Raw genomic sequence first — 71,415 nt, 5'->3', positions numbered from 1 at the left:
TCAACAGGTGCAGCTAGTGTTAGGAGCCGCTAGTGTTCTGTCTTGCCCTTTTTGATAGGGTCAGAAATGACATTTTGGTTATCTCTGTGCTACGGACGTCTATTAGTTTCATGCCAGTTTTGCTTGCCACAAAGAATCTCGGGGAGTTACAGTTTGCAGAAGGAACTAACAAGGATTTCCCCTTCCCCTGGCAGAAATACGATTGCCACCTGCCATATGACACAGAAATCCCCCAGGAGATGGAAAGGTGGCAGCTCTAATTGGGAAGGACTGCAGCTCAGTTACTAGCAAGTATTCATTAAAACATTATGGTCTAGAATGATATCTGTAATGTGAGCTTCCTCTCCCAAACAGAACATTGGTAGAAAAGATCTGAGCTTGAAATGTGCAAGGGAATGCTACAGTTGTAGGGAAGGCACTGTTAATGCCGCTTGTGTGTCCGCTGTCTCTTCACCAACCCACCAGGCAGAAACAATCCTATGAAAGGTGGGATTTCTATTTTATTTGTGTTTGTGTGTTGTGCCATCATATCACTTCCACCTCATGGCCACCCTATGAATCAATGTCCTCCAAAACGTCCTATTGTTAACAGCCTTGCTCAGGTCTTACAAACTGAGGGCCGTGGCTTCCTTTATAGCAGGGGTATCGAACTCATTTGTTAAGAGGGCCGGATATGACATAAATGTCTCTTTGTCGGGCCGGGCCATGCATACCATAAAATTTAATGCAAGATACCGGAGATACAAACTTTTATAGAAGACACAGGCAAAGCCAATTAATGATATTATTTTTTTACTTAAAATACAAACATGCTTAACGCTATAACACTCTTCCAGTATTTTCTTTTGTTTAACAGTCTCTGATCATTGACACCTTGGAACTGGGGGGGGTGTCTGCCTCAACTGGTTCGCGGGCCGGATAAGAGCTCTCAAGGGGCCAAATTCGGCCTTATGTTTGACACCCCTGCTTCATAGAGTCAATCCATCTCATGTTGGGTCTTCCTCTTTTCCTACTGCCTTCAGCTTTTCCTAGCATGATTGTCTTTCCAGTGACTCTTGTCTTCTCATAATGTAACGAACGTACGACAGCCTCAGCTTAATCATTTTAGCTTCTAGGGAAAGTTTGGGCTTGATTTGATCTATAACCCACTCATTTGTCTTTTTGGCAATCTGCGGTATCTGTAAAACTCTTCCAACACCACATATCAAAGGAATCTACTTTCTTCCTGTCAGCTTTCTTCATCGTCCAGCTTTCACACCCGTACATAGTAATAGGGAATACGATGGCATGAATTAACTTGATCTTGGTGGCCAGTGACACATCCTTACCCTTAAGAATCTTTTCTAGCTCCTTCATGGCTGCCCTTCCCAGTCTCAATCTCCTTCCGATTTCTTCATTGCCATCTCCCTTTTGGTTGATGATGAATCCTAGGAATAGAAAGTCCAGAACAATTTCAATGTCCCCATTGTCAACCTTAAAAGTTGAGTAATTCCCCTGTAACCGTTTACTTCTATTATAACTTCTGCAGCTGTGAGGTTGCTCTGCACCTGCCTTCCCCCAGGTGGTGCTGTCACGGCACCTTTCCTGCTCCAGCTCAGGTGTGGGCTTTCTGCTCCTTGGGTTGAATCCCAGTGAAACTGCAGCCCTGATAACCTTTTGCCCTCTCTCAGCTCCCAGCCGCATATTTGCCTTCTCAGTCACTGCTTGCTAAACAGGGTCAGAATCTCCTGGGGGCAATTCACTTGTGCTGATGGGATTCCCCAAAGGCTGGGAGAGCCCCTGTCGGGCTGCTCCGCAACACCCTGTTCTGGTATGCTTCTGAACACCCTGCTGCTTGTTCTAACTTGTGGCTTTGTGGTGTCACTCTCCTGCCTGTGGATGGGAAGCAAGCGCCCCGTGCAGAGCAACAACGAAAGCAGCCTTTTCTCTGCCCATGTGCAGAACAACCACTGTTGCTACCTGCAACCTGCCCTTCGAGGTTTGGAGAGGAGGGTTCCAAGTTGGGAGGTGTGGCTTCCCATTAGACTTGAGCCCCATAGGGTTGACAGGTCCCTCTTTGCCACTGGCGGGAGGTTTTGGGGGCGGAGCCTGAGGAGGGCAGGGTTTGGGGAGGGGAGGGACTTCAATGCCATAGAGTCCAATTGCCAAAGCGGCCATTTTGTCCAGGTGAACTGATCTCTATCGGCTAGAGATCAGTTGTAATAGCAGGAGACCTCCAGTTAGTACCTAGAGGTTACGCTAAAAGGTAATAGCCAGCACAAATGCTCAATATACAGAAATTAATACTCTTGTCAACAACTTAATATTCTTAGAACAAACAATATTTACTCTATTATATACGCAAATTAACAGCGTATTAACATTAATTAACAGCATTAATAAACATTAATTAACATTAACAGCATGCCTGCATTATCTATATTTCCCACTATCAACAAGCTAATAATCATAAACTTAACCGGGCATTGTCAACATGCTACGAGAAACTATACAAAATAATTCTAACACGCAACAAAGTAAGCCGATGTATGCAACATGAAGCAAGGACTGCGTATTGAACAGTCCTGCAACAACGTTCCATTGTTAATCCAGTTCCCGAAGAATGTCTTCTCATGCAGTCTTGGAATTCTCAGATCGTGCCGAAACGCAGTGTATAGTCAGCAAGGACGTGTGATCGATCCACAAACACGTTTTGTTCGCTTCATCAGCTTGCCGATTTACTTTTATTCCCGATAGCATTCCCTCACATTTTAGCAATAATGTATAGTGGTGGGAAATGCCGTTAAGTCACAGCTGACTTATGGCGACTCTGTAGGGCAGGGGTGGGGAACCTCAGAGGACATTTTTTGTGGCCCTCGGGAGCTCCGGGGCCCTGCTGCAGAGGCGGGGCGCAGGGCGGCCCTCCCAGAGTGTGTTCCTGGTGCCATGGCTTACAGCGGTGCAGCGGCGCCCTTTGGACCTCCTCTCGCCGACTGTCGGCTGTTGAGCAGCGAGAGGGAGGGGGAAAGAGGCTGGCGGCTCCCGGCGGCAGAGCATGCATGCAGGAGCCGATTGGGCTTCGGGGGGGGGGCCTTTTGTGGACTCTGGGGAGGAGAGGGCATGGAGACTGGGGCCCGGTCACGCGGGGCTCTGTGCGCCGCCAGGTGTGTGTGTGGGCAGGGGAGGCTGGGGCCCGGTCGCGCGGGGCCTGTGTGTGTGTGTGTGTGTGTGTGGGGGAAGGCTTTTCTCTCTTTTCTTCCCTTTTCTGTCACTCTTTCTCCTTTCTCTCCCTCTCTTTCTCCCTCTTTTTCTTTTTCTTTGTCTCCCTCTTTTTCTGTCTTTTTCTGTCTTTTTCTCTCCCTTTCTCCCTCCCACCCTTTTCCTCTTTCTCTGTTTTCCTCCCTCCCTTGCTGATTGACTGTGGGCTGCGCCCCCCTGGCACCTTGTTTGCTTGGGCCCACTGCTGGCTGCCCTTCCACCTGGGAGGGGGGAGGGGGGGCACCCTGCAGGCATTCTCTGTGTGGCCTCCCCTGGGGTTGCCAACCTCCAGGTGGTGGCTGGAGACCTGGCAACCCTAGCCTCTTCCCCCCCCCCACCGGGAGATCTACACCTGGTATGGCCCCTGAATGATGTCATAAATGTGCAAATGGCCCTTGGCAGGAAAAAGGTTCCCCACCCCTGCTGTAAAGGGTTTTCGAGGCAAGAGACGCTCAGAGGTTTTTTGCCATTGCCTGCCTCCGCGAGTTCTGAGAGAACCGTGACTGGCCCAAGGCCACCCAGCAGGCTTCATGTGGAGGAGTGGAGAATCAAACCCGCTTTTCCAGATTAGAATCCACCACTCTTAACCACGACACCTATTAAATAAAATCCAGCATGGTGTAGGGGTTACAGTGCCAGTCTAGGATCTGGGAGACCCGAGGCAGAGTTGGTTGTTATATGCCGACTTTCTGTACCACTTAAGGGAGAATCAAACCGGCTCACAATCACCTTCCCTTCCTCTCCCCACAACAGACACTTGTGAAATAGGTGGGGCTGAGAGGGTTCTGAGAGAGCTGTGACTAGCCCAAGGTCACCCAGCAGGCTTCATGTGGAGGAGGGGGAATCAAACCCGGTTCTCCAGATTAGAATCCATCGCTCCAATCCGCCGCTCTTAACCACTACACCATGCTTGAATCCCTGCTCTGCCATGAAAGCTTGCTGGGTGACCTTGGGCCAGTTATAGACACTCCGCCTCATCTACTTCACAGGATTGTTGTAAGGATAAAATGGCAAAGAGGCTATTGTAAACTGTTTTGGGTCAGGGAGAAAAGTGGGGTGTAAATGAAGTAAAAAAGCTGTGCCCACCAGAGTAATTTCCATTGAACTAAGGCCTTTTATGCATGCCTGTTTCCTCGGGGTAACCCTCCCTCCCCCCCCACACACACACACTGCTTCGGGACTTTGCTTAGATTATGCATGCCATTCCCGTGGGAAGACCTGGAAAGAACAGCCTTGCATAAAAGGCCTAAGTGTGACTTCCCCCTGAATAAAGATGCACCGGACTGGTCTTGAATGAGAGCAGGCATATTGGTTCTTATTCCATTAGAAGCTTTGGGATTTGATCTGGGAATCCCTGGGGGTTTTCAGTGATAAAGTGGCATGCCCCCGCACCGGACAGACCCTGATAGTTAGAAGAATGACATTGCTAATGAGGTACTGGGATTATATATCAACACACACACACCCAAGTCAGTTTTTACAAGACCGACAAATTTCAGTTCAGTGGAAAGAATTTCTTAAATCAAGAAATTAAGGGCTTTTGTCTGCAGAACATAGTGCAATTATAAGAAAAAATATGGCACGTGCTTAGTAACGGCCACAGTGTTCATATGAGCATGACAAGTACTGTTGGTTGAAAGGACTCCTTATTCCAGATATGCAGAGCTGTGCGACCTACATGTGACTGCAATACTGCAAAGGAAAGAAAGTTTTAAAGCAACCATAATAGTTAAACTTTATCAGGTAAATCCCATCAGGTAAATAGTTGTTGACATTGCTTATCCATTTCACTGACAACAAATCCTTCTGCTACCTGTCTCCCGGAGGTGTTATCTTCCTGACCTTGCTTTGGCATGCTTTGTGCCTAAAGGTGTTATGTTCCTGACCTTTCTTATAGGACTTTGGTTCTTGCTGTTCTGAAGTTTCCCTTGCTCTTAAAGGTGACCTTCCTTTTGGGCAACCTGTTGCTGGAGATATCGTTCAGTGCACAATGGTTAACCTCTTAACTGCCACATCAGTGAAGAGCAGCTACTTTATGGCTAGGTAGGGCGAACCAGTATGGTGTTGGGGCCAGAGTGTTGAACTAGGATCTGGGTTCAAATCCTTATTCTCACTTGGGTGATCTTGTCTTTCTCAGTCTAACCCACCCCAGGATAAAATGGAAGAAGGGAGAGGAGGTTATAATCAGCTTTGGGCCTCCATTGGAGAGAAATGTGGAGTATAAATGTCTAAATAAATTTCTATGAAGGGGTCTTTAGGACCTGTACTCCTTGCCCAGATATTTTTTTTAAAAATTCAAAACTCTAGAGATAGGGCTAGCTAATCTTAACTGAAAGATCAATACCCTTTTATTTCGACTGCCACAACGCAACAGCTGCTTTGATTTTTTTTTTTTTCTGTGTGAGGTCTTGCAGGATCTCATGATCCTATTCATACATTTCTTCAGACTTAAAATTTCCTGGAAGTAGAAAAGCGGGGAGGAGTCAATGTTGAAATGACGCCTGACGATGAACAGACTCTTCATAATGCAGTTATAGCAATTAATTTCCTACCATGATGTTTGAGTAGGGTTGCGAGGGGAGGAACTTCAATGCCATAGGGCCCAATTGCCAAAGCGGCCGTTTTTTTCCAGGGGAACTGACCTCTGTCGGCTGGAGATCAGTTGCAACAGCGGGAGATCTCTGGCTAGTACCTAGAGGTTGGCAACCCTATGTTTGAGATTATTCAGACATCCAATGATTTGGACGTGAAGTGAGTTTCCTAGGCCTACTCGGGGTTGGCAAATTCCTGGAGATTTGGAGGTGGAGCCTTGGAAAGGGAGGGACCTCTCAGTGCCAGATAATGCCATAGAATCAATGCTCCAAAACAGCCATTTTCTCCAGGAAAATGAATCCCTGCAGTCTGGAGATCAGTTGTAATTCTGGGAAATCTCCAGGCTTGACCTGGGGGTTGGCAGCTCTTGAATCCCCCCCCCCCATTCACTGCAATTTTGTTCAGTGACTTTTTAATGAAATGCTGAAATTGGGGCGGGGGTGAATTGAGAAGACAAGAGACGTACCACCACTGGCTAGGCAAAAGAGTTCTGGAGTGGGGTTTTTTATTGTGTGTTTTTTGTATCTGCTTTTAGTAAATTACAAGCCCAAATGTATAGCCGAACTGATGGTATAGGAAGAGGAAATCTGAATCCCAGAGATGGCAGCCCTAGGATGCAATCTGCCCCCAGCCCTTGACAAGTGGTTTTGTCAGGAGGAGACCCACTTCAAATCTCTGCTTGGCAAGATGAACTTGGCTCTGTTGTCTACCTCCCAGGTTGTGTTAAGGAAATAATGGTGTGAAGTCTGATAGAAAGATGATTGATTTTATTGGCGATGGTGGAGGTGGCCTCTTTAATAGCCTTCCTGGCCCAGCTGGCCCTCGGGAGAAAAAACTGACCGTCTCTTCAGAAATCTGTGGGGTGAGGTATTTGCAAAGAGGCAAAGGGAGTCTGTCATGGACTCCTAGTCCCCTCGTGGTCATGGAAGAGTGGCAGGAAGGAGACATTTGAATTCGGTGCCAGAATTTCCATAAGGCTTTCTGACTGGTGGTGTGTGTAAGCAAAGTACTGGGCCAAGTTGTGCCTGCCTGTTGCTAAGCGTCCTTGAAGCTTTGGAGGGTTTGCCAATGCAGGAAAAGTGACGTGGATGTAGAGATGCTGGCTCCAGGTTGGAAATTTGGGGGGGGGGTGGAGCCTATGGAGGGCAGGGTTTGGAGAGGGGAAGGGACTTCAGTGCCATAGAGTCCAATTGCCAACGCGGCCATTTTCTCCAGGGGAACTGATCTCTGTTGCCTGGAGATCAGTGTAATAGCGGGAGATCTTCAGCCACCACCTGGAGGATGGCAACCTAACATGGATGAAGCTTTCTTCTTCTGCCATGTCTGCGAATCAGGCTGTTGCTTTTTGTATTTCTTTCTGAAAAAGGAAGGGGTAGGGTTGTCAACCTCCCAGTGGCACATGGAGATCTCCCGCTATTACAACTGAACTCCAGGTGACAGAGATCAGTTCCCCTGGAGAACATGGCTGCTTTGGAAAGTGGGCATTTGGAAATGGCATTATACCCCATTGGAGTCCCGCCCCTCCCCAAACCTCGCCCTCCCCAGGCTCCACCCCCAAATCTCCAGGTATTTCCCAACCCAGAGCTGGCAACCCTAGGGGTAATTAAGAGGTGGTCTCCTAGGCCTCAAACAGGGAGAGGAGGAGCACGTCAACTTGATAAATAATATTATGTTTCAGATTATTAGATCCTCACTCCCAGCCCTGTCTTGGAAGGAAGTATTGTTCAGTGAAAATATAACTTTGGGACGAAGAGAGATTCCAGTGCTTTAATTTTTCCCTTGCTCTGTTTCCTGAGCTGTTGTTTTGAGTGGAGCAGTCACCATAGGGTTGCCAACCTCCAGGTACTAGCTGGGGATCTCCTGCTATTACAACTGATCTCCAGCCGACGGAGATCAGTTCACCTGGAGAGAATGGCGGTTGGGGCAATTGGACTCTATAGCATTGAAGCCCCTCCCCTCCCCAAACCCCGCCCTCCTCTGGCTCCACCCCAAAAACCTCCCACCAGTCTGCAAATGTAACATGCTTGCTCTCTTTCAGCAGATTTGTTGTGAGGATAAAACAATGTATGCTGTCCTCAGCTCTTTGGGGGAAACGGTGAGGATAAAAATGGCTTGTTGGGTTTGTACATGAACACATGAAGCTGCCTTATACTGAATCAGACCATCAAGGTCCATCAAAGTCAGTATTGTCTACTCAGACCAGCAGTGGCTCTCCAGGGTCTCAGGCAGAGGTCTTTCACATAGATAATAGCCTACTCTTTCTCTCCCCCGCCCCCATCCCAGGCCAACCATAGAATCATAGAATCATAGAGTTAAAAGGGACCACCAGGGCCATCAAGTCCAACCACCTGCACAATGCAGGAAATTCACAACTACCTCTCCCCTCCACACCCCTAGTGACAAGAAGATGGCCAAGATGCCCTCCCTCTCATCATCTGCCTAAGGTCACAGAATCAGCATTGCTGACAGATGGCCATCTAACATCTTCTTAAAAACCTCCAGGGAAGCCAGCCATCCTACTAACTAGAATGCTGTAGAATCCACTGGACTACTTCAGGTTGTGGTAGGGTTTCCAGGTCCCCCCTGGCCACCAGCAGAGGGTAAGGGGTTAGGGCTGCCAGCTTCAGGTTGGGAAACTCCTGGAGATTTGTGGGTGGAACCGGGGGAATACAGGAGCCTCAGTGGGGTACAATGTCATAGAGTCCACCTTCTAAAGCATCCATTTTCTCCAGGGGAGCTGATCTCTGTAGGAATTACAGTCTGTAGCTGTAATTCCGAGGGATTCTCAGGTCCCACCTGGAGATTGGCATCCCTAAATTAATAATCAGGCGTGAAGCTGTATGCCACAAACCAGGGGAAATCTGTGGCGTGCTAGGATAAACAAACCCGAGGACTTCATTTGTTGGCAAGACCTAATCCCGGAACTAACTTTCGGTGGCAGGATTCATCCCCAGGATTTGTGCAAAGCAGTATTCATATAGATGGGTGTGGCATTTTTCAGTCTTCACTAATCCACATAGGGAAATTGGGGCTGGGGCTAGAACCCTGGTGCCTCCCTGCATTCATGGGGGGTGGGGAGGCATCTACCTACATTGCATTCAGCTTTCCCTACCATATCACCCCTGCCAGAGATGCTTCTTTGTGGCAGTAAACAGAAGACGAAGGGGTGTGGTGTATTTGTAGTGGATGTAATTGAATAAGCTCTTTTGTAGCTCCCAGGAATAGCTTAATAAGGAACCTTTCCCCCCCCCCTTTTAACAGTTGGGTGTGGTCAGCTTTGAAACTAAACAGACATAAATAGGACACATTAGTTGGAAAGAGAGGCCATTGTCTGGCCTTTATGCTCTGAATCAGTTTCCCACACAGCCCTACCCAAATTTGACCAAAGGGGATTCCATTCTCCTCCCCGCCCCCCTTTATCTGTCTTTATAATCTCTACCACAATTAAACTCAGTCAATTATTTTGTCCCAGGGTGAGCTCATCTAATGGCTTCTTTTGACAGGTGGAGATGGGATCTTGTGTGGGGGGGTGCATTTCTTTATGCGAAACCTAAAGACCAGCTGCTGCTTTGTCTGTGAGAGCTTGTTCTGTTGACCCGCCGGTCTGCTCTTGGTCAAATTGCTTGCGATGGCCACAGAATCATCACAAATATTCCAGTGCGGGAACTCTCATCGAATATTGGAAATAGTGCAGCTGCCTCAAAAGAAATTGAAGTCCATTTCAAGGGTGGGTGGGGGGAGACCCTAACCAAGCTGGTGGGGAGATCTGATAACACAGGGCAACTTGAGTGATCTATAGGGACCGGTTAGGCTGGTGACCAGAAGGATGATGGGAAAGTGAGAGGCGACTGAATTTGTAGGTGTACTTCCTGATAATGTAAATCTAGCCTATCCTTTCAAGCAGGTAACAGGTTTCCCTCATTTTTTTTAACCCTGTCATGCCTGTGGCTAGTGATGTGTCATGTGAATTCCTTCAGGTAGGAAGGAATTTCAGATGTTAAAGAAGGCTAATCTGTATGGGAGAGAAACTCTGTGCGTGCTCAGCGTCAACCTATTCATTATGTTCCTTGGCATGTCATATTAGGTCAAGGGCTGATCTGTGGTATAAATTATGCCCAGTTTGAGGTGTCTGAGCAAAAGAGCCAGCGTGGTGTAGTGGTTAAAAGCGGTGGTTTGGAGTGGTGGACTCTAATCTGGAGAACCGGGTTTGATTCCCCACTCGTCCACATGCGCGGCGGATGCTAATCTGGTGAACTGGGTTGGTTTCCCCACTCCTACACATAAGGCCAGCTGGGTGACTCTGGGCTACTCACAGCTCTCTTAGCCTCACCTACCTCTCAGGGTATCTGCTGTGGGGAGGGGAAGGGAAAGTGACTGTAAGCCTGTTTGATTCTTCCTTAAGTGGTAGAGAAAGTCGGCATATAAAAACCAAGTCTTCTTCCTTATAAAAGGCACTGAGGTCTTCCTCCTTTAAGTTCCTCAAACTGTTTAGCAAACAACCTTAACAAACTTCCTGCTTTGAAAAACTCTTTGGAAAAAGATGATATTTTGAAAACAGTCTGAAAACAGCCGTTTGTGTTTCCCCTCCTTGCCAGGGACGGAATCACATGTCCTCCACAGTACACAAAAACCTGCCCCCAATACCTTGTTGCTAGGGCAAGATAGGTGGAGCCCTGATTGTCCTTACCACCCACAAAAAGAAGTAAACCTCACGGGGTTTTCTCCCATCAGGGCTGGCCTGTCCATAGGTGCACCTAGGTGATCTCCTAGGGGGCCAGAGGTGGAGGGGCTCCAAGCAGCCCTGTTCCTGCCCACCCACTGCATCGGGCAGTCTGCCATGGGCAGCAGCAGCCCTAGGATGTTGCCTCTGTTGGCAGCCCGTGAAAAGACTCTATTAGCTGGATTGATTTAGGCATATATATGATGTTGTAGGATCGTTTATGTGTATTGGTTGGTGATGTACACTATCTTATAAGTTATTACACTTTTGGTTATTTAAAAAAGCTGGGCAATTTTCTGCTGTTGTTCATTTCAACACACATTACAGCAGGCTGACCAATTGTTGTTGCCATAACCTCCAGGTACTAGCTGAAGATCTCCCAAACCCTGCCCTCCTCAGGCTCCACCCTCAAAATCACCAGGTCTTCCGCAACCCAGAGCTAGCAACCCTACTATATCTACAATAGGGTTGCCAACCTCCAGGTACTGGGGAGAAAAACGGCACCTCTGTACTTGTACCAAAAGGTTTAGAAAAACAGTACAGGAAACTGTATATACACAAAGTGCAAATATTTATAAGCTACTGAGGTGAAACATAGACCATATACGTGACATATATACAACACAATTATATACAATATGTACAGTTCACACAAAAAATGTAGAGAAATTTCCAAAGGTCTCAGCTGAGTACCACAAATATATAGAGGAAGTTCCAAAGGTCTCAACTGAGTACCAAATGAATGCTAATATTGTAATCCTTGTGTAAAGTTCATATAGAGCCACAATCATCGATGGATACGGTCGTTTCAGATCCACAGCAGTGGAAATCTTTCTTCAGTCCTTAATACAAAAGTGCTGTTACATATTCATCATTCCTTCCCACACAGGGTAAGTATGAGCAATCAGAAGTCAGTAAAGTACATCACATAGTGCAGCTATGAACTTTACACAAGGATTACAATATTAGCATTCATTTGGTACTCAGTTGAGACCTTTGGAACTTCCTCTATATATTTGTGGTACTCAGCTGAGACCTTTGGAAATTTCTCTACATTTTTTGTGTGAACTGTACATATTGTATATAATTGTGTTGTATATATGTCACGTATATGGTCTATGTTTCACCTCAGTAGCTTATAAATATTTGCACTTTGTGTATATACAGTTTCCTGTACTGTTTTTCTAAACCTCCAGGTACTAGCTGGAGATCTCCTGCTATTACAAGTGACCTCCAGCCGATAGAAATCAGTTCCCCTATAGAAAAATGGCTGCTTTGGCAATTGGGCTCTATGGCATTGAAGCCCCTCCCCTCCCCAAACCCCACCCTCCTCAGGCTCCGCCCCCAAAATCTCCCACCAGTGGCGAAGAGGGACCTGGCAAGCCTAATCTACAAGCTGGTGAAGTTTTCATTTGGTAATCTAACTCTTCTTGGTATAAAATCCTGCAATGGGCAATTATCCCCAGTTTGAGGTGTCTGAGCACCTCTTGCCAGATAGGAAGACCAGCTGGTCCAAAGTTCAGCAGAACACTATGTGCAAAGTTCTACAAAACCTGGTTTTTATGAGTCCAAAATGAGCCTGATGGGTGAGTTATTAATACCATTCTTTGTAGTTAAAGTTCATTTCTAGGCCAGCCTCTGCCATGGGAGAGAGGAGGCAGGGATCGGCCGAGGGGCCGTTGAACTGAATGTGGGAAAAGAACAACCTTGAATTCAGTGTGTGGAGCAAGCACTTTGGGAAGCTCTTTCCCCACCCCCTAGAGGAGGTGAAGCTGCAAGAGGTCAGTGCTGGAATGAAAGCTTTTCACCATCTGGGCACAACTTTGAATAGCCAACCTTGAACTTGGATATCATCATTTGATGACATAAAGAATGACATAAAGGGGGAGAACCTCTTAAAAAAGGAAATAGGACAACGTATGAAGAGCCGTGCTGGGACAGAGCAGTGGTCCACCTAGGCCAGCATTAGGGTTGCCAACCTCCAGGTACTGAAATGAATTATCAGCCACTCAACTTCCTTTTTTGCAAAGTTGAAAGGAAGTTGAGTGGCTGATAATAATATTCCAATGTGGACTCTATTAGCTGGATTGATTTAGACATATATATGATGTTGTAGGATCGTTTATGTGTATTGGTTGGTGATGTACACTATCTTATAAGTTATTACACTTTTGGTTATTTAAAAAAGCTGGGCAATTTTCTGCTGTTGTTCATTTCAACACACATTACAGCAGGCTGACCAATTGTTGTTGCCATAACCTCCAGGTACTAGCTGAAGATCTCCCGCTATTACAACTGATCCCCAGCCGATAGAGATCAGTTCACCTGGATAAAATGGCCGCTTTGGCAATTGGACTCTATGGCATTGAAGTCCCTCCCCAAACCCTGTCCTCCTCAGGCTCCAACCCCAAAACCTCCAGTCGGTGGTGAAGAGGGACCTGGCAACCCTAGCCAGCATCCTGTTCCACCAATCTAGGGTTGCCAAATCCAGTTTGGGAAATTTCGGGAGATTTGGGAGCAGTGCCTGGTAAAGGAGGAGTTTGGAGAGGGAAGGGATTCCGTTAGTGTTGCCAGCCTCCAGTTGATGGCTGGAGATCTCCCGCTTTTACAACTGATCTCCAGGTGACAGAGACAACGGTCACTTTGGATGTCATTATACCCCATTGAGGTCCCTCCCCTCTCCAAGCCCTGCACTCCTCAGGCTGCACCCCCAAAATCTCCAGGTATTTGCCAACCTGGAGCTGGCAACCCTAGGTTCAGTGGGGATGTGATGCCATAGAGTCTGCCTTCTGATACTGTCATTTTCTCCAGGGCCTGGAAAGTGGCTGTAATTCCAGGAGAATTCCAAGCATCACCTGGAGGTTGGTAACTCTAAGCCAACTAGTTGCCCTGTAGGACTGGCAAACAGAGATTAGCGACCAAGGCCTTCCCTGATAGTGCAACCTTGTACTGGCATTCAGAGGTATACTGCCTCTGGATGTGGAGGTTCCCTTTAGGGAACCCTTTTGGCTAGTTGCCAACATCCAGGTCTGGCTAGAGATCTCCTGGGATTAGAGCAGATCTCCAGAGTACAGTGATCAGAGAAAATGGCTGCGTTGGAGGACTGTATGGAATTATACCCTGCTGAGGTCTCTCACCTCTCCAAACCCTGTCCTCCTTATGCTCCACCCCTCAAAATATCCAGGCATTTCCCAACCCGGAGTTGGCAACCTCAGCTAGTAGTCCGTGATGGCCCTCTCTTCCACGAATCTGTCTAGTCCCCCTTTAAAGCCATGTTAAAGCATCCCTGCATGCTGGCTGTTAAGCCAATTCAGGGAGTTTGAAAAGCAGCATCCGAAGCATTGCAAAAAGCCACAGCTGGTGTGGAAACCAGGACTTTCTTGCGCTGGTGTGATGCGTGTTCTGTGGACAGAATCCTGGGCACTTTCAGTTAAAGGATCTCAGGCAACAGGTGGTAACAAAGACCCTTCTCTGCCTGAGACCCCAGAGAGCCGCTGTCAGTGAGAACAGACAAGACTGAGCTAGATGGACCAGCCATCTGCCTCAGCACAAGGAAGCTTCAAAAAAATTTCTAAGCTGAATTGCAGACTTCCACAACCAACAGTACTACTATTTAAAGTGGCAGGGCTTTAAGAGGGGAGTGGACATGTTCATGGAGGAAAGGGGTATTCATTGCTACTAGTTAAAATGGATATTAGTCATGATGCATACCTATTATCTCCAGGATCAGAGGAGCATGCCTATTATCTTAGGTGCTGTGGAACACAGGCAGGATGGTGCTGCTGCAGTTGTCTTGTTTGGGGGCTTCCTAGAGGCACCTGGTTGGTCACTGTGTGAACAGACTGCTGGACTTGATGGACCTTGGTCTGATCCAGCTGGGCTTTTCTTATGTTCTTATGGCAATATACCCTTCTATTGAAGTCATTGGGCTCAGAAGAGTGTGAACTCTTCATATAACTGTAAAAGATGCATCCATCCTCATGTAAGGGATGGACTGCAAGCCCCCTGCCCCCCCACCCAGTCACAGGAACAGGTGTACCTAACCCACAAATGTCCATTGATTCCTGGAGTGAATGAGACAAACTGCATCACGCTCTCTTCCCTGGCCAATTCAAGCTGGGGAGAAATCTCTTCCGACGCCTAGTTGGAGCTGTCTGTCAGTTCCTAGGCATGAACAAACCTAGTACTAGAGAACTGTTATTGGAGTTGCAAATCTCATCTTACTAGTGATGGGGGGGGGGGCGGAGAAAAACCCAAGGGTAGTTTTTGTGGTTGAAAGAAAACTAAGAATTTTCAAGCAGGGCTTACATTTTGCACGCCAGTTTGCAGAGGTCTTCTACATAGGATGAATCCCCTACACGTGCTCACATGAGTCCTACTAAAGCTTCAGAACAATGCCATGTTTATGATTTTGCGACATCTTACTTTGGATGAATCAACAATTACCAGCACAGTGGGCCTTCACAGATCGACCTCTGTGTATCATGGGCTGATAGCAACCAAACGTCTGGTTTTGCATCTTGCCTGGAACAACTGCAGATTTATCAAATATCTGGCTAGCCACAATGCACAGCTGTAGGGTTGTGTTTGGTTTGGTAGATCAGAGTTTGCAATTCTATGCCAGAGTCTGGTTCTGTGCATGCAATTATGATCACAAATGGTAGTCCTCACACAATTACATGCTCTCAAGGGGTGCTGAAGATGTCTGTTCCCACCTTGGGCTGTTTCCATGTGGAAGATGATTCTCTGTGTAGCTCATGTTGCTGCAGTGAGGAAGCAACAGCGCATCCACATGGAAGGTTTCTCTCCACTCCCCTTGGCTTAGCTTTCCATGGCTACCCCCTACCACTGGGGGCTTTTTTGGGCTTTCTAAACATTCACTAATAGGTACATCACTAAAGCAGTATAATAGTCTATGTAATAATGTGCTAGTTTCCAGCTTTCATTTAAAGAAAAAGTAACAATCTAGTCCTTTTTGTTGCTGAGTTATAAGGGGAAAGGTACTGGTTGTATATTTTTCCTCCACAGCTAAAAGAGCTAGAGACTTATGGGTAGGGTTGCTAGGCCCCTCCTGGCTACTGGTGGGGGGAGGATTGCCAGATCCAGGTCGGGAAACTCCTGGAGATTTTGGGATGGAACCTGGGGAGGACGGGGACCTCAGTGGGGTACAATGCCATGGAGTCCACCCTCCAAAGCATCCCTTTTCTCTAGGGGGAACTGGTCTCTGTAGTCTGGAGATGAGCTGTAATTCCGGGGGACCCCAGGTCCCACCTGGAGGCTAGTCTCCCTACTTATGGGAGGGAGGGAGAATGGCCACTGGGGTTAAGGCAAGGAAAATGGTAACAGTGTGGACAGGACCTGCAAAAAAGTGCCTCTTCATATCCACATGGCAATCAAAGGCCTGTGATCTTTCCGAAAAGATCATACCAAACCAGGGTTTGAGAGAGACTGCAGCAAAGTGGGGGGAACACAGGAGGAACAGAGGACGGTGTCATATGGATGCTCCGGTAAACAGCATTGCAGTAAGGAAGCCAAGGAGGAGGAAAACATCCCTGTGAAAACAGCTCTGATTATGAGGCTGGCTAATGAATGAATGAATGAATAGAGCCCCGTGGTGCAGAGTGGTAAGCTGCAGTACTGAAGTCCAAGCTCTGCTCACGACCTGAGTTCGAGCCTGACGGAAGTCGGTTTCAGGTAGCCGGCTCAAGGTTGACTCAGCCTTCCATCCTTACAAGGTCGGTAAAATGAGTACCCAGCTTGCTGGGGGTAAAGGGAAGGTGACTGGGGAAGGCACTGGCAAACCACCCCGTAAACACAGTCTGCTTAGTGAACGTCGTGATGTGACGTCACCCCATGGGTCAGTAATGACCCGGTGCTTGCACAGGGGACTACCTTTACCTTTAATGAATGATTGGGATTAATTAATGACCCTTTACAAAGTGTTCCTAAATCGTGTTGCATTCTGCTGTACCCCTGGTTTAGTTTCCATCCTCCACTGTTAATTACCCATCCAGTTTGCATTTTTAAATACACAATTAGCTTTATTCCTTAAATTAAAAAAAAAACCCAACAATAATAAAGTTCATTCTCTTCTTTTCAAGTGAAAATCGGGGCATCAACCTGCGACCGCAGATGGCCCCTCGTTGACAGCGTTGGCGGAATTAATGACATGGACGTGTCAGAGGCTCCTCATGATCAGTGGAAGGTCCTCAAATGAGGGAGTACGAGGGAACACCTCTCCTTCATACACCTTTCATTTCTCGTCCTGCTGACTGTCCACAAAGAGATTGGGGTTCTCCGGCAACATGGGCCTCACTTTCTTCTTTTCCTTGAAGCGGCCCGAGTTGGAGACCTTGACATGTTTCCCTTTGGTGCTCTTGTCGACAATCTTCTCTAGCCGGGCGTTGAATTCGTGTTCCCCAGGTCCGCCGCCGCCGGCGTCTGCGAGCGTACCTTCCGGCTGGTTCTCGTTGTTGGTGACGGCATAGATGTCGGGGCTTTCGTACAAGACTTTGGGGGTGGATTTTTTCTTCCGAAGGAAGGTCAGTTTCCACCAGCTGTAATTATTTTCCGCCATGGCAGCTGTCTGAAAGAACTCCGGCAGCCTTTGGGAAGGAAACAAAAGCAACGGGGGGTTACCGACAGTTGGTGGCTTTGCTTGGTTCTTATTCCCAATGGGGCAAGTCTAGAATTTTGAGGTAAAATACCAAATCCTGTGACACCTTTCCTGCTAAATCCCAGTTTTTGTTACTGGTAATGAATACAGGGCAGATTTTTAGCACAAGGAGTCTAGGCAAGAGCCTGGGGTTGTTTCTTTCCTAATCTGTGGGCTGCATCACATGAATTAGGGTTGCCAACTCTAGCGTGGGAAATTCCTGGAGGTTTGGGGAGGGTTCCTTGGGAGGGAGGAGTATGGGGAGGGTATTCAGTAGAGATGTGATGCCATAGAGTTCATCCTCCAGACAACCATTTCCTCCTAGGGTTTGCCACCTCCAGGTAATGCTGGAAAACCATGGGTATTTCAGCAGAGGTGTGTGTGTGTGTGTGTGTGTGTGTGTATACACACACACACACACACACACACACACACACACACACATATATATATATATATATATATATATATATATATATATATATATATATATATATATATATATATATATTGCATAACCTCCAGGTAATAGCTGGAGATCTCCTGCTATCACCACTGGTCTCCAGCCAATAGAGATGTTCACCTGGAGGAAATGGCCGCTTTGGCAATTGGACTCTATGGCATTGAAGTCCCTCCCCTCCCCAAACCCCACCCTCCTCAGGCTTCCTCAAGATTTTTGCAACCATCCCAGAGATCAGTTCACCTGGAGAAAATGGCTGCTTTGGCAATTGGACTCCATGGCATTGAAGTCCCTCCCCTCCCCAAACCCCGCCGTCCACCAGCTCCACCCCCAAAACCTCCCGCTGGTGGCGAAGAGGGACATGGCAACCCTACTGAGGCCAGTTTTTCTAAGTTCTAGGGATGGGGGTGGGTGGGGGAGAAGCACCTTCTGGCTGCTGCTTATTAACTGCAGAATGTAGTCCCTGGCCGTTCCGCAGATGACCATTTTCAAGATGATAGGAACACACCCGTGGGAAATCGTCCCTTGTTGCATTTTGCTTGAGTCCAGTTGTCTGCCACAATTCCCGACAAACCTTTTGTGTCTTTCCCATCTTCAAACACTGACTCTTCTAAGATGGTGGGCTCATTTTTAAATTATAGAAACATTCTGCATTTGCACGATTGTAACCACCATCACTCCTAGGGTTGATAACCTCCAGGGACTAGCTGGAGATCTCCTGTTATTACAGCTGATCTCCAGCCAATAGAGATCAGTTCACCTGGGGGAAATGGCCGCTTTGGCAATTGGACTCTACGGCATTGAAGTCCCTCCCCTCCCCAAACCCTGTCCCTCTCAGGCTCCGCCCCAGAAACCTCCCACTAGTGATGAAGGGACCTGTCAAACCTAACCACTCTCCATGCGGACAAACATTTTCATGCAATTTACTGAAACATAAGGGAGAATGGGATGGTTGCAAAGATCTTGAGGAAGCTCTCACATGAACACATGAAGCTGCCTTATACTGAATCAGATGCCCTTGGTCCATCAAAGTCAGTATTTTCTACTCAGACCAGCAGCAGCTCTCCAGGGTCTCAGGCAGAAGATCTTTCACATCACCTACTTGCCTAGGCCTTTTAACTGGAGATGCTGGGGATTCAACCTGGGACCTTCTGCACGCCAAGCAGATGCTCTACAAACTGAGCCACAGCCCCCTCCCCTCTCAGAACCCTTGAGTTGCATAAATGCTAAAGCCAAAAAGTAATCAAGTACCTTTCATTATAGTCAACTGAAATAACAACACCATGCAAGATTTCGAGGTCTTTTGTGTGATAATAGGTATGATATCATTTTGTTTATGGCTCAAGCTTTGGACTGACCCAGCTACCTATCATCGTACATCTGATACAGAAGCAAATAAATAAATAAATGATAGCAACGGTGACATTCCTGTGCGGATCAAAAAAAGCTGCAAGCAGTGTGACCACCCACAGCTATGGTATATGCAAACCTGATTTTGCAGAAAAACATGAAAACTAATTTATAAAAATGGGGGTCACCCCCTCCCCAAAGAAAACAGTGACATCTGCACATGTGCAGACATTATGGCTAAAAAAGAAAAAAAAACCAGGTAAACCCCAGAGGCTGTGCAAAGAGAGAAAGGAGGGGTAGGAGAGCAACCAGGAGGAAGAAACACTATGAGGATAAGTTATAGAGAGGGTGGATTGAAGGACAACTGGTAGGCGGGGTTTAGGAGGGGGAGGGAATTCAACGCCATAGAGTCCAATTGCCAAAACAGCCATTTTCTCCAGGTGAACTGTTCTGTATTGGCTGGAGATCAGTTGTAATAGCAGGAAATCTCCAGCTAGTACCTGGAGGTTGGCAACCCTAGGGTGGAGCCTGAAGAGGGCAGGGTTTGGGGAGCAGAGGGACTTCAATGCCATAGAGTCCAGTTGCCATAGCGGCCATTTTCTCCAGGTGAACCGATCTCTATCGGCTGGAGATCAGTTGAAATAGCAGGAGATCGCCAGCTAGTACCTGGAGCTCGGCAACCCTACCGTTTCTGGACTGACCGGGGAGCGAACACCCTCTGATTGTTCTGCGGCAGTCTGCTTCCTGTCTTGACAGCTGTCAAGGTAGTCATTTGGGCCTCCAATGTCACAGAAGCGCATGCTAGGAGGGCAAACCAGTTGGCCAGAAAGGGGCCTATCACCTGGCCTTTCCAGAAAAGCCAGCCTTGACTAGACGGTGGCAGCTGGTTTGTTTCTGTAATCTTGGCTTCTTCCCCGGATCAAAGCCGCCTCCATCAGGATCTCTCCCAGGTGTTTGCCGAAGGTGTCGCGCTCCCTGTGATCTCTCTCGAGATTGGTCTGTAAGCAAACGGTGCTGCAGTCGCGAACCATGCAGGCTGGCAAGCCCTGGGGACGAGGTTTACGGAAGGTTGGGTTCCTGTGTGCCTTTGCGTGTGTATCCATCCCATACCAAAGCAACAATTCCTGGAGGTCGAGGCCGGTGGGAAAACATTCGGCACTAAAGCGAAACATGAACACTTGAGCACATGAAGCTGCCTTATACTGAATCAGACCCTGGGTCCATCTAAGTCAGTATTGTCTACTCCGACCGGCAGTGGCTCTCCAGGGTCACAGGCAGAGGTCTTTCACATTACCTTCTTGCTTAGTGCCTTTAACTGGAGATGCCAGGGATTGAACCTGGGACCTTCTGCATGCCAAGCAGATACTCTACCACTGAGCCATGGCCCCTCCCCGACTCCTTTCACCATGAAAGCTGGAGGAAGCTAAGCAAGGTGTTTGCTGTGCAGTTACCGTTTCGCCTTAATTGATTTACATGCAGTAGGGCTTTAGGTACCGTATTTTTATTGCAGGATAGTTCATTGTATGGTCTTGGCTTTCAGATTGTTCTGTAATGTTCAGGATCGGAGGGAGAAATAAATAGTACAGTTGATATCACCTACAATCGACAAAATTAGATGGGCAGCTCCTGAGAACCACTTCAGGCACCAGCTGTATCTTACAAAGGACTACAAAATCTTAGTATCACCCATGGGTAGGCTTGCCAGGTCCCTCTTGAACACTGGCGGGAGGTTCTTGGGGCAGAGCCTGAGGAGGGTGTGGCTTGGGGACTTCAATGCCATAGAGTTCAATGGCCAAAGTGGCCATTTTCTCCAGGCGAACTGATCTCTGTCGGCTGGAGATCAGTTGTAATAGCAGGAGATCTCCAGCTAGTACCTGGAGGTTGGCAACCCCACACAAGGGATGGGAGTTTTGTGCCTCCTGGACGCACATGGGCTCTTTGGGTCTGTGACCAGATCGTGCAGGGAGAAGTGGCTTTAGTCTCCCCACCACCACCACTGTTTTCATGTCCTCAAACTGCCCTGTTGAGCTGCTGTCAACTCCACTGTAAAAATCCCATCACTTATGTGGCTGCATGTAAGTTTCACAACAGCCAACAGTGGCTCTGTGGGGCAGTTTGTATAGGGCAGGTGCAAAACCATTTGCTAGATGTAACGACAAACTGCGGGTTGCCAAGAAAGCAGGAATGTTAAGTAATTTATTCTTTGAAAGTTTGCCCTGTCCTTGAAATGGGCTCAAAGCAGCTTCCCAGTTAAAACGAAAATACTAAATAAAAGTACATTAAAACAATATGAACTCTGTTCATAAAATGTCAGCCCTCTTTTGCTGGCCCCAAAGCAGCAAAACCCAGCAGAATTTACAAAATAATCTCAAGAGGCCAACCCTGCCAAATCAGCAGGTAAAGTCCTATTGAAACAGCCCTCCTTTGCTCATTTTGTTGAAACTACAGAAGGCGCCTTATACACCTCCTCTGAGAAACTGTTCCATAGGGTAGGGGCCACTATCAAAAAAGCCTGGTGTGTTAAAAATTTACTGCAGTATTTTCTTACGTTTTATCTTTCCAGCTATTTGATAGCATGCTTCTTGGCTAAGGTTTGTTCTATGGAAAAAAATTGTGCTGTTTTATTGGCTCTGTTGTTTTTATAGAGAGTATCATTTTAATTGTTCACTGTCCTGAGCAGGACTCTGGAGAGGCAGCATAAAAATCTCCTGAATTAATAAGAAGCATCACCAAGGAATACCAGGGTTGCTGTGCAAAGGAAGGCACTGGCAAACCACCTCTGTTAGTCTCTTGCCTTGAAAACCCCAAAAAGGGATCACCATAAGTCGGCGGCGACTTGATGGCACTTTACACACACATCCCAGGAAAAGCCATCCCAAAGCAGAGGCGAGGCACAGTTTTCCCGGTCCAGCACAAACGTCCAACCCACACCTCCACACTCTTTCGTGCGTACAGTCTCATGAGTCATGTGGAAAAAAACTGGCTCGTTTCTGAAGTGACCTAAGGAAACCAGATCTTGATAATGGGTTTGCAACCCACGCTAGGCCCTAGTAAAGTGTGCCCATTTTATTCCCAAAGGTTGGCCCCATTTCAAGGTAATGGCTAGGCTTGCCAACTTCCTGGTGGGGGCTGGTAATCTGCCAGCATTACAATTGCTGTCCAGACAAAAGGTCAGTTCCCCTGAAGGAAATGGCAGCCTTGGAAGGTGAACTCCACAGCATTAGACCCCGCTGAGGTCACTCTCCGCCCCAAACCCCACCCTCCCCAGATTCTGCCCCCCAATTCTACCAAAATTTCCCAACCTAGCGTCGGAAATCCCTGTAATGGCAGATTTGCCATGCCCGCAAATAGAGTTGCCAACCTCCAGGTACCAGCTGGAGATCTCCTGCTATTACAACTGATCTCCAGCCAATGAAGATCAGTTCACCTGGAGGCAATGGCCGCTTTGGCAATTGGACTCTGTGTCATTGAAGTTCCTCCACTCCCCAAGCCCCGCCCTCCTCAGGCTCCTCCCCAAAAACTTCCTGCCAGTGGCAAAGAGGGACCTGGCAACCTTACCCACAAAACCTGAAACTGTTTTGGTGCAAGGTCTTCTTCAACTGTGAAAGATCTCTTTTTCTGTGCTCTTATAGGGCAGGGGAAAAACATCCTGTTGAAGCACCAACTCAGGAGGTACCCAGATAAACATGCCCTAAAGCTGTGGCTGTCAAACTGTGAGTCAAGACCCAAAAGTGGGTCATGAGGCCAATGGGTCATGAGGCCAAGAGGAAGGAGGTGGCACAGGGTGAGCTAAGAGAGGAAGTCCTCATAGGGTGGCCAACTCTGGCTTGGGAAATTCCTAGAGATTTGGGGGCAACGACTGGGAAGGGCAGAATTTGCAGTGACTACAGCAGGGAGGTTGTTTCTGGTTTTATCTAGCTAAGGGCCGCAAATAAACAATCTAATCTAATTTAATCTAATCTAATCTACAGCAGGGAGGATTCACTCTAGGACTTCCACATCTCCTAGACTATGGTATACCATAGCTGTATACTGTACCATATAGTCCACCCTCCGAAGCTGTAATTTCTTCCTAGGGAACTGATCTCACATGAACACATGAAGCTGTCTTATACTTAATCAGACCCCTGGTCCATCAAAGTCAGTATTGTCTACTCAGACCGGCAGTGGCTCTCCAGGGTCTCAGGTGTAGGTCTTTCACATCACCTACTTGCCTAGTCCCTTTAACTGGAGATGCCGGGGATTGAACCTGAGACCTTCTGCATGCCAAGCAGATGCTCTGCCACTGAGCCACAGACCCACCCCACTGTAGTCAGAAGATCAGTTGTAATTCTGGGGGGTCTCCTGGCCCCACCTGGAGGTTGGCAACCCTCTCTGGAAGGCTCAGTGACAAATTTGGCTTTGCCTCTGCATTAGGTGTGAAATGGATATGAAAGGCAACCTGTTGCTCAGAAATACTATATAAATAAAAATCATTAGACATAAAATGTAAATTTGTTCACTTTTAACGGATGTGAGATTCTTGGCTTGGAATCCTATGCACAAGTTCTGCATGCGCTGGACAGCCTCTGCTGCGGAGCGTGCTCCAACTTCCGCAACCCCTTACGTATGTGCAAGGACTCATTGAAAACCATTGATCCTGTGGAAACAGATGAGCTAGCAGAAGAGGAAGTGTGCCCCGCTGCGAGACGATCTCGAATGCACGGAATTCGTTCATAGGATCCGAGCCTTTGTGTTTTATGTTGGGGAGGGGAAATGTAGTTGCCAGGTCCCCCCCTGGCCACCAGAGTGAATAGGGAAGTAGGGTTGCCAGTAGGGAAGTAGGGTTGCCAGATCCAGGCTGGGAAACTCCCGGAGATTTGGGGATGGAGCCTGGGGAGGACAGGGACCTCAGTGGGGTACAATGCCATAGAGTCCACCTTACAAAGCGTCCATGTTCTCCAGGGGAACTGATCTCTGTAGTCTGTAGTAATTCCAGGGGATCCCCAGGTTCCAACTGGAAGTTGGCATCCCTAAACGTAGTGTGGAGTTATTTTGCAAGTGGATACAAAAAAGGACAGTATGTTTAGAAGTGGGTCCCTCTTTAAAAATAATGAAAGTAGTGCTTGACGAGTCTGCGTCCCTGACTGCCGACTTAGGCCTGCCAACCTCCAGGTGGTGGCTGGAGATCTCCTGCTATTACAACTGATCTCCAGGCTACAGCGATCAGTTCTCTAGAGGAAATGGCTGCTTTGGAGGATGGACTGTATGGGATTATACCGTGCTGAGAACCCTCCCCAAACTAGACTCCGCCCCTAAAATCTCCAGGAATCTTCCAACCCAGAGCTGGCAACCCTGTGCCAACTGAATGTAGTGGCAAGTCATTCTGGGGAAAAAAGGAGTACAGGTCCTCTCATCTGCACCACCAGAAAGTGGGGGTGGTAAAAAAGAAAACAGAAAGAAATCTCTTCCTCTTGCTCACAACCACAGACCTCTCTTGGGCAACGTCTACACCAAATCTCAACCAGACCGAAAGTGGTTTGAAATGGGTTTCATCGAATCATAGAGTTGGAAGGGACCACCAGGGTCATCTATTCCAATCCCCTGCACAATGCAGGAAATTCACAACTACCTCCCCTCCACAGCCCCAGTGACCCCCTACTCCATGCCCAGAAGATGTTTCCCCAACAAACCACACCAATTATCCTCGTGTGTGTACACCAAAAGCATTTGGTCATAGGTCTAAAGCCCCGGTCCTTCACAGAGCACAGATGCTAGGATTAATTGGCTGGGAGGTATGATAGCTAAAGGGAGGGAAGGTGGCAGGGTATAGCCCGATCTCGTCAGATCTTGGAAGCTAAGAAGGGTCGGTGCTTGGAAAAAAACTCTGCAGAGGAAGCTAAGTGGCAAACCACCTCTGCTTCTCACTTGCCTTGAAAGCCCCTACCTGGGGTCGCCATAAGTCAGCTGAGACTTGACAGGACTTTACATACATATGATGACTAAAAAAAAAGGTAAAGGTAGTCCCCTGTGCAAACCCCAGATCATTACTGGGGTGACGTCACATCCCGACGTTTACTTTCCTTTCCTTTTATCCCTTAGAAGCTCCTTGATCAATTGATCTTGAGCAGCATATATCTAATGTTGGACTGAAACAAATCTTGCCACTGACAATGTAGCCTTGGGGTCCCTGTCGCTTAGTAAAAAAGGCATTATGTCAGTCACAGAGGCATTGGATTTGTATATTAAAAGGGGGAAAATATAGTGCGATCGAAGTTCCTCGTAAAAGTGGCATTCCAAAAGGGCATGGGCGAATGAGTCAATAGAGCCAGAAGAGCAAGGGCAGATCCTGTCTGAGTAGGGTATATTCAGAATTCTGCCCTGCATTACCATAGAAGGTAATGCATTCAATCTAGCCAAGCAAAAAGCTCTACAGAGACGAGGAGTTGTCAGATAATATGTATAGGCAGGCAGACCACGTGGAGGGGGTATTCCGAAGAACTGAGATGAACAGACGTGACGTCCCGACGTTTACTAGGCAGACTATGTTTATGGGGTAGTTTGCCACTGCCTTCCCCAGTCATCTACACTTTACCTCCAGCAAGCCAGGCACTCATTTTACTGACCTTGGAAGGATGGAAGGCTGAGTCAACCTTGAGCCGGCTACCTGAAACTGACTTCCTTCGGGATCGAACTCAGGTCGTGAGCAGAGCTTTTGACTGCAGGACTGCAGCTTACCACTCTGCGCCACAGGACTCTTATGATGACTAAACAGGTTGGAAATCACTTTGTTTTCTGCACTGATGTTCTCTCCCACCCCACCTTTCCCCGGACCCCAGGAGGGAGCAGGACACAGTCCAAAGAAGGCACAGCCTCCTTTTCATCCCGTATTCCCAGGCTGGAAGGAGCGCTCAGCCTCAAATGCATGGCAAGAAAAAACATAAAATAACACAAACCTGTGAATGAAAGTACAACAATAAAAGTACAACACAAGGACGGAACATGCTCATCACCATTTTCCACACAGGCCTGTCGTGCTCACTGTCTGGGGGTGGGAGCGGGGTAACACTGTCCGCAAGTCACAAGACTGCACTTTGGCCCAAAAACGTAATCTCCTTGCTGCAAAGAGCACTGCCTTGAGAGAAGATCTTGGATTTTGTGCCACGTGGCAGGAGCGGCGGGGTTTTTAATGTGCAAAACAAAAAGCAAAGGTGGCGAAGAAAGGCCCGGAGAATTAGGAGGGACTGTGGCTCAGTGGTAGAGGTCCTGCTTTGCATACAGAAGGTCTACGATTCAATCCCTGCCGTGTCCAAATTGCATACAGAAGGGCTTTACCCTCTGCTATGTTAGAGGGGGAATTTGAAGATACCCAGGGCGGAGAGACTCTGCCCCTGTAAATCCGGGGATTTAGAAACCACTGAACATGTTCTCCTGAATTGTAACTTTTACACAATACCTCGTTCTAAGTTTATTGAGCCCTTCATACTGAGAATGGGACCCGACAGGGAAAGAAAAAAGATCGAAAAGCTCCTACAAGGAGTTAATCCTTCAGTCACCTCTCAGGTAGCAAAATTTTGTAGGGCAGCAATGAAAATTCGTTGCCATAGAGTAGTCTCTAAGTCCAAACGGCAGATGTAACTTGGATGGTATTTATTTTATTATTTTATTATTTTTTAAGTGATTTAAGATTCTGACTGTAAACCTTTGTCTGTAAGACCATTTTAGTCCATGTATTTTTTTTTTGGTCTGGCCAAGGGCCGTAAATAAACATTCTAAACAATCTGCATACAGAAGGTCCCTGAACTTCCCCGGCATCTCCGAGTTCAAAGGATCTGGAAGCAGGTGATGTGTGAGACCTCAACCTGAGACCCTGGAGAGTGGCTGCCTGTCAGAGCAGACAATGCTAACATTGGTAGACCAAGGGTCTGACTCAGTAGAAGAGCAGCTTCATATACATGTGTACGTTTACACAAAAGGCATCAAACATGTTTTTAATGAAAAGTGTGGACAAACTTGTGTATGCAAACATATGTATCATATACCAACCGGTTCTCCAAACGGAGGGGACTTCCAGGACTAAAACGCAGATTTATCAGAGTAGAAGAAGAGTTGGTTTTTAAATGCCGACTTTCTCTCCCACTTAAGGAAGAATCAAACGGGATTACAATCACCTTCCCTTCCCCTCCCCCAACAGACACCCTGTGAGGTAGGTGGGGCTGAGAGAGTGTGACTAGCCCAAGATCACCCAGCTGGCTTCATGCATAGGAGTGGGGAAACAAATCCAGTTCACCAGATTAGCCTCTGCTGCTCATGTGTAGGTTTGGGGAATCAAACCCGGTACTCCAGATCAGAATCCACCGCTCCAAACCACGGTCCCAAACCACTGCTCTTAACCACTACACCACTCTGGCGTACAATGTGCGAAAGGGGTTCTTGAGCGGTCACCCATATCTTCCGTTTGCCTTCCCACCTTGTCTCAAAGGCGAGCTGTATCTTGTTTTATCCCCACGACAACACCGAGGGGCCGAGGCAGCGGTGAGACCATGCTGTGTCGAAGTCCACCCGGTCTGGTTGGGGCACTAAGAAGGACCCACGTCTCGTAGACCCAGAACCGAAATTCTGTCCCCTGCGCCCTGCCGGCTTCCCATCTGGCACTGTGATCAATTAAACATTTGTGGAGGCACCCAGGCGGAACGTCCCAGCGAGTGGCTCAGCTTCACCTCCCTCCCGGCGACATACCTGTTCTCTTGGCCTGTGACACTCCTTCCGACACACGGGGCCCCCCCGCTCAGTCCTCGTTGGCAAACAGCGACATGGAGAAGAGATGGGGAGTGGACGGCGGGCGAGATCTCGGCGGCCAACCTGGCAGGCTTGGCTCCTGCAGCCCAGGGCAAAGTGGTTCTCACATCTCAGGCGCTGGGGACACAGGTGTGCCCAGGTGCCACATACCTTGCCGGGCTGCACCTCTCTCTCCCTCGCTCTGTATGTCAAGGTTAACCCGAGACGGGAGCCGCTCCCGCCTAAAGTCAACACAAGCCAACAGAGGCTGTGCTGGAGAGAGAGAGTTTTGAATATTCATGATGGGAGGAATCCAACCCAAGGTGTGTGGTTTTTCACTGCCCCCAAGCTGCTTCTTTCGATGTCACCTGAAAGAAAGAGAAGCCCTCCCCCTTGCATAGACGCCAGGGGGCTTTAGCCCCCTAAGGGGTCAAATTCCAGAACAGCTAGTGTGTCCCTTGCAAAGAAAAGTCCCCTAGAAGGTACAGTGCAATTCTAAGCAGAGTTAAACACTTCGAAACTCATTGATTTAGAAGGGTGTATCTTTGTTTGGGATTGTGCTGCTAGAGCCAAATGTCACTCAGTGGCTGGGATGGACCCTTTTTTTAAAGGATCGCAGGGGCCGATTCGGCTCAGGAATGTGGCGCTGGAGGAAGGTGTCTCTTGCCTCCCCTGTGCAGAGCTGAAACATTCCTGGGGAAGAATTGTTTGCCCATTTTGGAGCTGCTGCACATGCACAGAATATGGCACGTACCGCTTCCAAACAGGACAAATGACGGCCACCCAAGGCCATTTGGGATTGGGAATAGGGTTCCGACCTCCAGGTGGTGGCTGGAGATCTCCCACTATTACAACTTATGCCCAGGCCACAGAAATCAGTTCACCTGGAGAAAATGGCTGTTTTGGCAATTGGACTCTATGGCATTGAAGTCCCTCCCCAAACCCCGCCCCCTCAGGCTACACCCCCAAAACCTCCTGCTGGTGGCGAAGAGGGACCTGGCAACCCTAATTGGGAAAACAATTCAGGGAGGGAGGCTGAAGCCCCTTCTGCCCATGTAGTGGTCCCAATCCTATGGCACTTGAAAAATTAGCTCCCCGAACCTGTTGCCTGGCTGCACAGAAAGCTGGGAGAACCTGGACCAAACTTGTTCCCAAAGGTCACATCCAGTTCGGCCATGACTCCCAAGCGCACCAGTAGGGTTCGCATTTTTGCTTATGGCTGAGTCAGGATAAGAATCTGGGCTTCCGACCTCAACTCAAAATGCTCTAACCACCACACCACACTGCCCTCTGATTTTGAAGGCTGGTTCACACAGGTCACTCTATAGCTCAGCGTCCGTCCAGCTGAGTGAGCTAAACTGCAATGGTTTAAATTTATTTAAAGTTATCCCTGTGAAAACTGTAGCCCGTTTCCGCTGCATTGTTTATTATACGTATTTTACAGTTTTTAATGGCATTGTTTTCTAATCTTGTAATCCAGTTTTGTTATGCTGTGTATTGTATGTCCCTTTTTTGTTTATTGTATATTGTTTCGGCTTGTTTATTGTTTGCTTTTTTTGTTGCATTGTGCTCATTTTGCAATCCTGTTTTATTGCATTGAATGGTGTAAGAATTATACTGTGTTCTTTAATTTGTGTAATCTGCCTGGAATCTCAGCAAGAAAGGCAAACTATCAATGAAGTAAACAAATAGATAAAATTATGATGGGAAATATGAAACATTTGTCAACAGCGTTTGACCTCTGACATCATTTTTACACATGCAGATCGCTGTGTGATGTTTCAAAAATCCAAATGATGAGTTTTATCTGTGGACACACCCTTGGGAATAGTGACCTTAGGGTTGCCAGCCAGTCGCTGGCAACCAGGAGGAGGGTCTTGTAGGGCGAAGGGGCATAAATGGCCTTGCATGATGTCATTTCTGGCCCCCAAACCAGAAGGGAGGTCACTGCATCACGGGGACACTCTAGGAATCCCTTTGATCTCTATGCTTGTTACCATAGAGATCTGGGGATTCCTAGAGTGTCACGTCACTTCTGTTTTTTTCCAGCCAGAAATAATGTTGCGGTGTTGTACAATGCCACTTCCGTCTCCTTGTTTCCTTCTGCCGCTCCTTTGAGCAGCTGCGGGCAGACAGGGAGGATCAGCGGGAGCCCTCTCACTGGAAGCAGGTAAGTGGAACCCTTATGAGACCTGAAGGTCACAAAGATACAGTGACTTGGGGATGTAGTACTCTTACGCCACAGTAGTTTCTGCACCTTCCCACTTCCCTAAAACAACTTTCCTGAGGGTGAGCCTCATTGGGTAGACTTATTCTGAGGAGACCTGTTTAGGATTAGAACATAAGAAAGGCCATGTTGGATCAGACCAAGGTCCATCAAGTCCGGCAGTCTGTTCACACAGTGGCCAATCAGGTGCCTCTAGAAAGCCCCCAAACAAGACAACAGCAGCATTGTCCTGCCCGTGTTTCACAGCTCCTAATATAATAGGCATGCTCCTCAGATCCTGGAGAGAATAGGTCTGCATCATGACTAGTATCCACAAACATATCCACTCCCCCACCCCCCTTAAAGCCTTCCAAGTTGGCAGCCATCAACTCATCTTGGGGCAGAGAGTTCCACAATTTAACTAGGATTGTACTGCTACTGCCAGGTTTGCATCCATTCTTACCTAGAACAGACCATCCTTATGTAAAAAGCCTACAAGACTTTGTGGCAAGTGATGGCATGGCTTACACCAGAAAGATAATACCACCATTTTAGCATACTGTTCCCCCCCCCATCGCATCTCTTGGCATTCCATCTTTTCAAAGGTGGGACGCAAAGGAGGGAAAGGGCATCTGGATAAGAGATGCCCACACACCTAGTTCATATCACTGGGCAGGGCAAGATAGAGGTTTCTATAGACTGGCAAACCTGCCTGCTTCCGCCAGCAATAATACCATGTTTGCATAACTTTCATCATCCTTTTTTATTATGTAAAGAGCACCCGTGCATGGCCCTTCGCAAAGTTGCATCAGCAAAACAGACTGGCTCTAGCTTGGAAAATTCCTGGAGATTTGGGGAGGGTGCCTTGGGAGGGCAATGTTCGCGGAGGAGCTCAGTAGGGATGCGATGTCAGTCTAGGACTTCAGTTTCTCGTGGTCCCTGTGGTTCATCATATTATGCACTCTCTGAAACTGCCATTTTCTCCAAGGGAACTGATCTCTGTACTCTGGAGATCTGATGTGATCCCAGAAGAACTCCAGGCCCTACCTGGAGGTTGGTTACCCTACCCAAGCCTCCAATGTACTCATGGGAGGTAGGGGGAGACAGCCATCCTCCCCACCAGTCTCTCCAGCACAGGGGAAGCAGCAAAGGATCTATCTATTGGTTTTTGAGCTCAGCTTGGTCGCCTATTCAGACTTACATGGGGTTTCCCAACAGTGGATGGGATGACCCCTCTCTGTGACTAGCAAACTAAATGGTCAAAAATCATGCTTATTTGCATCATATATGCCAGCTACAGACCAGAATGATCAGAGGTCTGGAATCCATGCCTCATGAGGAGAGACTTAAGGAGTTGGGTTTGTTTAGTTTGGAGAAGAGAAGGTTGAGGTGAGACATGATAGCCATGTTTAAATATTTGAAGGGATGTCATGTTGATGAGGGAACTAGCTTGTTCTCTGTTGCTCCAGAGACTAGGGCACGGAGTAATGGATTTAAACTAATAGAAAAGCGATTCCACCTAAACATTAGGAAGAACTTTCTGACGGTGAGGGCTGTTCGACGGTGGAATGTGCTGCCTTGGAGGGTGGTGGAGTCCCCGTCTTTGGAGGTCTTTAAGCAGAGGCTAGATGACTATCTGTCGGGAGTGCTTTAATTGTGGGATCCTGCATGGCGGGGGGAGGGTTGGGGTCACTGGGGATGTGGGGGGAGGTAGTTGTTAGTTTCCTGCATTGTGCAGGGGGTTGGACTAGATGACCCTGGTGGTCCCTTCCAACTCTATGATTCTATGACTTCATATCTTCTGGGTACAGAATTGGATTTCTATTAGCATGGAAGTTTTATTTCTTTGTGGTAGCAAAGAGGACACACCTCGAGGAAGGCCTCAGCCTACTGAAACATGTCCTTTGGCAGACTCACATCAACTGCTGAGTCAAAAGCATTTCCTGTACCATTGAGGAACCACAGCCAAGCGCATGCGGATCTGCAAAGGGGAAGGCAAAGAATGCCAGACTGGGACCTAGGGTTGCCAACCTCCAGGAACAGCTTGTCTCCTGAGCGGGAACGTTGAAATTGTGAACTTGTCTTTAGCAACTGTATGAATTGGATATCCTATGAGGAATCATTAACATAGTGAATGTATGTTTGCTGATTATTTTCCATGAAGGAATTATGTATGGAAATAAGAAACATTGAAGCTATATAAGCTAACTTTGGAAACAACTGACAGAAAAGATTAAATGGGACTGAGGAAGAATTCAAGACATTGAAACGATCGTCTCCCAGTTTATTCAGCCATCTGAAGAATTCCACCTTGGAGTGATTGTTGATGTACTATACATTTTATTTGCTTGTAGCTGTTGTTAATACCAATATATTTGTCTTCAACTGTATTAGTAGGCTTTTTTCTGTACTTCCTTCCTTACCTTGGGTATTGGTAGAGAGGTGTTTTTTTTGGGTTGCTTAACCTCCAGGAACTAGCTGGAGATTTCCTGCTATTACAACTGATCTCCAGCTGATAGAGAGCGATTCAGCTGGAGAAAATGGCCGCTTTGGCAATTGGACTCTATGGCATTGAAGTCCCTCCCCAAACCCTGCCCTCCTCAGGCTCTACCCCAAAAACCTCCCACCGGTGGCGAAGAGGGACCCGGTAACCTTACTGGGACCTGGGAAACCTGAGACTCGCCTCTCTGATATGGATAGCTCACTGGACTACCTTAGGCCTAGGGTTGCCAACTTCGGGTGCAAAAATTCCTGGAGATTTGGAGGTGGAGCCTGGAGAGGCTGGAGTTTGGGGAGGGGAAGGACCTCAGGGGGGTATAATACCATAGAGTCCACTCTCTGAAGCTGCCATTTCCTCCAGGGGAACTGATGTCTGTAGTAAATGGGGGAGATCTCCAGGCCCCACCTGGAGTTTGGCAACCCTATTGGGCCAAGAGAGCTTACTATTGTAAGCTGCTTTGGGCTCCCATTGGGGGACAAAGGATATCTGTATCCAAATACATAAATAAATACCTCCCAGAGATAGGGTTGAGCCCTTTCATACTTGGGAAACGAAGCAGTAGCGGCAGGTAGCCCTGCTTGCAAACGTCAGGGGTTGGTCCAGACTGGAATTCCTGGACTAAAAGAGGTTCCCATCAGTAGGCAAAAAGCCTCCCTCGGTGTCCGCTTTGCCACGAAAGAGTTAAAGCCTCCGGCTGCCTGGTAGGACTATTGTCCTTTAAAACTCATTCTTTCCTTCTACAGAATTAATCAAAACAGATTCTGGCCCGGCGGCCACTGGTCAGACCGGTTCCTTCCACGCTTTCTTTCAGTCTCTCCCTGCCCGCCTACCGACCTACCTACCAGATACCTGGTCTGTTTCGGTGGGAGCCTGTTTCGTCTCCCAGTGAATGGATCTCTGTTGGAAGAGGGGACAGTTCAGCTGTGTTTCCGGCAAAAAGTCATACTGTACTCTCTTGCCCTGACAGATCTTCCCAAAAGATGGCCAGGAGCTAGGGTTGCCAACCTCCAGGTCGTGGCTGGAGATTGCTACCCCGCTATTACAACTGATCTGCAGGCAACAGAGGTCAGTTCACCTGCCTTGAAAGGTGGATAGGTAGGGTTGCCAGGTCTCTCTTCGCCACTGGCGGGAGGTTTTAGGGGTGGAGCCCGAGGAGGGCGGAGTTTGGGGAGGGGAGAGCCAGCGTGGTGTAGAGGTTAAGAGCGGTGGTCTGGAGTGGTGGACTCTGATCTGGAGAACCGGGTTTGATTCCCCCACTCCTCCACATGAGCGGCGGAGGCTAATCTGGTAAACTGGATTTGTTTCCCCTCTCCTACACACAAAGCCAGCTGGTTGACCTTGGGCAAGTTACAGTTCTATTAAGAGCTCCCTCAGCCCCACCTACCTTACAGGGTGTTTGATGTGGGGAGGGGAAGGGAAGGTGATTGTAAGCCGGTTTGAGTCTCCCTTAAGTGGTAGAGAAAGTCGGCATACAAAAACCAACTCCTCTTCTTCAATGCCATAGAGTCCAATTGCCAAAGCGGCAATTTTCTCCAGGGGATCTGCTCTCTATTGGCTGGAGATCAGTTGTAAGAGCAAGAGATCTCCAGCTACTATCTGATAGTTGGCAACCCTAGAACAAGGAGAGCGTGTGAGACCATGGAATAAACCCCAGTTTAGCCATTTCACACTGCTTCCTTTGAGGCCTTTGCAGCAGCATGATCCCTTGACCCTGCTGTTTATTTTCAAACCTCCTAAGTAGGGTTGCCAACCTCCAGGTAACGGCTGCAGATCTCCCGCTATTACAACTGATCTCCAGGCAACAGAGATCAGTTCCCCTGGAGAAAATGGCTGCTTTGGAAGGTGGACTCTATGGCATTATACCCAATTGAGGTCCCTCCCCTCCCCAAACCCCACCTTCTTCAGGCTCCATCCCCAAAATCTCCAGGTATTTCCCAACCCAGAGCTGGCAACACTACTCCTAACTAAAACAAATGCAAAGCGGGGCCCTCTCAAAGGGTTGGAGTCAGTGTGGTGTTGTGCTTAGAGTGTCAGGCTAGGATTTAGGGGACCCAAGTTCAAATCCCCACATTGCCAAGGAAGCTTGCTGGAGAACCTTGGGCCAGTCACACAAACCCACCCTAACCCTACCTAACAGGGTTGTTGTGAAAATAAAATGGAAGTGAGGAGAATCATAGAAGCCACTTTGGGAATCCATTGGGGAGAAAAGCCAGGGCTAAATGAAGTAAATAAACATAAATAAACAAAATGTTGTTTTTTCTGCTGGTGAAAAAGGAAGGAGAATCCTTTTTATTGCCTAAATGATCTCCTGCCATTACAACTGATCTCCAGGCGACAGAGATCAGTTCACGTGCAGAAAATGGCCTCTTTGGAAGGCAGAGTTCATGGCATTATACCCCACTGAAGTCCCCCCCTCCCCAACCTGGAGCTGGCAACTCTGTTTTCTTCTGAACTATGGACAAGTGAGTCTTAAGCACACCTTCCTTTCCCCTGGGATGAACAAACATATAAAACGTTAAATAATTTGGCATGATTTAATATGTCCACTGCAACGTCCAGTTTCAAAAAGCATTTCTGCCTTCTTGTGAACGAAGACAAATCCCTGATAGAGTTATAATTCAGAGTAGCTGCCCAGAAGCCAAGCCGTAGACGTATTCAAACAATTGGCGGATCTTGCCAAGGTGATCAACTGATACAGAAACAGCCAGGAGATTGTCAGATAATTTGGATGGCTAAAATACATGTCGTACACACTTTACAACTCTAATACAGGCATTCTCTGTGCGTAATGAAAGCATTTGTTCTGTACAGTACTTGTGATTCAGCCAGCCTAGGGTTGCAAGGTCCCTCTTCGCCACCGGCAGGAGATTTTTGGGGCGGAGCCTGAGGAGGGCGGGGGTTGGAGAGGGGAGGGACTTCAATGTCATAGAGTCCAATTGCCCAAGTGGCCATTTTCTCCAGGTGAACTGATCTGTATCGGCTGGAGATCAGTTATAATAGCAGGAGATCTCCAGGTAGTACCTGGAGGTTGGCAACCCCGAAGCCAGCTCCTTTTTGTTTTATATGTATTTTGTTATGACTTCTGGCTTGAGCAAATAAATTAACTGGCACTCTCAAACGGGAAAGCTGCCACTGTAAAATTAGTGCCACCTAGTTCATCCACAGGCCTTCAGATTTCAGTTTCTCCAAGGCAGTATCATTCAATGGGAAATGAAAAGCAAACTGAACGATACACTTCTGGAAATTAATATCTGGCAATGTTGCCAAATGAGAGCCAGCGTGGCGTGGTTAAGCGGTGGACTCTAATCTGGGGAACCGCGTTCAATTCCCCACTCCTCCACACAAAGCCTGATGGGTGACCTTGGGCCAGTCCCAGTCCTTTCCTTTATCCCTTAGAAGCTCCTTGATCCATTGATCTTGAGCAGCATAAATCTAATGTTTGAGGGATATAAGGACTGAAACAAATCTTGCCACTGACAACATAGCCTTGGGATCCCTGTCACTTAATAAAAAAGGCATTATGTCAGAGATAGAAGCATTTAGATTTATATGTTAAAAGGGGAGAGATATAATGTGATCAAAGTTCCTCATAAAAGCGGCATTCCAAGAGGGCAGGAGCTCATGAATCAACAGAGCAAGAAGAGCAAGAACAAGTCCTGTCTGGGGTCCCAGTTCTTTCAGCCCATGCGGAGGCAGGCAATGGCAAACCACCTCTGAACGTCTCTTGCCTACGGGATCCCTACGGGGTCATCATAAGTCACCTGTGATTTAACAGCCAAAAAAAAATTGCCCAGTACTGAATGGGTGCAAGAATTTCTGTGTGAATTCAAATGCAAAGTGTACATGTTTGCCAAGGGCGGAGGAATCTGCCTTGAGAAAGAGGGGTGAAAGGTAGAATGAGATGATGTTCTCTGGCCAGGTCTCCAGGACTAAAATCACACATGCATTTTAAAGTACAAGGAGATTGGAATGTGATTGTCAGTCCACGTTCCTGCATGGCCATTAAGAGATTCAGAAAGCTGCTACACAAGTGTATGTTGTTAAAGGGCCTGTTTCTCACACGTCCTACGAGCACCTTGAGGGCTGCCTGTTTGTCACATGCACTAAGCAAGAGAGAACTTGAAAGACGCTCCAGGAGCAAGCCGAAGCAGGCCTACTCAGAAGGCAGCCCCAATTTAGTCAATGGGGCTTACTCTCAAGAAAGCGTTTTTAGGACTGCCGCCTTCAAGTAGGGTTGCCAGCTCCAGGTTGGGAAATACCTGGAGATTTTGAGGGTGGAGCCTGAGAAAAGCAGGGTTTGAGGAGGGGCTTCAATGGAATATAATGCTGTAGAGTCCACCTTCCAAAGCAGCCATTTTCTCCAGGAGAACTGATCGATGTTGCCTGGAGATCAGTTGCAGTCCCAGGAGATCGCCAGCCACCACCTGGAGGTTGGCAACCAGCTGCATTAAAAATAAATGGCACCTTTAGTCCTAACTAAGCTTGTTGTCTTAGAGGTTATGGGAGCAACCTTAAGCAGGTCTACTCAGAAATGAATCCCATTTTATTCAATGTGGCTTTCTTCCAAGAAAGTATTCTTAGGAGCCAAACAATCTTTGTTTCATCTTGGTGTATGTTTACCAATACACATCTGCTTCCTACCCGAAGACTCCACCACTACTTATATTGATACAGAAGTTGTCATGGAGCCATCTGGGCTTCAAGTGTTTAGTTTTGATTTGTTATTTGAGTATATTTTTATATATTTGATTATATTTAATATTTCTATTATTTTGAGTATATTTTACATTTTATTTATTATATTGCATGTTGAAAATTGTGGATGTTTATTCTTGATGTGAGCCGCCCTGAGCCCTACTCTGGTAGGGAAAGAGTGGGATAAAATCTAATAAAATACATAAATAAATAAACGGAGATTGCTACTGGCGCATACCTAAAGTATGTGTGTGTGTGTAAAGTGCCGTTAAATTGCTTTTTGGGGTTTTCATGGCAAGGGACTAACAGAGGTGGTTTTGCCAGTGCCTTCCTCTGCACAGCAACCCTGGTCTTCCTTGGTGGTCTCCCATCCAAATACTAACCAGGGCCGACCCTGCTTAGCTTCTGAGATCTGACGAGATCAGGCTAGCCTGGGCCATCCTAGGAAGGAAGAAACCGAGCCTGCAGCTTTTGAGCGCCGCCCACTGGCCAGTCGTTGCCACGACCTCCTAGCTTCTACTTAGCCCCGCCGCTTTGCCTCCTCTCTCTCATTGGCGGCTACCCGGCGGCCAATTAGAAACCGGGACACGCGGCTTTTCTCAGTCGCTTTGTAAAGCGGATGAGCATTGGGGCAGAGGATAGCCTGCCCCTGAATGGCTGCGGAGCGACGTCATCAAACTGGCGTTTCCGGTGATTGGCCGACTGTGAGGGGGGGCGGGGCCGCGAAGAGGTGAGGCGTCCTTTTTAGCCGGCGGACGCGGTAGAGACCATGCAGGTGGGAAACGGAAGGGGGGGGTGGTAAGATGTGGACCCCTTGCGTTGCTAGGCAACATTCCCCTCTTTTGGTTGCTAGGGAGCCTTTTCCCTTCCCAGGCCAGAACCTTCCTGTTTCTTCACTCGCTCTGAGCCTGGTTCCCTTCTGCAGAGCACCCCCACGACAACCCCAGCTCCCCAGAACTTAATCTTCTGAAACCAAAGGCATCCCCTCTGCCTTGGAAGCCCCTCCGCCTATTCCTAGGCCCGTCCTATGTCTGGTAATGGTTTTGGAGGAGGGGAGGGGAGGGGAAGGGGGGAAGCGGGCTGATTGCTGCACTTTGCACCAGCTCAGAGGTGCCCCCCTTTCTTTCAAAAGCGACTCCAGAGTTGAGTCCTGTCTCGAGCCGCTTCAGAAAGAGTAAAAATAGGAGAGCCCAGTGGCATGTTGAAGACTAACAAACTTGTTTACTGTCTGCAGTAGTAGAAAAGAGCAAGAGTCCAGTAGCACCTTAAAGACTAACAAAAATATTTTCTGGCAGGGTGTGAGCTTTCGTGAGCCGCTGCTCACTTCTTCAGATACAGCTAGAATGTGAATCCATCTGTCTTTAAGTAAAGGAGAGTGAATTCAGACAAGCATTAGTATGTAAATATGAATAGCAGGCGTGATGGGATTAGGTGTGGTATGCAGGTGTGGTATGCACCTAATCCCATCACGCCTGCTATTCACATTTACATACTAATGCTTGTCTGAATTCACTCTTCTCTAGTTACAGCTAGAATGTGAATCCATCTGTCTTTATCTGAAGAAGTGAGCTGTGGCTCATGAAAGCTCCTACCCTGCCAGAAAATATTTTTGTTGGTCTTTAAGGTGCTACTGGACTCTTGCTCTTTTCTACTACTGCAGACAGACTAACATGGCTACCCACTGTGAATTAAACTTGTTTACTGTTTTCATGAGTCAGAGCTTGCTTCATCAGATGCGCAGGATGAATATTTGCTTGGATTTCGATACCCTGCTTTTTCTCCTAGCAGAGACCCAAAGAGGCTTACAGCGTTATTCTCTCCTTCTCTATTTTGTTCTTATAACAACCACCCTGTGATGTTGATTAGGTTCAGAGAGAGTGCATGGCCAAAGGTCACCCAATGAGCTTCCATCCGTAGCAGAGTGGGGATTCAGACCTGGGGCAGATCCCACACCCAACACTTAACTGTTGCTTCACACTGGTGACTTTGACTTGTGGTGGAAATATGTTTGCAAACTTACCATAGGTGTGGCCAATCACAACTCCCCAAATGTGGCTCCCTTCCTGATGTTGCAGAGCACTCTGTGAACATGTCTGCCATGGAGAAGTGTTTATATGTATGTGTTGGTGAACATCAGCATATTAATGACATAGGTATATTTGTTTATCTGACTTACAATAAAATGGGGGGTGGGTGGGGATCTGGAGAAGTTCCAGATGGCAACAGTTGATAGTGTCTGATTTAGGCCAATGAAGATGTATAAATTCGGGGCATAGGATACCAGAAGTTCTGCTTCCATTGTGGGGTCCCAGTTACATCCCTCAGATTCACCAAGTGAAATATTATTTTTATCATCTTTTGTTGAATGTTGACAAATATTTTCAGTGTTCCTTTTGGCAGATGTTGCCTTGTCTCTTTAATAACTGAAGTCAGCAGTTAGCAGATATATAGTGGTTTTCATTCAGTATATTTTAATGGATATCTTACTAGAATTGCAAAGAGGTAGCCAGCTGTCCAGTGGCAAAGACTAATTTTTTTTATTTCACTGTGAGCTTTCATGAGTGGGCTGTGACTCATGAAAACTCATATTGAAATAAATATTGTTTGTATTTAAAGTATCCCCATGTTTTTCTTTTATTTTGCCTTACTATGAAAAGTAACTGGGCTGTCTTAATACTGCTACTGTTTCTGGTCCCTCAGGATATTATGTGTTATGAGAATTCAACAAATTCATCCAATAAGTCATTTCGTTGGATTGTAATCTTCTGAGGGAAGAGGAGGGGCAGTCATTTTATCTTTATTATGCAACATAATTTCTATTTTGACAGGACTATCAGAATTTGCCAATTGACGTACAGACTGGCAAGCTGCTTGGTATGTACCTTTTTTGGTTTTCCGTGCCAAAGGAAAAAATGAAGGGTGGTGATGCTTTTGGGTTGCCAGTTATTTTAAAGATTGCCTTTTTAAAAAAGTGGTGCCCCTTATTTTTTTAAAAAATGTTTGCCTTTCCCTTGCAGTGTAAGTATTGCTTGGGATAGGAAGTGTGCCTCCCTGGCATGTGTTTTAACATGGCTACCTTCCTTCTACAGACTGGCTGGTAGACAGGCGCCACTGCAGCCTGAAATGGCAGGGCCAAGTCCGCACTGTCCGAGAGAAGATTGCCATGGCCATCCAAGATATGCCAGAGAACGAGGAGATCAAGAGACTTCTTGCTGGTTCCTGTGAGTCTTTGAGGAGGCTTGTTGTAGATCAGTCATTCCGAATTGGATTTCTAGATTCCAAGCTCTTCAAGCACCTGGGATTTTCCCAGTTTAGGTAAAGGGAATGAGGTTCACATCTGGTTGATAAGAATCTAATGCTATTCCTCTCTCTGATTCCAGATATTCACTATTTTCATTGCCTGAGAATTATGGAGATCCTTAAAGGGACAGAGGCCTCCACTAAAAACATCTTTGGACGTTACTCTTCTCAGCGAATGAAGGTGAGTGACTGTGGAAAGGAATCAAAAAGGGCAAGAGTCCAGTAGCACCTTAAAGACTAACAAAAATATTTTCTGGTAGGGTATGAGCTTTCCAGTGGAAAGGAAGAGTGAGATGGCCGGGTGCTTTCTTGGCCCCTCACCTGTCACACTTTCCAGTATTAGTGACGGAGTTGGTTTTAAATTTCATGGGCTGCAAATGATCAGGGAAGCAATGTTAACAAATAACTGTGCTGGATTACAGGCTGCTATTACAGAGGAAGCCTGGGGAGGTTGAATAGGAATCTGAGGTAATTTCTACTACTTCCCCTCCACCCTTTCTCTACCCCCCCCCAGAATGCTTTACACCACTCCCTTCGTTTTACAGTAAAAGGAATAAGTATGTTGTCTCTTCCTTAAAGGGCTGAGTGGTTTGGTGGATAAGCCAAGGAATGTAACAGGTTATCGGTTATTTACAGCAAGGGATAGCAGAAGCTCTGCTTTAGAACAGTTACAAGTTCATACACCCAACGTTTAACTGAAAAGGCTGATCCCACCAGAGAGAAACAGAGAGAATGATTTCCCTTGGAACTTCTTCCTAAACCCAAGAATCTCAGCATATTGAAAAAGGGTTAGCTTGTCCCTAGGGATATTTTCCTCAATCCCCTCATAAGTCACTAACCCACTTTCACTAAGGTAACACAGGATACCTGCTCTATTCCTGCCTTTCCATTGGCCCAGGAGCCATGTGTACCTATACTAAAGATGTCTGAGTTCTTTTTCCATCACCGAGCAAAGCCTAACTAATTTCCTGGTAGTTTCCCCCTGTTTCTCTGGTGCTTCCCCAAGCCCTACCTGAAGCGAAACCCCACTTTTTCTCTAACTCTCCTCCCCCATCCCTGGTCCCAGAGGTTCCACAGCCTCCCATATTCTGATACTGCTGAGTATTTTGCATAGTCTCCGTGGAAGCTGGGATTTCCTGTGATGCCTGATGGGCAGAGCTAGAGGCCGTCTGTTCCATCACAAATAGCTACATCTCCAGTGTTTCCCATTGGGAGATAAAACCCGCATAGGGTTACCATTGGCCTGCTTTGGGTGGGCAACCTCCCAGTGGTCTGCCCTCCCACCCCCTCTTGTGTCTGGGTTGATGGGAGAAATGTAGGGGGTGGAAATGACATCACACAAGGCATCAATGTCACTTCTGGGTGAAAACTCAGACATGACATCAGCTGCTGCTGTCAAATCCCTCCCAAACTCTGTGGTATTTATCATTTGAATACTTAATAATGACTTCTTTATATTTTGTTGGCTTTTTTAATTCTGGAAATGTTGGCTTTCTTCCTGACTTGTTTATTCTTTTCTTCTTGTGCTTGTGTGACTTGAATTACTCTTTTTTCCCCAAATGATCCCTTCCCTTCACAGATTCTAGAATAGGGGCTAGATGTACAGAACCTTCTGGGATACCACCTCCATCACAGTCCAGCCGGGTTGCATTCTGATCTCTTAGCCTGCAGGTTTAGAAAATGTAGAGTTGCATACTGGTTGACCCTGTGATGTTCTCATAATTTCTTTCTTTCTTCAGGACTGGCAAGAAATTGTGTCACTTTATGAAAAAGATAACACTTACCTGGGTAAGGCACTCTTCTGTATGTAGTGGGGAGACTCGCCGTTATAATAGCAAAATAGAGATACCTTGTTTCTCGTGACAGTTTTTTGCAGGTAGGGCCCTGTGAATTCTACAGACGAAGCTCTCTGCAAAGCTCTGACTGCTCTTCCCATAGTGGTTGCCTGGTTTACATATTTTAAAAAGTTATTTACAACATTAAATATTTTTATGCCGCATTTCCTCACAGTTAAGGGGCCTCTAGGTGGTGAACAGTCAAAGCTTTAAAACAGAACTTAGTATACATATATGTAAAACAATAAATATGATATACGGTAACCCTACAAAAAGAAGAAGAGTTCGTTTTTATATGCTGACTTTCTCTACCACTTGAGGAAGAATCAAACCGGCTTACAATCACCTTCCCTTCCCCACAACAGACACCCTGTGAGGTAGGTGGAGCCGAGAGAGCTCGAAGAGAGATGTGGCTAGCCCAAGGTCACCCAGCTGGCTTCATGTGTAGAGGTGGGGAAACAAATCCAGTTCACCAGATCAGTGTCTGCTGCTCATGTGGAGGAGTGGGGACTCAAACCCGGTTCTCCAGATCAGAGTCCACTGCTCCAAACCACCACTCTTAACCACTACACCACGCTGGCTCTCCAGCGTGATAAACAGGAAGGTCTGTGATGGTCACGGCCAGCTGCTTCCCATGGTGAGCTAGTTGTTCTAGCTCACTTTGCTGTGTGGATCCTGTGCCAGTGCCATATGTTCCAGCATGATGTAGTGATTAAGAGCGGTGGACTCTGGAGAACTGGGTTCGATTCCCTACTCCTTCACATGAGTGGTGGACTCTAATCTGGTTTCCCCGCTCCTCCACATGAAGACTGCTGGGTGACCTTGGGCTAGTCACAGTTCTCTCAGAATTCTCTCAGCCCCACCTTCCTCACAAGGTGCCTGTTGTGGGGAGAGGAAGGGAAGGCAATTGTAAGCCGCTTTGAGACTCTATAAAGGTAGAGAAAAGGGGGATTATGAAAACCAACTCTTGTTCTTAAGGCACCTATCACTGTGAGAAGTGAGGAGTGAGAAGTCTTCATACGTGGAAAAGGTTCGCATGGCAAACCACTATTTAGTAATTGCAGCCAAGACCTGGGCTATAGCTGCACAGATGACTCCTTTGTCTTCCCTTTTGTCATGCCTACTTTCCCTTTATTTTGTATTTTATATTCATTATTTTACTTTACACAAGCTCATCTCCTCTAGCTCCTGTTTATCTTCTTTGCACTCTTCCATCTCCACAATCTGTCTCTCTGTGAACCAGCTCTTTTGGTCCTTACAGGTGTTCTCAGAGCACTTTGTTCTTCCCTAGGGATCCAAGTGATGCTTGTTTTCCATAAGTGCCATCTCTTCTCCCCCTCTGCCCATTATTGGGCGGGAACCACAACCTTGTGGGTGCCATCTCACATTGCTTGGGAGTGTGTATGAATGATGCAGTTTCATGGGAGGGGCTACATTGCACAGGGCTGCTCTTAGGACCTGAGACCAAATCTAACTCTGTGGGTGTGTCTAGATGGAACTTCTGTTGGAGGTTGCCATGGGGATTATCGAATAGGAAGCTGACAGCCCCATATGGAGAGGAAGCGCTAGTCTTGTTTTGGGGGGTGGGGGGAAGAAGCACAATTGAGATGTATCTTAAAAGTCTAGCGATAGCAGGAGAGGAAGCTAACTAGCTTATTATTTGAAATGCCGAGGTCAGGAAACAGCAGATATATGTCAAAAGCAGCTATATACCATCTGGCCCTCTCGTGTTTAATGTCACCGCTTTAAAATTAATCAAAAAGGCTTAAGAACATTTTAATGTGTTTATTTCTCCTTCAGACAAATTTTTCAAAAGCAAGAATTGGATTGTATGCATTAACCAATAGAATAGATCTGAAATAAAATTTCTGCTAATGGAAGATGTAGGGTAATTTCTTCTTCTTGCTGCTGACCCCCACTTTGCCTCCCATACTGTTCTTGAGGGTCCCCCGTCTCCCAGGAGCAGCATTTTGGGGAGATGGATAGGCTGCAGTGGGAGGTAAAGGTGGGAACGTTCCGTTGCAGTGATGGAAATTCCTTGCATGAGCAGAAAAGTTAGTCCAGATCCTACCTCTTCTAGAGACTGCGAGCAATTGCAACACATCCGTTCATGGAAGATATAGCTCATCTGTTATAATATAGTGGGGGAATTCTGTAAGAGGAGAGTCGAGAGTTAGCCGAAAGGTAGCCAAGCACACAAATTCATTTCCCTGTGTCTTTTCTCCCAGCGGAACTGGCCAGCCTTCTAGTGCGGAATGTCAGCTATGAGATCCCCTCCCTCAAAAAGCAGATTGGCAAGTGCCAACAGCTACAGCAGGAATACAGCCGCAAGGAGGAGGAATGCCAGCTATCAGCCGCTGAGATGAGGGAGCGTTTTTACAGTTCCTGCAAGCAATATGGCATCACGGTATGGAATGTGGCTGCCTCTCCCCCCTGGCTATTTTAAGAATGGGGGCAGGATGCTGCTGGTCTTTTATTATGTGTGTGTGTAAAGTGCCGTCAAGTTGCAGCCAACTTACAGCAATCCAGTAGGGTTTTCAAAGCAGGGGACTAACAGACATGGTTTGCCATTGCCTGCCTCTGCATAGCAACCCTGGTATTCCTTGGTGGTCTCCCATCCAAATACTTGAAGAAGAAGAGTTGGTTTTTATATGCCGACTTTCTCTACCACTTAAGGAAGAATCAAACCGGCTTACAATCATCTTCCTTTCCCCTCCTCACAACAGACACCCTGTGATGTAGGTGGGGCTTGGACACAATTTGTGTTCAGTAGCACCTTAAAGACCAACCAAATTTTCCAGTGTATGAGCTTTTGTGAGTCAAAACTCACCTCGTCACTTCATCAGATTCATGAAAGCTTGTGTCTTGGAAAACTTGGTTGGTCTTTTAAGGCTCTGCTGGACTCGAATTTTGTTCTGCTTCTACAGAGGAAGACAGCTACCCATCCGAAACTGTCTTAAGACAGTAGAACTTGAGTAGACCTTCTCTTGGGCAGTGTCCCAGATGGTTCTACTGCATCCTGCCTGTCTTCTCAGGGTGATGACGTGCGGCGGGAGCTTCTGGCTTTGGTCAAAGACTTGCCATTGCAACTGGACGAGATTGGGGCCGGCGCCAAGGGGCTATCGGAAGCCATCGACCTCTACCAAGCCTGTGTGCAGTTTGTATGCGAGAGGTAGGTGGCTGCTAGCGTCCATTTGCTAGGAGCCCTTTTTGTCTGCGTCGATTCCACCCCTCGGTCTGGGGATGCAGCTGGGGATGGGCCATATAGCTCGGTGATGGGTGAAGGGCACACATTGCAAACAGTAAGTCCTAGGTTCAATCTCTGGTAAGAAACTATCTTCAGTAGTGGTTGTAGGGAAACACATTTATCTATCTGTGACACTGGACAGCTACTGCCAATCGGAGTAGGCAGTGGTAGACAGAATGAGTGGATGGACCAATAGAGAAACTCAGCATATAGTCCTTCCTGGGCAGAAAAGATCTTGCCACTGTGGTGCATGCCCTGGTAACATCAAGATTAGATTACTGCAATGTGCTCTACGTGGGGCTGCCCTTGAAGACTGTCCGAAAGCTACAGTCGGTACAGAATGCTGTGGCCAGAGCACTGACCGGAGTGGGTCGTAGGGGCCATATTGCTCCAGACTTGTTCCATCTACACTAGTGTTCAGTTTGCTTTTGGACTCAATTTAAGGTGCTGGTATGGACCTTTAAAGATTTATACAGCCTGGGGCCACCAAACCATCTCCCATATGAACCTACACATTCACTCTGATCATCCTTGGTTGCACCTGCCATCTAGATGGGCATCAACCCAAGAAAGGGGATTCTTGGTCATGCCACCAAAACTTTGGAACCTCCCCAGAGAGGTTTGTCTGTCTCCCCACTATCAATGTCGTTCGCCAGCAGGTAAATACTTTTTTCTTTTGTCTGGCATACCCCCAATAACAGTTACCGGCCCGCCTTCTGGTGTTATGTGTTTTTAATTGGATTGTTTTATAGTTTTAACTGTATTTTTAATTGCTTTAATATTTTTAATGTTCACTGTCTTGTGGACCCTGATTGGGTAGAAAGGTGGTAAAAATGTTTTAAATAAAATAAATAAAGCAGATCTGCACACTCAGGAGCATCTGGTATGGCCTTTTCTATGCTGGCCCTGCTTCTGTTTATTTGCTAGGGAGAACCACCAATCCTCTGTCTGACCATCCCCCCATCCTTCCTCCTAGGAGCTCAGAGAGCACGTGCGTCTTCCTTCTTTATTTTATCCTCACAGCAGCCCTGTGAAGTAGGTTTAGCTAAGGGAAAGTTACTAGCCTGAAGCCCGTACCTTAGTCCCATCTGCCATCAAGTCAAGACATTTTTTTTAATGTGAACTGCTCTTAATTGCAGAGGTGTGTTTTGGATAGGATTTTATTCCACTGCTGCTTTCTTTGATATGTTTTTGTAGTACCAAATGGCTGCCGCAGGAGGTGGAGCCAGCCCACATAATGATCGCCACTGCTTAACTTCAGTAACACAATGTAGATCCCTGTGTTGTGGTGGCAGCTGCTGCCAAAGCAACATTAAAAAAAACTTCACAGCCAATCAAATCTCCAATAGTCAGTCAAAAGCCTTGTTGAGCAAAAGCTTTTTGCCCCACCCACTTCCTAAAAATGCTTGGCAGGCACCAGTAAAGAAGAAGAGTTGGCTTTTATATGCCAACTTTCTGTACCACTTAAGGAAAAATCAAACCGGCTTGCAATCACCTTCCCTTCCTCTCCCCACAACAGACACCCTGTGAGGCAGGTGGGTCTGAGAGAGTTCTAAGAGAGCTGTGACTAGCCCAAGGTCACCCAGCTGGCTTCATGCGTAGGAGCAGGGAAACAATCCCGGTTCACCAGATTAGACTCCAAACCACCACTCTTAACCACTACACCACACTGGCTCGCCAGTGAGTGCCATGGTGAGTGCCATGGTACCCATGGGCACCACAATGGGGACCATTGGTTTAGATATATCCTCAGACATTAAGCAAGAGAAGCTTTGTGGGGAGGGGTACGGTGAGAAAAGCTTTCCAGGGCGCACTTGTGTGTCAGAATGTTGTGGAAGACCCAGAGACGGGGCCCCAGTTAACAGTGCAGTCAGCCCGTTTCTAGCTGCTTTTGGTTGGTAAGTGCTGTTCTCTGCCTACGGAGGGGAGGGGGCCGAGGCTCAGTGGCAGAGCCTCCGCTTGGCATTCAGAAGGTCCCAGGTTCAGTCCCCGGCATTTCCAGTTAAAGGGACTAGGCAAGGAGGTGATGTGAAAGACCTCTCTGCCTGAGACCCTGGAGAGCCTTGGAGAGGGGCCGTGGCTCAGTGGTATAGCATCTGCTTGGCATGCAGAAGGTCCCAGGTTCAATCCCCGGCATCTCCAGTTAAAGGGACAAGGCAAGTAGGTGATGTGAAAGACCTCTGCCTGAGACCCTGGAGAGCCTTGGAGAGGGGCCGTGGCTCAGTGGCAGAGCATCTGCTTGGCACGCAGAAGGTCTCAGGTTCAATCCCCGGCATCTCCAGTTAAAGGGTCCAGGCAAGAAGGTGATGTGAAAGACTGCCTGAGACCCTGGAGAGCTGCTGCCGATCCGAGTAGACAATACTGACTTTGATGGACCCAAGGGTCTGATTCAGTATAAGGCAGCTTCATGTGTTCTTCATGTGTTCAAGGAATAGATAACTGTAGCCAGATGCCCCGCCTCTGCTTGCTGATTTGGGGGTCTTCTTTGCATTCCAGTTCCACAGAACAGGTAGTCCCATTGCTGAGGCACATGCAGGCTCGGGGCAACACCACCACCTATGAGTGGAGACGGGGGGTCAAGCCGACCTCGGTGGAACGGGCCAAGACGGAGGAAGTGAAGGAATCGGTAAATCAGGAGGCGGTACGTCCATTTCTGTGAAAGAGTTCAAAATGGGTGTTGAGAGATGTAAACTGTTTGTATGCTGGGGGAGGGGATTAATTCAGGCAAGGGTCACCATAGTTCCTGTTTAGAATGGCAAAAAATCCAGATTAGAGACTTAAACCACTGCACCATTCTGGCTCTCCATTTTTTAATCCTTCAGAACAAGTAATCACAAAAGGATTTTAAAACCTCATAGCCACTACTAATTTGAATGTGTGGGCGGGCACGTATGTAAACACACCTGAGTCAAGGGAAATCTCGAGTGACTCCTCCCAAATCATCCAGTACAACTCTCTGCTGAGACTGCACTGCATTTTCAAAGGACCTGGTTAACCTTTTTCCTCTTCTGGCTGCAGATTGACTGGGGGGACTTTGGAGTAGAGTCCGCGTCTGTTCCTGAGGCGGTCGATTATGGCATCTCAGTTGAAGAAGCCCACGAGGAGATAGATTGGGGGATTTCTCTGGAGTCAGATGCGCAGGTGGGTAGCTTCCACGTCTGCCTGCTCCTGTATTCCGCTTTCCCTTGCACGGGCTTCCCTTCTGGTTTTGGGAAGACACAAATCGGGGGGGGGGGGGGCAGGCAACTTCAGCAACTGCCTTGCTCTGCCCCACAAGGTGTAATCGAGTCAGGTTGGGCCGGAGCACAGCTGTGGGAATGGGGTGTGGTGGAGTGAGGCCATCCACTGGAGTTCCTTCTGCTCCAACTCCTGATAAATGCTAGCAGTCCCACAGTAGTAGATGGGGCTCTGCTGTACAGGAGCCATGGCTCAGTGGTAGAGCTTCTGCTTGGCATGCAGAAGGTCCCAGGTTCAGTCCCTGGCATCTCCAGTTAAAGGGACTAGGCAAGTAGGTGATGTGAAACACCTCTGCCTGAGACCCTGGAGAGCCGCTGCCAGTCTGAGTAGACAATACTGACTTTGATGGACCAAGGGTCTGATTCAATATAAGAAAAAGAAGAAGAGTTGGTTTTTATATGCCAACTTTCTCTACCACTTAAGGCAGAATCAAAACAGCTTACAATCACCTTCCCTTCCCCTCCCACAACAGATGCCCTGTGAGATAGGTGGGGATGAGAGAGCTCTTAATAGAACTGTGACTAGCCCAAGGTCACCCAGCCGGCTTTATGTGTAGGAGTGGGGAAACCAACCTGGTTCACCAGATTAGTGTCCTTCGCTCATGTGGAGGAGTGGGGAATCGAACCTGGTTCTCCAGATCAGAGTCCACTGCTCCAAACCACCACTCTTAACCACTACACCACGCTGGCTTCATGTGTAGATGTTGTCACTGGCTGTGCTCAGACTACGTGGTGGGTGTGGCAGGAAGCCAGCTGCACTTGCCGTGTTGCCTCCGCTCTAAAGAACAGAGGCCGTTGCTGCTGCCTTCCACCCCACACTCAAGTGGAGTTTCCTCTGTAGCCAGCATGACTTCCCCATTCCTTTTGATTGCTAACATACTGACATCTTCACAGATTTCTTTTATCTAGGGCAGTGGTTCGGACTTTGTATACCTTAAACAAAGACTGAGATTCCAGGGATTACTATTACGCTACCCTGCAGGGGGAATCACATCTGTGCTGACATCCATATAGGGGCCAGTCGCTGAATGGTTCTGGGTTTCCCTTTCTGCAGGAAAGCGGTGCCATCACCAGCGTAGACGGGGGAGACAGGAGTGCAGCTGACACAGCGCAGATGGTGGTGCTGGACGCTGGCAGCGAGGGTAAGCCTCCCCTCAGATGGCTTCTCATTTCTAAGAGGAGGAGAATACACACACTTGGTGCAGCGAAAGTCATTTCGGGGTAGGGGGAGGCTGGGAAGACACGGATAAATTGTGCAAGTGCTTTCAAGGCGGTGGGAAATGCTCAGTTGGTCTCCTTCCAGTGAGGCCACTTTATTTTATTGTGTGCCTCAGGTCACAACTGACTCAAGGCCACCTCATGAATTTCCACTTCATGGGCTTTTCAATGCAAGATATGATTAGAGGTGGTTTGGCATTGCCTTCCTCTGCATAGCAGCCCATGTCTTCCTTTGCCAAGACTTTGTTTACCATTCCCTTCCTCTGCACTGCAGCCCAAGTCTTCCTTTGCCAAGCCTTCCTTTGCCTTTCCCTTCCTCTGCACAGCAACCCATGTCTTCCTTGGTGGTCTCACATCCAAGGACTGACTGTGGCCAGCCCTGCTTAGCTTCCAAGTCTGGTGAGATTGGGTTAGTCTGAGCTCTTCAGGCTGCTGGTGAGGCCACTACCAGTTATTAATGTGTACATATGAGAGAGAGAGAGGTTCTGAGAAGTATCTGGAAGCTTTTAACTTAGAAGACCCATCCTTTGATCTCTGTTGTGAACGTGTTGGCTGTCTTTATCCATTGATAAGGGGTATACATTCTGTACATGCCCAGAGGCCAATCCCCCCTTTTGCCACAACAGAACCCTGTTCTTTGGCTCGTTCCTGGTCATTCCACGATTCCTTTCCCTTTCTTGAGCTCTCCCCAGTAAACACAGCCTGCAGATACATGTGGAATTGTTCAGCTGGCACGGACTGGGTAAATTTGCACCATGGCTTCAGATGGAAGGATCGGGGCCCTCTGGACTTGTAGTTCTTAGCAGGTTTTGCCTGCCTGGATATGGTGAAAGGGAAGGGGAAAAAATCTTTCTTCCAGGCTCGAAACGGAGCTGAGGACAGAAATACACATTTTGATGCTCCCAAGACTCTTTTCCTTATAAAGCAAATTTGGAAGGGCGTGGACTTTCAGAGGATAATCAGCAAGAGGGAAGAGGGCGCTTAGCCCTTCTCCTCTATCAATGAGCCCTTCCTGGTAGGCCAGTTTTAATTGTGCCCCCCCCCCCCATCTTGGCCCTTCCACTGGAACGAAGCTGATTGAGAGGACAGGGATGGGGGTGGAATGGGAAGGACTTGCAGGGGGAACTTGGTAGGCCTGATTATGCCCCCTCCCCTTCACTCCCATTGATTCTTCCCCTACAAATGGCTCTCCCTGCCCCTGAATTCGTGTCATCGTGGCAAATAGTGGATTCCCATGATGGCATGTCATTCCACCCTGAAGTCCGCCTTTCTGGTGCTTCAATTGGAACAGAGACAGGAAAGAAGCAGACACAAGAGGGCGCTGTTGGATACATGGTTTTCACTTCCTGCCTGGAATCCTTATCTGCAAGACAAGCTGATCCTTGATGCATTTGTTTTTTTATTCTCCATTTGTCTGAAGGGTTGTGACTCGGTGGTAGAGCACTGTTTTGCAGACAGCAGGTCCCAGGTTCAGTCCCTGACACCTCCAGTTAAAGGATCTCAGGTAGTGAAGTGTTGGGGAAATCTCTTTTGTGAGATTTCGAGAGCCACAGGAGTGCAGAATAGAGAAAAAGAAGAAGAGTTGGTTTTGTATTTGCCGACTTTCTCTACCTCTTAAGGAGGAATCAAACTGGCTCACAATCACCTTCCCTTCCCCTCCTCACAGCAGACACCCTGTGAAGTAGGTGGGGCTAAGAGAGCTGTGACTAGCCCAAGGTCATCCAGCTGGCTTCAAGTGGAGGAGTGGGGAAACTAATCTAGTTCACCAGATTAGTCTTTGCTGCTCATGTGGAGGAGTGGGGTAGAATGGGGCCCTCCCCTCTTATTTCACCGAGGTAAAGGGAGGAGGACGAGGAAGCAGGGCTGAGCTGTTGCGTCATTTTGGCATGCGCGATGATAAATTAATTCTGCTTCCCCCGTTGTTGTTTTTGTATACAGCCTCAGAAGGAACTGCCCGAGGACCCGACGCTCTCAGCCTCCTGGAGACCCCGGAGACCCGTAACCAGTTTATCGATGAGTTGATGGAGGTAACGGGAGATCACACAGTACTGGTTTTAAAGAGATTTTTTAAAATCATGGTTAACTTTCTCTGCTGGCCTTCAGAGTATTTATTTTTACTAAAAAGCTTCCCGCACATCTCTAAGCTCTGGGGATCTGGTTTCCAAAAAAAGCTCCCATTCCCAAATTATTCATTTAAAACATTTTTCTTCCACCTTCCCACCCAATTTAGGGCAGCAAACAATCAGAACCATTTAAGCAGAGGCATTTTAAATACACACGCACACAATACCAATATACAGCTGCTAGGTTGTCTAGAGCGGGGGTGGGGAACCCTTTTTCCGCCAAGGGCCATTTGGATATTTATAACATCATTCGTGGGCCATACAAAATTATCAACTTAAAAATTAGCTGACCAATACGTTTCTCCATGGCCCGGGTGGGAAAGGGTTAATACAGTTTCTTGGGCAGTCCTAGCAGCTCCATAGCTAATGACTCTTCTGCAAGGGGGGGGGGGGAAGGTTCCTTTTCTCGGCAAAACAAATTAACATCTGCCTCAAATAGAGGCTATTCCTGTCCGCGGGAGCGGGGCGGGTCACCAGCCTTAGATCCTTCTGAGCTAGAGATCTGTCAGGACCCACGAAGGGCCAGACCAAATGGTTTCGCGGGCCTTAAACGGCCCCTGGGCCTGACGTTCCCCACCCCTGGTCTTGAGGTTTGGGCTACTTTGTTATCTGTATGCTGAGGAAGCCCAACTCCCTCTGTCATCGCCATCCAATCGTGAGGCGGCAGGGGAAATTCTGATCCAGTGTCTGGAAGCAGCCGTGGATTGGATGGGGTTGAAAAAACTGCAGCTTAATCCAGACAGGATAGAGGTACAGTTCAGAAACTGACCTGGGAGAAGGCAAACCAAGCTGACATCCTCTTCAATGGTTTAGATCCTAATCTTCTTTTCTGCTTGCAGAAGGGGCTTTTGTCTGCTGAGGGGGTGAGGGTGGGGGATAGTTTTTGGCAATTCTCCCCCATCCCACTGCATATCCCCACTGTGCTCCCATAATGTAGGGGATCCTCTCTTCTGTGAATTCTGCTGTGCTCATTTAACAGAATTTAAGCCCAGGTCCACAGTTTGGTGGTGTTCCTGGATCTGTCACGATTCCTGGAGGATCAAATATCAGACATGGCCTGGAGTGTTTTTAACCAGTTTTATTTGGTTTGCCCACTCCTTCTCTTTTTGGACCACGGAGGTGTGGTAGCAGTTACTCCCATATTCTGTACTGACCTCCAGGCTGCGCTACTGTAACATGTTGCATGTGATGCTATCTTACAGTGTAATCCTCTGTAGAGTTACTCCAGTCTAAGCCCACTGAAATGAATGGACTTAGACTGGAGTAACTCTCCTTAGTATTGCGCTGATAGTTGGTTATTGTTCGGCTGCTTTTCTCTCTTACCCAAATTGGTTGAGGACAAATAAAAATGCAATCTAATTTAAATATATAGAAAAAGACCACAAGAGCAAACTGTATGTTGGGGCCAGGCCACAATCTAGCAGGCCAGTGGCCCAAGACAGTAGGGCACAAGCCACAGGCTAAAATCCAAGGGCCAATTTAATGCATAGTTAAATTGTGGAACTCCCTTCCCCAGGATGTGGTGTTGCCTGCCAACTTGGAAAGCTTTAAGAGGGGAGTGGACATGTTTATGGAGGAGAGGGCTATCCATGGTTACTAGTAAAAAGGGATACTAGTCATGATGCATACCTATTCTCTCCAGGATCAGAGGAGCATGCCTATTAGGTGCTTTGGAACTCAGGCAGGATAATGCTGCTGCAGTCATCTGGTTTGTGGGCTTCCTAGAGGCACCTCATTGGCCACTGTGTGAACAGACTGCTGGATTTGGTGGACCTTGGTCTGATCCAGCATGGCCTTTCTTATGTTCTTAAGAATGGCTTGTGTGCCCAAGGGTTTGCACCTCCTGGCCAAGCTCAAGATGTACACCTGAGACAGGAAGAGCAGGCAAAAGCACACCATTTAAGATGTTGCAACAGACACCTCCTGGCCACACCCAAGGTATTAGTCTTGTGTACTCTGAAGTGTATTTGGAACGCGGAAGCAGACAGGAGCAGCATTTTGGCTGACTTTGTGCCCTCTTGGCTAGTAGGTTGTCCATTTCACTTGTCCATTTCACAATGCTGATTATCCTCTGCAGAGCCCCTGAATCAGGAGTGTCAAACATATGACCCAGGGGCAGGATCCAGCCCCTTTAGAGCGCCTGTCCGGACCTCCAGCCAGCCAAGGCGGCCACCCCCCTATCAATCTGGGCTGACGAAGCCTGGCCCGGCCCGACCAAGTGACATTTATGTCATATCCTGCCCTCGTAACAATTGAGTTCGACACCCCTGTCCTAAATGGTATGTCGCTCTTTTATCCCAAAGAATCCCTTTTCTCATGGGCATCGAGGTCATGTACTTCCACCATTGGAAGTGTGACGAGTGGTTGTGAGACGGGTTTTCTCCACAGTAGTCCTATCCTCTGAAATGCTTTCTCTGAGGAAGTCCGTTTGGCACTATTCACTAGCTTCCGAAAACAGTCCTCTGAGAGCTTTCCAGTCTGTAAAAAGGTAAAGGTCCCCTGTGCAAGCACCGGGTCATTCCTGACCCATGGGGTGACATCACATCCCGACGTTTACTAGGCAGACTTTGTTTTACGGGGTGGTTTGCCATTGCTTTCCCCAGTCATCTTCCGTTTACCCCCAGCAAGCTGGGCACTCATTTTACCCACCTCGGGAGGATGGGAGGCTGAGTCAGTCTTCACCCGGCTACCTGAAACCAACTTCTGTTGGGATCGAACTCAGGTTGTGAGCAGAGCTTGGACTGCAGTACTGCAGCTGACCACTCTGCGCCACGGGGCTCCTTTAGTCTGTAGTTTCTTTTTATTGATCAGCGGTGGTTGCTGATTTTGTTTGTTTTTTTTCCCCCTTTGAATCTGCTGCAGCCAGCTGGTTTTAAACTGGTAGGTCTCTTAAAACCCAGACTCAGGCTTACCACTGTGAGAACTGGGACTCAGGGTGCGTCCACAAAATCCTTTCTCTTGAGCCCCCAGACTAGGGCCAGATGAGACGTGACGGCGTCCTCGTGTCTGACATGGGAATGCCGCTGCCATTTTAAAGTCTAAAATGGGTGACATAAAAAATGCCACGATAGTTGGATCCTGATCAGACCCACAGCACAGCGGGACGAGGTGGTTATGTCCCCACTCCCTGCCACATGCCTTTTCAAGTACCAAAATGGCCCTGGGGGAGAGGTGCAGCCATTGTGGCACTTGGAAAGGCATGGGGGGGGGGGAATGAGCATCTCAACCCTCAGTACTGTGGCCGCAATCAGGATTGGGCCCTCACAGCGTTTTTAAATTGCCCATTTTAGGGTTTAAAATGGCAGCGGCACCCCTTTGTTGGACATGATGCCATGCCATTTAGTTTGGCCCTTAGCTGATCCAGGGAAATGACCAACTCTCTGGTTCCGTATTTGCAGTCACTGTTACGCTTTAGAAGAGTGGCCGTCAACATGTGGGCTGTGGAGCCCCTAGACAGCCACCATTTTTGAGAGCCAGCATGGTGTAGTGGTTAGGAGCGGTGGACTCTAATTTGGAGAACCAGATTTGATCCCCCACTCCTCCACTTGAGCGGCGGACTCTTAATCTGGAGAACTTGGATTGGCCTTTTATGCAGGGACGTTTCCCTGCAGTCACCCCCGCTGACTGCTTTGGGGCTTCCTTTTGATTATGCATGCCTTTTCCTCCCGTCAGAGGTCGCCTTGTTCTCCCCGCACATTTTGCTCATATTTTCCAGATGCTGTTTTAGCCAGAATCTGGAAAATGCGGGCAAAAATGCAGGGAGAGGGAGGCGACATCTGATGGGCGGAAAAGGCATACATAATCAAAAGGAAGCCCCAAAGCAGTCGGCGGGGGTGACCGCTGAAAAACGTCCCTGCATAAAAGGCCTTTGATTCCCCACTCCTCCACATGAGCCGTGGATTCTAATCTGGTGAACCGGGTTGGTTTCCCCACTCCTCCACATGAAGCCAGCTGGGTGACCTTGGGCCAGTCACAATTCTCTCAGAGCTCTCTCAGCTCCACCTACCTCGCAAGGTGTCTGTTGCGGGGAGAGGAAGGGAAGGAGATTGTAAGCCAGTTTGGTTCTCCTTAAAAGGAAGAGAAAATCGGCATATAAATACCAACTCTTCTTCTTTTCGAAACAACCTGCAGCTAAGTGCGCATGTGCAAAGAGCAAGGGTACGACACCTCCTGTCTGTCTTCATACGCAGGCTGACATGCCCTTTTCAAGTGTGCTCTGTAAATGTTCTTGTGATCTCTCTTCCCTTACCCCACCCTTCGAGTGATTATACTTTCAGGAAGGAGGATGCTTTCAGTGCTCTACATCTTTCTACCGATTGCATTTTTATTTATATATCCCTAGCTGGCCCTTAAGCTTTGGAGAGGGTGTTCTGCATATGCTCAGAGGTACCCTTTTAATTCGTTGTGCCATATATTCTGGAAATGAGCTCCGGTGCTGAAAGCAGGAGCTGAGATAGGAGGGCATAGCAACAACAGCAACCTCACCTTGGCATAGGTTCGCAATAAGTACAAAGACAATAGAGTGCAAAAACTAGGACTAAACTAAAGATTTAAATTCTTGGAGCCTCGGAGCCAGTTGCAAAAATTTTGCTACCCTGACTATTGTGGCAGGATTTTGTCCAGAAAGAAAAAGTTGTACCTTGCACTTGTCTGAAGCTCCATTCCAATTAAGTAAGAGTGGGTTAAGGAGTTTGGCTCGAATGTCAGCATAAAAAGGGCAATACAGAAAAACATGGCTCAGAGCATCTGCTTGGCATGCAGAAGGTCCCAGGTTCAATCCCCAGCATCTCCAGCTAAAGGGACTAGGCAGGTAGGTGATGTGAAAGACCCCTGCCTGAGACCCTGGAGAGCTGCTGCCAGTCTGAGTAGACAATACTGACTTTGATGGACCAAGGGTCTAATTCAGTATAAGGCTGCTTCATGTGTTCATGTGTACACATCTCAGTCTGCAAGGGCAGAGTTTATGTATGGGATTTTCTGCTAGGAGGGCATAGTACAACAGCGTCCCTCTGCTGTAATCTCACTGCCTTCCTCTGCCTGCAACCCAGATTCGGCCTGAATGGCCTATTAGCTGGCTGGTCTCTGGCGCTCTGTCCCCTCACTTCCTGCTTCTCTCCTGTCTCCTTCAGCTGGAGATCTTCCTCTCCCAGCGCATTGTCGAGACAAACGAAGAGGCAGACATCTTGTCCGTCAGCCAGTTCCAGCTGGCCCCGCCTATCCTGCAGGACCAAACCAAAGGGAAATTGGAGGCCATGGTGGCAGCTATGCAAGATCTGATTGGCCAGATGACTAGCTTGAGAATGCAGCATCTTTTCATGATTCTCGCCTCCCCAAGGTTTGTGAAATTTGCCTTCCCACCTAACTCCTTCCCTCCAAGATCAGGGTCCCCCGTTTGCTGCCCTGCAAAGCAAAAAACCATTCCTAATCTCTTGGTGAAGACAACGTATCTGTTCCTCCTCTTCAGTCCTGATAATTACAGTATCAGTAGTGGTAGGCCAAGATTTATATCCATATTGAGGGGAAATGATGGGTGGTTCTGTTGTAAGAACATGGTTTGAGGATTTCATTGGCAGGGGAAGCCACACAGAATCCGGAATTTGGCACATGGTTTAGATTTGGTAAAGGATCTCTTCTTTTGATTACAGGAAAACACAGATTTCTAACCCTGATTACTGGAAGCTAAGTGTTGAATTCTGCTAGCTGTCACTTACAGTGCATTCCTGAGTGGAATGCCTGCACCAGGTTTAGGAGGTTTCGGCCAAAAATCCGTGCAACCCACATAAGGTTGCACGGGAGATACGCCACCTAAAAGGTGGCGTATCTCAGCAAAAATAAAAGGGGGTGTTCCCAAGCCATAACGGCATAGGAGGGCACCTAACGGTGGCCCCACCCCCCCAGTCACCGCCAGAACGCCCCAGGAACGCCTCCCAGATCACTGCAGCGGCCTTTGCCAGCATTTGGACATTTGCGGCAGGCTCCATCAGCATCCGGGCCCAGCGGAGACCGGCATCCGGCCCTGCATGCCGGCGCTGCGGCCACAAACGCCGGCGTGTGCTGCCCGGATGCCGGTGCTGTGGGCCCTTGCACTGGCGGAGGCCTTTGCCGGCCTCCAAAGGCCTTTGGGTCGGACCGCTGGCACATCTCAGGAATGTGCTGTGAATCTCACTACATTTCCCTCCTTGCTGTAGCTCTCATTCCACATACAGGTCCCACAATCCCTGGTAGAGGCTTTTGGATAGCAAACAGAATGCCTCGTTTTTCACCAGTTTTTCTTTATTCTCTACTCTTATGACAACAGTCTTGAGCACAAACAGTTCCAACAACAGAACAACAATAAAATAGTAACAATAATACTAACTACGCCTATGATGACTAGGGCGTCAGGTTGCTCAGAGCTATCTAACTGTTAGATTTGATTACATAGGGAAAAACCTGGCAATTGCCAGGGAGATATTATGGACTCTGATCTGGAGAACCAGGCTTGATTCTCCACTCCTCCACATGAGCGGCGGATGCTAATCTGGTGAACTGGATTTGTTTCCCCACTCCAACACATGAGCAGTGGATGCTAACCTGGTGAACCGGGTTGGTTTCCCCACTCCTACACATGAAGCCAGCTGGGTGACCTTGGGCTGGTCACAGCTCTCTTAGAGCTCTCTCAGCCCCACCTACCTCACAGGGTGTCTGTTGTGGGGAGGGGAAGGGAAGGTGATTATGAGCCGGTTTGATGCTTCCTTAAGTGGTAGAGAAAGTCGGCATATAAAAACCAACTCTTCTTCTTATGATCACTTCCAGCCAAATGGGTCTGTAGCTTACAATGGGCTGGAATGCTAACCAAATCCTTTAGAAAGGGAGAAACAAACGTAGTTCTGTTCCTAGGAAATGTTGGACAATCCAGTAGACAACGGAGCAAGTTGTCAAGGCTCCCTGTGTCTCAACTAGAAGTCCATCTGCAAATGAAATCCTCCCAAAGCGGCCAGAAAGTTCTGCCATCAGGATTGAATTAAGGCGAGCCATCGTAAAGGCTCGTCGGTATTTGGGAACCGCCAAGTAGTCAAAGGAGACGGAGCTGGAATCTGGGTACGCCAATCCCAAATTTCACCAGCAGAAAAGCTAGTCGGGTCCGATCCTGTCAAGGGTCCAGCGTCCCAGGGCTAGGGAGTCTGTGCTCTGCATGGCTTCAATCTCCACTTCTGCAGTCTTGTCAAAAGCCTCCCTTCCGCTGCGGAAAGAAGAAGAAGAAGAGTTAGTTTTTAAATGCCGACTTTTTCTACCACTTAAGGGAGAATCAAACCGGCTTACAATCACCTTCTCTTCCCCTCCCCATTACAGACACCCTGGGAGGTAGCTGGAGCTGAGAGACCTCTAAGAGAGCTGTGACTAGCCCAAGGTCACCCAGCTGGCTTCTTGTGGAGGAGCGGGGAAACAAACCCGGTTCACCAGATTAGCATCCGCCTCTCCAAACCACCACCCTTAACCACTACACCACGCTGGCTCACTGAGCGCACCAAGACCCTTCATGGCATTTGTAAACAGCCAGTCCTAACCCCTTTCTTGGATTCTTGCATTGCACAGGCTGAGCGACTCAGACTGTGCTGTACTCTCTATAAAGGAGAATGCAGTATTTGCGCAGATTATCCCCGCACTGCAGTGTACCCTCTTTTCCTTGGCACGGTTTCCTACATCTCCGGTTATCTGTTAATGTGCAAACGGAGAAAAGCTTGTGCTGATGTGACTTAATTGCAACTGCCAGCTAATTTAAAGATTTTTTTTTAAAAAAGGAAAGCTATATTGCTTTTAACCAATCAGTTAATTTAATCTCTCTCGAATATAAATACATTTACATACTGCAGTGCCTAAATGAAGGCATCGTTCTTAGAGTGTTGAGGGAAAAGGGCCAGTAGCTCTTAGACATCAGATGTGACTTATAATTCCATACTGTCCAGCCTGCGCTGTTGCTCAGAGACCACTCCAGATATAAACACTTCTAATCCCATTCCCAACCTTTTCACATAATTGCTTACCAGAAACAAGTCAGGTTTCTGCAAACCAAGCAATCAAACGGAGAATGTTAATGAGCAGAAATGGATGATTTTGCTTAGTGTTCGGGGTTAGACTGGATTGTCTTTTACCAATCCCTATAAATCTTACCAGAACCTGCATGGTGAAGAAGAAGAATTGGTTTTTACATGCTGACTTTCTCTGCCACTTAAGGGAGAATCAAACTGGCTTACCATCACCTTCCCTTCCCCTCCCCACAACACACCCTGTAAGGCAGGTGGGGCTGAGAGAGTTGTGACTAACCCAAGGTTACCCAGCAGGCTTCATGTGTAGGAGTGGGGCAACCAACCCAGTTCACCAGATTAGGGTCCTCCGCTCATGCAGAGGAGTGGGGAATCAAACCCGGTTCTCCAGATCAGAGTCCACCGCTCCAAACCACTGCTCTTAACCACTACACCATGCTGGCATAGTGGTTAAAGTGTCAGACTAAGATCTGGGAGACCCAGGTTCCAATCCCCACTCTGTCATGGAAACTTGCTGGGCGGCCTTGGACCAGTCACACACTCTCGGCCTTGAGCCTGGCAAGTATTTGGCTGGGAGACCTCCAAGGAATACCAGGGGGCATGACACAGAGGCAGGCAACCACCTTTGACCGTCTCTTGCCTTGAAAACCCTATGGGGTTGCCACAAGTCAGCTGTGACTTGACCGCAATTTTTTAAAAATTCTTACAATCCTGGGATCTCAGGGGCACAATCAGAAAATATAGCAAAGTAGGAGTGAGAGCAGAGAAGAATTTGCTGACACGTTTTACAAGTAGGAAAATAATTATCAATGCTCAGCCACCAATAAGGCTATTATACTGGACTTACTATTTCCAAATTATGTATTCATAACTACAACATAGTTCAAGCAGTTACAATAATACATGCGGCATAACAGATGTAAACATACAAAATGCCATAAAATAAAGTCCTTAAGGTAGAATGGAACATCAACCCGATTTTATATCTTCAATGATTTGGAATTACACCAGGGAAAATAGAAGAAACTTATCCCACAATGTGATGAAGATATCATTGAAGATATAAAGTCGGCTTTATACATTTTCCATGGCGGCTCTTCTTGGCTCAGGTATGTGGACCGTGTGACGGAGCTCCTCCGCCAGAAATTGAAGCAGGCAGATTTGCTGCTCCTGAAGAAGGAGCTGATGATTCAGAGGCGGCAGGAGGCCCTAGAAGAGCAGGCTGCCCTGGAGCCGAAACTCGACCTCCTTGTGCAGAAAACGAAGGAGTTGCAAAAACTGGTGAGTGCTGCGAGAGGGGCACAAAGGGGGTGGGGGCTCCCATCTCTGCCCACCTTCCGTCACCTGAAAAGTGGGGCTGTGAGAGGGGCTGTGGCTCAGTGGTAGAGCATCTGCTTGGCATGCAGAAGGTCCCAGGTTCAGTCCCCGGCATCTCCAGTTAAAGGGACTAGGCAAGAAGGTGAAGTGAAAGACCTCTGCCTGAGACCCTGTAGAGCCTTGGAGAGGGGCTGTGGCTCAGTGGTAGAGCATCTGCTTGGCATGCAGAAGGTTCCAGGTTCAATCCCCGGCATCTTCAGTTAAAAGGGACTAGGCGAGTAGGTGATGTGAAAGACCCCTGCTTGAGAGCCTTGGAGAGGGGCCGTGGCTCAGTGGTAGAGCATCTGCTTGGTATGCAGGAGGTCCCAGGTTCAATCCCCGGCATCTCCAGTTAAAAGGGACTAGGCGAGTAGGTGATGTGAAAGACCCCTGCCTGAGACCGTGGAGAGCCACTGCCGGTCTGAGTAGACAACACTGACTTGGATGGACCGAGGGTCCGATTCAGTATAAGGCAGTTTCATGTGTTCATGTGTTCAAGTCCAGAGATTGGTTCTGTTTCAGACATGCTTCCTGAGCCAGTGTAGGTTCTCCACCCACAGTGGAATACCTGGTGCCAGAAAGCTTTCAGGAAATAACCTGTGTGGTTTCCCATCACGCCTGGAGAACCTTCTGAAACTTGGTAGATGGGTAACCTGGGAGATAATGGAGTTCATAGAATCATAGAGTTGGAAGGGGCCATACAGGCCATCTAGTCCAACCCCCTGCTTAATGCAAGATCAGCCTAGAGCATCCCTGACAAGTGCTTGTCCGGACTCTGCTTAAAGACTGCCCGAGAGGGGGAGCTCACCACCTCCGTAGGCAGCCGATTCCACTGCTGAACAACTCACTGTAAAAAATTTTTCCCTGATATCCAGCAGGTAAATTTCCCCCCTCTAATATCCAGTTGGTGAGGAGAAAGCTAACAGGCATTCCCCTCCCAATGACTTGCTTAGGCTAAGGATCAAAATCAGAGTTGGGGGGGGGGGCGGTTGTAAGGCCAGCTGACCCAAAACTAGACTGGTAGACAAATCAGCATTTGTTTCACAAACCGCTAGTTTGTTGTGGTATCCACAAATGCTGTTTGTGGCTTTGCGATTCGACCCAGAACTGTACGCTTTTCACAGTTCCATAATATTTCACTACCCGTTATGGTTTTTAGTATCGGGTGCACGATTCAGTTTTCTTTCTATAACAGGTTTCTTAGGTTGTGAAGATACACTTCAAAAGCCTCTGGTGCTCTTCACCTCTGCCTCACCTAGCAGAAGCAGAATAAACAAATCTTATAAAATTTGGCTACTTTGTGCAATGAATACAGATCACTGAATTAAGGCAGACCCGTTGCTTACTGGTTAGATAAAGTTCCTTGTATGTTGAAGGTCCCAAGTCCAATTCCTAGCATGTCAAATGGAAGAATTCTTGGTAACTGAGCTAAAGAAAGACCCGTGTTTGAGATTTTGGGGAGTTGCTCCCAGCTACAGTAGAAAAGACTGAACTAGGTGGAGTAACAGCCTGGATCTTTCTATCATTTTCAGGTTTGGGGTGTGTGGGGTTGTTCCAGTGAAACTTCATCATACTTTCCTTAACCATGGTTAAGGAAATCAGGAATACATTGGGAATCAGGATTAGACACTTACTTCCACCCAGCTCTCACCTTCCATGAGCTATCCCTTACTCTGCCTTTGCTGTTCTTAACCATGGTTAACACTAACCAGGTTTGCTGCTCACTGGGATTTGAAACAAGTTAGCCTATTATCTCCAGGATCAGAGGAGCATGCCTGTTATCTTAGGTGCTGTGGAACACAGGCAGGATAATGCTGCTGCTGTCGTCTTGTTTGTGGGCTTCCTAGAGGCACTTGGTTGGCCACTGTGTGAACAAACTGCTGGACTTGATGGGCCTGGGTCTGATCCAGCAGGGCTTTTCTTGAACACATGAAGCTGCCTTATACTGAACCAGACCCTTGGTCCATCAAAGTCAATATTGTCTACTCAGACTGGCAGGAGCTCTCCAGGGTCTCAGGCAGGGGTCTTTCACATCACCTACTTGCCTAGTTCCTTTAACTGGAGATGCCGGGGATTGAACCTGGAACCCTCTGCACGCCAAGCAGATGCTCTACAAACTGAGCCACGGCCCCTCCTCCTTACGTTCTTATGTTCTAAGCCCTAGTTTCAAAGTTTAGGCTTAGTTCAGACATCTCATGAAACCCTGGTTTAATTAAACCACTCAGTTTAATTAAAGTTATTGTTTAATTTAAGTTACTGTGACCACCCAGGACCCCTCCAATAACTACGATTAGTTAGGGTCCACGAAAACCAGGATCTGGAACCTTGGTTGGTTTATTAACCACATTTAACCTTAACTACGGTTTCACAAAGCACACCAACTCAAGCATCCTGACCGAATCCTGCAGTGCTCCCCAGCAGTACCAAATAGATGTCTGTGGGAGAGGCAGGGGAAAGAGAAAACCAGGATTTGGATGATCATCTGTGAACCAAATCCTGGTTTCATAAACCGTGGTTTCATGTTCTTAAGCCTACAACCGAGCAGTAGGAACATTCTATGGATACCTTAAGAGAAGAGTGTTTGCTGATCCATTCAAGGGGACTCCTGCCAATGGGTTCTCTTGTCTTTTCAGATTGAAGCTGACATTTCTAAACGATACAGCGGCCGACCAGTGAACCTGATGGGTGCTTCCCTCTGACCCCTCTCCTTGACAGACAAGACACCCCTTCTGGGATTGGAGCAGTGAGGCATGGATCATATCCTCAACGAAGGATGAGGGAGAAGACCCAAGGAATTCCAGAGTTGAGGAGAAAGGACTTGCCAAACCGTGAGAGTGAGAAATGGCTAGCAGGAAGGATTCCACCACCACCCCTTTCCACATAGAGGTGGAAGTGCATTAGCAAATCCCCGAGGGTTGAATAAATCTGGCTTCTCCATTATGAGCTCCTCTGTACATTTCTATAGCCATATTCTTTGGCCAAGGAAGGTGTAAGATCTCTGCCTCTTGATGCCCAGTCCAAAACCTGTTCTTGCCTCCCAAGGGGAACTTCCTCCACCTGGTGGCAGAGACCCTTCTGGGGAACACTTCCCTAGGGAGAGTCACTGGACGATTAGTTCTCTTTTTTGTCTTAAGACAAATGTTCCAACTAAAGTAGAAACTGCATTTGTCAACCCTACTATTTGGGGCACTCCACCCCTTATTAATACCTCTGGGAAACAAGCCGCCCCTCTGTTTTTGACACCTGATGCTCTGGGGGGTGGGAGGAAGGTACTGAAGAAGACTTGGTTTTTATGTGCCGATTTTCTCCACCACTTAAGGAAGAATCAAACCGGCTTACAATCACCTTCCCCTCCCCACAACAGACACCCTGTGAGGTAGGTGGGGCTGAGAGAGTTCAGAGAGAACTGTGACTAGCCCAAGATCACCCAGCTGGCTTTGTGTGTAGGAGTGGGGAAACAAACCCGGTTCACCAGATTAGAGTCCGCCGCTCATGTGAAGGAGTGGGGGAATTGAACCCAGTTCTCCAAATTAGAGTCCACTGCTCTTACCCACTACACCATGCTGGCTCTCAGTCTTAAAATATAACACAACGTTTATCTGAAATCTGGACTCTGCCTGCAGGCAGAGGGAGAAGGGATCTCTGCTGAGACATCTCTTACCCCCAAGCGTGACATATTAGCACCGTTTTCTCCCAGATAGGTGGTACTGGAGGGGGTGGGGGACATTCATAAGCATCCTGTTTCAATTTTGCCCTGCCAGTGAGCCTAGCCCTTTGGAGACCAAGCGAGCTGCAACATAGCCAGATGTGTGACAGGCCCAGCCCCACGCAGCCACTGCTGGCTGACAGGAAGTAGTTGGATCGAGTTGACTGGAAGCGATGGGTGACAGACAGGGGGGAGGCTGAATTCAGGGACGAGGTTCTTGTCTGGCCTTGGATCGGCACCCATTGTCTCTTATCCTGGCAAGAGGATACTACAGTAGCCTCACCCCCCTTTCCTGCTATTTGGGGGGGGGGGCAAAGAGAGGGGTGATCAGTTTGGGGTGGTGGTAGGGAGGTGATTCGATTTTAATTTCATAGGAGAGCAGTTGATTCATTGCTCTTTGTCGGTGGTGTTGACTCTCGTAATGACTTTCCATCAAAATGAAAAGTGGAATGACAGCGTTCATTATTCCTGCTGCTTGTTATCTCAGCAGCGGGGGGAGGGCGGCCCCCTCCTCCCCATGCCGCCTTTCAGCCATCTTGGACAGTGAGTGATGGGCCCTATTAATCACCGACCCCGTGGACTCTGGCGGACACACACTACCCGGCAGAGAAGGGGAGAGAGATAAGGCACCAACAGCCGCTCCAATCAATTAATGTCAAGCGGGACTCTCCGGCCCCTCCTCCGTTCTCCCGCTTTCACCCTCTTGTGGCTCCAGAGGTGGACATCTCTTCTGGTGTGGAGAAGGGAGGCTGAAGGAGAGGAAAAGCAAACAGGGACAGTGCCTCCACGCGCCCACCCCAGGACCATTGGCTGGAATCCTCACAAGTCCTGGCCTCCTCCTTCAAAGCCAAGGGCCTTCTGGAAGGGGAGAGAGTTGGTGGGCAAAACCCCATAATGGGATTGCTACCAGCACCATAAGGAGCAATTCTCAGTTCCTTCTTAACACATTCCCTCTTCCAAATCCATTTTTAGACAGATGCTCCTTGACATTTTTTGGGATACCCTCAAGTGTCTCATACACACACCACACACATACACACACCTCTTATTTCATATATAATTTTTGTTGCCCAACCTTAAGAAGAAGAGTTGTTTTTTATATGCCGACTTTCTCTACCAATTAAGAGAGACTTAAACTGGCTTGCAATCACCTTCCCCTCCCCACAACAGACACCCTGTGAGGTGGGTGGGGCTGAGTGTGACTGGCCCAAGGTCACCCAGCTGGCTTCATGTGTAGGAGTGGGGAAACCAACCCAGTTCACCAGATTAGCCTCCGCCGCTCGTGGAGGAGTGGGGAATCAAACCCGGCTCTCCAGATCAGAATCCACCACTCCAAAACGCCACTCTTAACCTCTACACCATGCTGGCTCTCCTTTATCTCATAGAATATTCCCAAAGAATCCTGGGGGTTTTAATTTGGTGATGTGGTTGAGAATTCTGTGTCAGCGGTTGCCTGTCTCCTCTGTGCAGAACTACAGTACCCAGGTTTCCCTGGGGAGAAGACATGCTTAATAGTTCAGGTGTGTGACATACAGATGCGTTTAAAGTTCAAGCTTTAAAAAGGATAAAACCAGAGCTTGCTGTGATCTTCTAATCTGCATGCACCAAGACCAGCCACACGGCCAGCTAAACATCCAGTAGACCATTCCATTTTTTGTAATCTTATTTTCAAGTGACTAAAAAGTGTTTTTATGAGTCAATAATGGGAGAGAGGGTTTCCAGTAGGGAAAATAAAGAAATAATGAGCTTTTTATACATTCAGCTTTTCTAAATGACCATTCCACAATGTAAAGAATGCAGGAAGTGTTCCAGAGGTTGATAAAAAAAAAAGTACTGCTCTCCCATACCATAAAGAATGTCACCCTTTAGAGCTTTGTATTTTAACTATTAAAATGTTCTCCAGCTAAAAATAAGAAACTGCTGCCAGTCAGACAGGACTGAGTTAAGTGGACCAGTGTTAAAATTGGTTTAAGGCAGTTCTGTATGTTTGATGCAAAAGTGGTACTGTTCCTACACAGCCTGCGTCCTCCCTAGAGAGCAGGAGAGAATCCAATGGCAGTGGAAGAGAAGAAGAGTTGGTTTTTTACATGCCGACTTTCTCTTCCTTTTAAGGAGAATCAAACCAGCTTACAATCTCCTTACCTTCCTCTCCCCACAACAGACACCTTGTGAGGTAGGTGAGGCTGAGAGAGTTAGAAGAGAACTCTGACTAGCCCGAGGTCACCCAGCAGACTTCATGTGGAGGAGTAGTGGGGAAACCAACCTGGTTCACCAGAGTAGAGTCCACCGCTCCTAACCACCACACTGGCAGAAAAGGTGCCCAAGAAAAACATGGAAAAGAAGTATTTAAATTAAACCGGGTGGATTAAGGGCAATTAGCATGTTGCAGTTTGGCAGGGTGCTGCCTGCAGGCATAATGGGTTGGATCTACCCATGGTTTTTTGCTCAATCTCACTCAATTATCCTCATTACAGCCCCTATCTCACATGGCTTTTGCCCATGCAGGCACCATGATCCCCACCATAGCCTCCTTAGGTAGTCCAAGGATACCCTTCCTTCCATTTTCACCAGCAGAAAAATTGGCTGAATTCAACCCAGTGGTACTGCCTGTGTCCATCTGAAACACAACCTGCTCCAGTGAGGTAGGGGGGAAAGTCTGGATTGGCTCTTTGCTTTGGGGAAGTGATGTTTTGTCAAAGAAGCTGATGGGCCCCAGGAAACCCATTGGTGGGATTGCTGACTTATGGGGAGGAGCCTGCAAATTCACAGGTACAGAATAAAAGTCTTATTCTTAGTTTGAGGCCATTTATGCATGGAAGGTTTTGTCTTGGATTTTCTGTTCTCTACATGCACATTTTCCCCATCCAAATTCTTAAAACTCAAAAATAAGCCCCCATGTAGAGTCTTGAGAATTCAGATGGGGAAAATGTGCATCTATAGAGTGGCAAATCCAAGGCAGAACCTTCCAGGCATAAATGGCCTTAGAGTTGGGGTGGGGGGGAAGGCCTCATATGCCATCTAGTCCAGCTCAGTGCAAGGAAATCTAATGCTCAAGCGTCCCCAGACAATGGCTGTCCAGCCTGTGCTTAAAGACTTCCAGCAAAGAAGAGTTCTCCACCTCTCTAGGTTATCTATTCCATTGTTAAACCACACTTACCATTGAAAGTTTCTCCTAATATTCATAGAGGTTGAAGCAAGGTCAGATACACCAATTAAATTCAAAACTGTTTTCCCACAGGTATGCCATCCTCCCCAAAGAAGAGGTGGTCATCTTACATTTGCAGGAAAATTACAGTCATGTACAATAATAATTGTGTGTGTGTGTGTGGGGGGTATATAACATTTTTAAGGGGGGTCATCTTACATTCAGGGTAATCCTCCTTTTGAGTAAAGATGGCACTGGGCAAGCTGAAATTAAATCCTCCCAACAGTTTTAAAAAAAATGCTAATATTGGCCATGTGGGAGCCCAATTTAGATCACTGCTGCACAGTGGGGTAAAGAGAGGGTTCAATTCCCCCTCCCCATACAAATTTGCTCAAGAGCCATCACGTTCATATTATAATTAATCTTTGAAAGAAAACAAGGTGAAAGAAAACAATGTGTCTCCTTTTAGGACTAACAAATGTCGTGGTGGTGGAAAGTGCAGTCAAGTTGCTGCAAACCTATGGCAGCCCCATAGGGTTTTCAAGGCAAGAGACGAACAGAAGTGGTTTGCCATTGCCTGCTTATGCCGAGCATCCCTGGACTTCCATGGTGGTCCTCCCATCTAAGTACTATCCAGGACTAGGGTCGCCAACCTCCAGGTACTAGCTGGAGATGTCCTGCTATTACAACTGATTTCCAGCCGATAAGAGATCAGTTCACCGGGAGAAAATGGCCGCTTTGGCAATTGGACTCTATGGCATTGAAGTCCCTCCCCAAACCCTGCCCTCCTCTGGCTCCACCCCAAAAGCCTCCCACTGGTGGCAAAGAGAGACCTGGCAACCCTTACCAGGACCGACCCTACTTAGCTTCCACAATGTGACAAGATATGGACAGTCTGTGCCTTCCTCATTAGGCTCTTATAGTTAGAGGGGGATTATTTCAGTTGGGGATAAGTTAAATATCTTCTCTCCATTCCCAAGTGGCAGCGATTCAAATGAGGCTCCTGAATGGTGGATTTTAGCATTATACGATCTCTGGGAAGACCCAGTCTTGGTTCCCCCTGTTGCTTGTTGGTTTTTACTCTAAAACGAGCCCTTCAGGTATATACTTGGAGTGGTGTTTGCTAAAATATGGGATGAAGTGCCTGTTTTTTTTTTTTTGGAGGCCTCTGTTTTGTGGGAAAGGTGCACCTTTTATAACTCTGCTACAAAAAGTCTAATCAGGACTGAGGATTACTTAAAACAATTAATTTGGGAATTCAGAGGAATTAGCACAACACAGCAAAAGATTGTTAGAATGCTATGGTGATATAGCAATCTAGCAATTGCTGATTTTTTAAAAAAAGCCTGAAAAAAAAAACTCCAGGTGTGCAAGGTGTGTGAAATGTCAGCCACAAGGGGGCTGGGTTGAGGCAAGTATAGCGTGGGGGGGAAACTGTTGGTTGGATGCCCTATTGCTGCAGAAGAAACGTCATAAGGAAACAGCAACTGAGAGAAGCACACAGACTCATATGGGGGTGTAGGATCTCTCTTTCTGGGAGATCTGATGTGTAGGGTAGGAGATATGCTGCTCTATAGGAGTACCTGTTTGCTTCCAGTGGGCCCTACCTGTAGACTTATAAATAAAGCAAACATTATACAAATGGCCCCGGCCTCTAGAGTTCTCACCTCCAAACAGAACCAACTATTTCAGCCAGGAGTCCCCAAAATGATGCCCATGGGCGCCATGACGCCCACCAAGTATTTTTTGGAAAGTGGGTGGGTAAGGAAGGCTTGTTTAGCTGTCGATGTTTATGGTATAACTCAGTGGCTTTGTGTACTTTACCTGTGCAAATAGCACACAGCAGGATTAGATTCTGACCAAACATGATTGCACTGCACGGCTAAAATGCTTAATGCACCTTAAAGGAACTTCTGTCGAAGTCATCAGATCTTGCCAGTTTTAATGCGATTTTTATCATTCAGGTGGAAGAATGGATAACGAGATCACCACATCAAATTTTGTTCACTTTTCGAAAATCATTTATGTCCCAATCAACGTGTGACCCGAATCTCTCTCTTACTGTACACATGTGCAGGGAGCTCTCACCAGCGCTTCAGCACCAACTGTTATGGTTACAAATAATTAGGGAGACTTCCCAGTCTCCCTCTCTGTAGCCCCCTGGCCAGCTAAGGGCCAGCAAGAGGAAAATAATTTTTAATGGCGCTGTGCTGGTGGCATAATGTCACTTAAACCTGGAAGTGATGTCACAGCACTGACATGATGTCACTTCCTGGTATTCGCTGACACAGCGCCATTTCCTTACCTAGCTCAATATGTACGCTTACTTTGTGTATATGTAAGAAAATACTTTTAAACAATATGTTAATTTTAAAAGCACCCCATTAAATAGAGTTTCTGCCTGAAACGTTGAAGAGTTATGCACAACCTCACTCCCTGACATTTTTTGGGGCTTTACTTCCTGTGGCAGTAAAGTTGCCAGGTCCCTCTTCGCCACTGGCGGAAGGTTTTTGGGCCGGAGCCTGAGAAGGGCAGGGTTTGGGGCGAGGAAGGACTTCAGTGCCATAGAGTCCAATTGCCATATCGGCCATTTTCTCCAGGGGAACTGATCTCTATCGGCTGGAGATCAGTTGTAATAGCAGGAGATCTCCAGCTAGTACCTGGAGGTTGGCAACCCTACTCTGGCCACTGGTGGGGGATGGCGGGGTAGGGTTGCCAGATCCAGGTTGGGGAACTCCTGGAGATTTGAGGATAGAGCCTGGAGAGAACAGGGACCTCAGTGGAGTACAATGCCATAGAGTCCACCCTCCAAAGCAGCCATTTTCTCCAGGGGAACTGATCTCTGTCGTCTGGAGATAAGCTGTAATTCCGAGGGATCCCCAGGACCCACCTGGAGGCAGGCATCCCTACATGATGTCATGTTTGCCCCTGCTCCCCTCTCAAAGTTCCTGCGCTTTGGGTATAGGGTTGCCAACCTCCAGGTACTGGTCAAATAAAACAGTAGTAGGCAAAAGTAAACAAGCAAAAATAGCAAAGTGCAATCAATGTATTAC

At 47.6% G+C, this 71,415-nt stretch overlaps 2 protein-coding genes across 2 annotated transcripts; one reads left to right on the top strand and one right to left on the bottom strand.

Moving 5' to 3' along the window:
* Window positions 1-16,802: 16,802 nt before the first annotated feature.
* On the bottom strand, window positions 16,803-27,753 carry PRR15L (proline rich 15 like). Its single transcript, XM_056863557.1, has 2 exons — window positions 27,733-27,753; window positions 16,803-17,154 (listed from the first exon to the last, which is right to left on the bottom strand). The coding sequence occupies exon 2, from the start codon at window positions 17,124-17,126 to the stop codon at window positions 16,803-16,805; it is 324 nt and encodes a 107-aa protein (XP_056719535.1). The 5' UTR covers window positions 17,127-17,154; window positions 27,733-27,753.
* CDK5RAP3 (CDK5 regulatory subunit associated protein 3) lies at window positions 22,753-64,384 on the top strand. Its single transcript, XM_056864630.1, is given in 18 exon segments — window positions 22,753-22,798; window positions 27,803-27,921; window positions 29,894-29,941; window positions 37,815-37,921; window positions 37,923-37,947; window positions 40,001-40,046; window positions 40,262-40,393; window positions 40,553-40,653; window positions 42,212-42,260; window positions 44,536-44,714; window positions 45,343-45,479; window positions 48,051-48,195; window positions 48,573-48,695; window positions 49,845-49,932; window positions 51,947-52,035; window positions 57,261-57,466; window positions 61,265-61,436; window positions 64,145-64,384. Coding segments are annotated over 18 exon segments (1,878 nt in total). The 3' UTR covers window positions 64,211-64,384.
* The last annotated feature ends 7,031 nt before the right edge of the window (window positions 64,385-71,415 follow it).

This window comes from Euleptes europaea, chromosome 18 (genome assembly GCF_029931775.1).
Source record: "Euleptes europaea isolate rEulEur1 chromosome 18, rEulEur1.hap1, whole genome shotgun sequence".
NCBI classification, from domain to species: Eukaryota; Metazoa; Chordata; class Lepidosauria; order Squamata; family Sphaerodactylidae; genus Euleptes; species Euleptes europaea.
This window is presented reverse-complemented; position numbering and strand designations above follow the sequence as displayed.

Excerpts from the sequence above, each read along its gene's own strand:
- PRR15L (XM_056863557.1), bottom strand. The coding sequence starts at position 17,126 with ATGGCGGAAAATAATTACAGCTGGTGGAAACTGACCTTCCTTCGGAAG.